This window comes from Aegilops tauschii, chromosome 1 (genome assembly GCF_002575655.3).
Source record: "Aegilops tauschii subsp. strangulata cultivar AL8/78 chromosome 1, Aet v6.0, whole genome shotgun sequence".
In the NCBI taxonomy this organism is placed as follows: Eukaryota; Viridiplantae; Streptophyta; class Magnoliopsida; order Poales; family Poaceae; genus Aegilops; species Aegilops tauschii.
Window position 1 is genome coordinate 42435771 of NC_053035.3, and position 72089 is coordinate 42507859.

General features: G+C 47.4%; 2 protein-coding genes, 2 long non-coding RNA genes and 2 pseudogenes across 4 annotated transcripts; 3 read left to right on the top strand and 3 right to left on the bottom strand.

The window, feature by feature from the left end:
* The first annotated feature begins 22713 nt into the window (after positions 1-22713).
* Positions 22714-30351, top strand: LOC109773955 (uncharacterized). Its single transcript, XM_073507299.1, is given in 3 exon segments — positions 22714-25212; positions 25215-27639; positions 29252-30351. Coding segments are annotated over 2 exon segments (1428 nt in total). The 5' UTR covers positions 22714-24428; the 3' UTR covers positions 25859-27639; positions 29252-30351.
* On the top strand, positions 27406-31088 carry LOC109773960 (ubiquitin-activating enzyme E1 3-like; annotated as a pseudogene).
* A 1067-nt stretch (positions 31089-32155) lies between these two features.
* On the top strand, positions 32156-33400 carry LOC109773959 (uncharacterized). The gene is made up of 2 exons (XR_012200192.1): positions 32156-32910; positions 33023-33400. It is a non-coding gene; the product is annotated as an uncharacterized lncRNA (long non-coding RNA).
* Positions 33401-38952: 5552 nt separating this feature from the next.
* On the bottom strand, positions 38953-40124 carry LOC109773954 (protein SENSITIVITY TO RED LIGHT REDUCED 1). Its single transcript, XM_040394164.2, has one exon. The coding sequence runs from the start codon at positions 40053-40055 to the stop codon at positions 39174-39176; it is 882 nt and encodes a 293-aa protein (XP_040250098.1). The 5' UTR covers positions 40056-40124; the 3' UTR covers positions 38953-39173.
* Positions 40125-48268: 8144 nt separating this feature from the next.
* LOC109773958 (uncharacterized) lies at positions 48269-49982 on the bottom strand. The gene is made up of 2 exons (XR_012200193.1): positions 48720-49982; positions 48269-48647 (listed from the first exon to the last, which is right to left on the bottom strand). It is a non-coding gene; the product is annotated as an uncharacterized lncRNA (long non-coding RNA).
* An 8120-nt stretch (positions 49983-58102) lies between these two features.
* On the bottom strand, positions 58103-59092 carry LOC109773956 (uncharacterized; annotated as a pseudogene).
* Between the last annotated feature and the right edge of the window lie 12997 nt (positions 59093-72089).

Genomic DNA, 72089 nt, shown 5'->3' on the forward strand with positions numbered 1-72089 from the left:
TTCTGGGTATCCTATGAAGACGCAGTTCTCCGATTTGGGTTCGATCTTATCAGGTTGAAACTTTTTCACATAAGCATCGCAACCCAAAACTTTAAGAAACGACAGCTTAGGTTTCTTGCTAAACCATAGTTCATACGGTGTCGTCTCAACGGATTTAGATGGTGCCCTTTTTAATGTGAATGCAGCTGTCTCTAATGCATAACCCCAAAACGATAGTGGTAAATCAGTAAGAAACATCATAAATTGCACTATATCCAATAAAGTACGGTTATGACGTTCGGACACACCATTATGTTGTGCTGTTCCAGGTGGCACGAATTTGTGAAACTATTCCACATTGTTTTAATTGAAGACCAAACTCGTAACTCAAATATTCGTCTCCGTGATCTGATCGTAGAAACTTTATTTTCTTGTCACGATGATTTTCCACTTCACTCTGAAATTCTTTGAACTTTTCAAATGTTTCAGACTTATGTTTCATCAAGTAGACATACCCATATCTGCTCAAATCATCTGTGAAGGTCAGAAAATAACGATACCCGCCGCGAGCCTCAACACTCATCGGACCGTATACATCAGTATGTATTATTTCCAATAAGTCAGTTGCTCGCTCCATTGTTCCGGAGAACGGAGTCTTAGTCATCTTGCCCATGAGGCATGGTTCGCAAGCATCAAGTGATTCATAATCAAGTGATTCCAAAAGCCCATCAGCATGGAGTTTCTTCATGCGCTTTACACCAATATGACCTAAAAGGCAGTGCCACAAATAAGTTGGACTATCATTATTAACTTTGCATCTTTTGGCTTCAATATTATGAATTTGTGTATCACTACGATCGAGATTCAATAAACCATTTATATTGAGTGTATGACCATAGAAGGTTTTATTCATGTAAATAGAACAACAATTATTCTTTGACATAAATGAATAACCGTATTGCAATAAACATGATCCAATCATATTCATGCTCAACGCAAACACCAAATAACATTTATTTTAGGTTCAACACTAATCCCGAAGGTAAAGGGAGTGTGCGATGGTGATCTTATCAACCTTGGAATTGCTTCCAACACATATCATCACCTCGCCCTTAACTAGTCTATGTTTATTTTGCAACTCTCGTTTTGAGTTACTACTCTTAGCAACAGAACCAGTATCAAATACCGAGGGGTTGCTATAAACACTAGTAAAGTACACATCAATAACATGTATATCCAATATACCTTTGTTCACTATGCCATCCTTCTTATCCGCCAAGTATCTAGGGCAGTTCCACTTCTAGTGACCATTTCCTTTGCAGTAGAAGCACTCAGTTTCAGGCTTGGGTCTAGCTTTGGGCTTCTTCACGGGAGTGACAACTTGTTTGTCATTCTTCTTGAAGTTTCCTTTCTACTCCTTTGCCCTTTTCTTGAAACTAGTGGTCTTGTTAACCATCAACACTTGATGCTTTTCTTGATTTCTACCTTCGCCGATTTTAGCATCGCGAAGAGCTTGGGAATTGTTTTCGTTATCCCTTGCATATTATAGTTCATCACGAAGTTCTAGTAACTTGGTGATAGTGACTAGAGAACTTTGTCAATTACTATCTTATCTGGAAGATTAACTCCCACTTGATTCAAGCAGTTGTAGTACCCAGACAATCTGAGCACATGCTCACTGGTTGAGCTATTCTCCTTCATCTTCTAGGCAAAGTATTGTCAGAGGTCTCATACCTCTCGACACGGGCATGAGTATGAAATACCAATTTCAACTCTTGGAACATCTCATATGCTCCATATCGTTCAAAACATTTTTGAAGTCCCGGTTCTAAGCCGTAAAGCATGGTGCACTAAACTATCAAGTAGTCATCATACTGAGCATTGTCAAACGTTCATAACGTCTGCATCTGCTCCTGCAATAGGTCTGTCACCTAGCGGTGCATCAAGGACATAATACTTCTGTGCAGCAATGAGGATAATCCTCAGATCACGGAGCTAGTCCACATCATTGCTACTAATATTTTTCAACTTAATTTTTCTCTAGGAACATATCAAAAATAAACGGGAAACTACATCGCGAGCTATTGATCTACAACATAGATATGCAAATACTATCAGGACTAAGTTCATGATAAATTAAAGTTCAATTAATCATATTACTTAAGAACTCCCACTTAGATAGACATCCCTCTAGTCATCCGAATGATCACGTGATCCAAATCAACTAAACCATGTCCGATCATCACGTGAGATGGAGTATTTCAATGGTGAACATCACTATGTTGATCATATCTACTATATGATTCACGTTCGACCTTTCGGTCTCCAGTGTTCCAAGGCCATATCTGCATATGCTAGGCTCGTCAAGTTTAACCCGAGTATTTTGCGTGTGCAAAACTGGCTTGCGCCCGTTGTATGTGAATGTAGAACTTATCACACCCAGTCATCACGTGGTGTCTCAGCACGAAGAACTGTCGCAACGGTGATACTCAGGGAGAACACTTATACCTTGAAATTTTAGTAAGGGATCATCTTACAAAGCTACCGCCGAACTAAGCAAAATAAGATGTATAAAAGATAAACATCACATGCAAAAAATATGTGACATGATATGGCCATCATCATTTTGTGCCTTTGATCTCCATCTCCAAAGTACCGTCATGATCTCCATCGTCACCGGCATGACACCATGATCTCCATCATCTTGATCTCTATCAACGTGTCGTTACATGGTTGTCTCGCCAACTATTGCTATCGCATAGCGATAAAGTAAAGCAATATATGGCGCTTGCATCTTATGCAATAAAAAGACAACCATAAGGCTCCTGCCAGTTCCTGATAACTTTAACAAAACATGATCATCTCATACAAAAATTTATATATCATCAGGTCTTGACCATATCACATCACAGCAAGCCCTGCAAAAACAAGTTAGACGTCCTCTACTTTGTTATTGCAAGTTTTACGTGGCTGCTACGGGCTGAGCAAGAACCATTATTACCTACGCATCAAAACCACAATGATTTTTCATCAAGTATGTGCTGTTTTAACCTTCAACAAGGACCGGGCGTAGCCACACTCGATTCAACTAAAGTTGGAGAAACTGACACCCGCCAGCCACCTGTGTGCGAAGCACGTCGGTAGAACCAGTCTCGCGTAAGCGTACGCGCAATGTCGGTCCGGGCTGCTTCATCCAACAATACCGCCAAATCAAAGTATGACATGCTGGTAAACAGTATGACTATTATTTCCCACAACTCACTTGTGTTCTACTCGTGCATATAATATCTACGCATAAACCTGGCTTTGATACCACTGTTGGGGAACGTAGTAATTTCAAAAAAAATTCCTACGCACACGCAAGATCATGGTGATGCATAGCAACGAGAGGGGAGAGTGTTGTCTACGTACCCTCGTAGACCGTAAGCGGAAGCGTTATGACAACGCGGTTGATGTAGTCGTACTTCTTCATGATCGACCGATCGTAGCACCGAAGTTATGCCACCTCCGCGATCTGCACATGTTCGGCTCGGTGACGTCCCACGAACTCACGATCCAGCAGAGTGTCGAGGGAGAGCTTCGTCAACACGACGGCGTGATGACGGTGATGATGAAGCTATCAGCGCAGGGCTTCGCCTAAGCATTACGACGATATGACCGAGGTGGATTATGGTGGAGGGGGCACCGCACACTGCTAAGAGATCAATGATCAACTTGTGTCTATGGGGTGCCCCCTGGCCACATATATAAAGGATGGAGGGAGGAGGAGGCCGGCCCTCATAGGGTGCGCCCAAAGTGTGGAGTCCTACTAGGACTCCCTAGTCCTAGTAGGATTCCACCTCGCACATGGAATAGGAAAAAGGGAAGGGAGAAGGAGAAGAAAGGAAGGGGCACCCCCTTTCCGTAGTCCAATTCGGACCAGTCCATGGGGAAGGGGCGCGGCCACCCTTGAGGCCTTTCTCTCCTTTCCCGTATGGCCCATTAAGGCCCAATACGAATTCACGTAACTCTCCGGTACTCCGAAAAATACCCGAATCACTCGGAACCTTTCCGATATCCGAATATAGCCTTCCAATATATCGATCTTTACGTCTCCACCATTTCGAGACTCCTCGTCATGTCCCTGATCTCATCCGGGACTCTGAACAAACTTCGGTCATCAAATCACATAACTCATAATACAAATCGTCACAGAACGTTAAGCGTGCGGACCCTACCGGTTCGAGAACTATGTACACATGACCGAGACTCATCTCCAGTCAATAACCAATAGCGGAACCTGGATGCTCATATTGGTTCCAACATATTCTACGAAGATCTTTATCGGTCAAACCGCATAACAACATACGTTGTTCCCTTTGTCATCGGTATGTTACTTGCCCGAGATTCGATCGTCGGTATCTCAATACCTAGTTCAATCTCGTTACCGGCAAGTCTCTTTACTCGTTCCGTAATGCATCATCCCGCAACTAACTCATTAGTCACAATGCTTGCAAGGCTTATAGTGATGTGCATTACCGAGAGGGCCCAGAGATACCTCTCCGATACACGGAGTGATAAATCCTAATCTCGATCTATGCCAACTCACCAAACACCATCGGAGACACCTGTAGATCATCTTTATAATCATCCAGTTACATTGTGACATTTGATAGCACACAAGGTGTTCCTCCGGTATTCGGGAGTTGCATAATCTCATAGTCTGAGGAACATGTATAAGTCATGAAGAAAGCAATAGCAATGAAACTGTAACGATCATAATGCTAAGCTAACGAATGGGTCTTGTCCATCACATCATTCTCCTAATGATGTGATCCCGTTCATCAAATGACAACACATGTCTATGGTTAGGAAACATAACCATCTTTGATAAACGAACTAGTCAAGTAGAGGCATACTAGGGACACTTTGTTTTGTCTATGTATTCACACATGTACTAAGTTTCCGGTTAATACAATTCTAGCATGAATAATAAACATTTATCATAAAATAAGGAAATAAATAATAACTTTATTATTGCCTATAGGGCATATTTTCTTCAACTTGCCCGAGATTCGATCGTCGGTATCATGATACCTAGTTCAATCTCGTTATCGGCAAGTCTCTTTACTCGTTCCGTAATGCATCATCCCGCAACTAACTCATTAGTCACATTGCTTGCAAGGCTTATAGTGATGTGCATTACCTAGAGGGCCCAGAGATACCTCTCTGATACACGGAGTGACAAATCCTAATCTCGATCTATGCCAACCCAACAAACACCTTCGGAGACACCTGTAGAGCATCTTTATAATCACCCAGTTACGTTATGACGTTTGATAGCACACACAAGGTGTTCCTCCGGTATTCGGGAGTTGCATAATCTCATAGTCTGAGGAACATGTATAAGTTATGAAGAAAGCAGTAGCAATGAAACTGTAACGATCATAATGCTAAGCTAACGAATGGGTCTTGTCCATCACATCATTCTCCCGTTCATCAAATGACAACACATGTCTATGGTTAGGAGACATAACCACCTTTGATAAACGAGCTAGTCAAGTAGAGGCATACTAGGGACACGTTGTTTTGTCTATGTATTCACACATGTACTAAGTTTCCGGTTAATACAATTCTAGCATGAACAAAAAACATTTATCATGAAATAAGGAAATAAATAATAACTTTATTATTGCCTCTAGGGCATATTTCCTTCAATTTGGTTGGGCCATTACCTTCCAGCAAACCCAGTTGGGATTGCGTTGGCCACTCTTGCCCCCCCCCCCCAGCCACACACACCAAAATTTTCTAATCAACATGTTGAAATGCTCTCGTAGGCCTCTTGAAAGTTTAAAACATGACATAGAATAGACCCACGGCTATTAGGTGTTTCTGTAACAACGCCCGTGGTGCTCGTTCCTTCGTTACATTCCAAACGGTGCATCACATTGGGCCGGAACTCATGCCCCAAGGGTTCAGTGATAAATGCAATAACCACCAAACCACCTCACACGGGTGTGATTACATTAATGTTTCTTCAGCATTTCTTCTTTCTTCATTTTCTTTTCTCTTCCCTTATATTTTTTTAAAAATGTGTCTGTCCTTTTTCTTTCTTTTTACAGTATTGGTAAACTTTTTCTTAAAATAGATGAACTTTTTCCAAAATTTAAGAATTTTATTTCAAAATATATGAAACTTTTTTTAAAATTTGTGATTTTTTTTAAATATCAATGAATTTTTTCATATTTATGAACTTTTCACAAAATTGATGATTTATTTTGATGAATTTGTGAACTTCCGATGAACTTTTTTCCAAACTCGATAAACTAATGTTCATTTTGATGAATTTTTTGCAAATTCAATGAACTTCTTTTCTCAATTTTGATGAACATTTTTTACAAATTTTTAAATTGTTTTTGAAGTTTGTGAAAAAATCAAAATCCGTGAAAATTTTTGAAACCACATTTTTCAGTTCTTTGCGATTTTTTTAAATCGTATTAAAAGTCAACGGTTGACCGTGACTGGGGAACCACATTTTTTTAGTAACTAATTAAATGCACGTGTGTTGCTATGGGCGATAAGGATAAAAATGAACCAAAACAAGCATTGGTCACAATTGAGTACAGAAAAAGAAAGAATATTTTTCATTTACCATAGCAGTATTATATCTAACTTAATGGACTGTAATATATCAATCTGTAACACAAGATAAATTTAGATATATTAAAACCGCGCACTAATCCAGCCCTCTCATGCCATCAGCGATTTTAGCCGTCGGATTTGGAATTTTGGGCGTCTCTGGCCGTTGGATTCTTTCTAATCCCAGCCGAGCTCTGTTCCTCGCCAGATATATAGCGCTACACAGGCTGGGCTGCTGCTCCGGCAACAAAATCGCTGATCTACTGTTGAATTGGGCCTACTCGAAAACAACGGAAGGCTGCGCTTGGGCTATTTGAGCCCACCTGGACACAACAGGAGGCCATGCTCCGGGGATTCAGCGGGCGATGCGAAGGGGCGCTGATGCGGCGGCTGGAGAGTCAATCAATAATGGCAGTGGAGGCGCGTTACTCGCCGGCACTGATGGTGGATGTGCGTTACAATCCCGCTGCCTTCTCCTCCTCCTTAGTTCATCCTCTGATGCGCCTATATGTATTCCCTGGTGCAGATCGTCAGATCCTCTATACTAACGATCATGATTCTGCTCCGAGTCCACCTCCTAGCCGCACTCGCCTCCCCTCCTGTACTACCCTACTCCGCATCTCTGAACCCTCCCGACCTCAGCCTAGGGCAAGAGCTAGGTGCGCAGCCGACGGCGTGAATGGGACAGATCCGAGTATCTTGCGACAGGCGATCTCTAGCGACGTTGGTACGCGACTCGTCTCATCCTTACCCATCGGGCTGGCCTTCTTCCTCCCCGGTACGCGGGTTGATGCTGCAGCAGCGTCCCCGGCGCCCCCCCCCCCCCCCCCCCCCCCCCCTTCACCATTCGCGTCGCGTGTGGCCAATTGGGATGGTGGCATGTCTATCTAAAGGCATGACCATGGATTGGTGATCGGCGTCGGCGCCTGATGTTTATTTAGACCAAAGTAGCGGCGCACAGTCCGCGTTTGCCTTCATTCTCTGCGACAACCCTGCAATTTTTGCAGGTAATCCGCTTCTGCTCCTCTTCTATCACCCCTCTCCCCTGTCTCTGTTCAATGATTTTGCTCTCCCTCTCCATTCCAATGCTCTTTTCTCTCTCTTGCTAACTACAAGCTGTTGATTTATCGATGCCAGTTTATTTTGAGATACCTGATATTTTAATAATGTAAAGTCCTCATAACTGTCATAGATTTCTTTGAACTTGTGGCATGATGTTTTTTTATTAACAACCAGCACATATGTGTGCTTTATTTATCAGGTGGATATCCCAATTAACTGAAGAAACGTGTCATCTTTTGGTAGGCTGTGAACAATGTCATTATTCTTATTGATCAGTACTTATTGCGAAGGTATGTATTTCAACCTCTCAACTAAAATATACTTTCTATTTCTTCTTGACATTGTGCTGGCATGAAAGATAGGTTGCTTAACTGATGGTGAGCTATGTTACAGGATCCAGCTGATTACTTAATAGTCGGACAACTTAATGTGTCATTGTGCAACCAAAAGGACTCCGCCGATCTTTGTGTCAACGTCAAAGACCTCTAGGTACTGCTCTTTTTTTTAATAATATTCTGTCATGCCTTCTTGTTTGCAGTCATCCATAAGAATATTAATGGACAGAACCTCTCTCACATGCCTGCTCTGAAAATAGAATTTGCTCTATTGATGTCCGCATTGAATGTGATTTAGACCAAAATCTTAGCAAATCAAATCATGTGACCTGATATAATGTGTGTCTATCTTGCCTGACAAATAAATTGTACATAGAAATGAGAGATTCTGGCTATGACAGAGTTACTGTTTAGACTAGAGGTTCGCTCTTTCAGTATGTCAATTTGTTCTCATTACTACCCCGCATCACCACCTGACCAGAAAAAAAAATCATGACATAACAAGGTCGTGGCAGCTCTTTCTATTCTTAGGGATATTGCTCACTGCTCTTCCTTTTAGCTCATTTTTGTGTGGCCCAAAGAACAGAAATTTCTCATGCTTCCGAATAGATTTTCTTACAGTAGATTGCTGATTTATTTATCTGCTTTTACATGTTTGATCATGTTTCTTCTCTCATGTCGCTTTGCAGCACCACTAATGCATGGCTTTATCCTGTGATAGCCCAAAATCAGAAAATGATGCACTGTTTTATTATCATTGAAAGATTAGATGGATCTCCCCTTGCTAATTTGTAGTATGAATCTGCGATTCGTGTGATTACATGGACCTAAAGAAAATTTGCAGCCACTGACATACATTTTTATAAGACTATAAATTTCGAACACATAGTTCCATCCATGTTGCTGTTATCCACATTAAAATTATAGCCAACTTTTATTCAAAGCACACAGATGGTGTAGTTTGTTATTACCAATTAAGGTCTTGGTTTTATTTCTTACCATTGCTCCATTAAACATATTAGTCGACTTCTTTTCATTCTACAGATCCTATTTCTGCCATTGTTGGAACCTGCACTACTGACCTCCTCCATTACCAACGACCAACACTATGGCACATATGAAAGTAAGTTGACAAACTCTTAACTCCATAATCCAGATTATATACTCACCAAAATGAGGACTGTGTTCCTCCGAATTCAGGAAAAAAAATTGTTGTACAATTAGCTATTTACAAAACAATGGGTAGTTGCCACTTGATTGTCTGAAATAGACAGTCAATTTGTAGTATGCTTCAATTCTAAAAGTAACATTTTTAGCCTGCAGGTTACTTTTGTAAGAAAATTTCTTTTAAATTATTTCTATCTAGAAGGGAGAATTCTGCCTTTGGTGATCATTAGTTTGAATGTTAGCAAATATATATAGAGATCTAGATGGATACGAGTTTTTTTAATCATGTAACACTGTGTTCAACTATATCTGCTATTGACTGTAGTACAGTTTTTCTTCTCTTCCTTGACATACCCAACATTAACCAGTTTTTCTTGTTTATGTAATTTTGTGCTAACGAGAGTAAGAAGAAGAAGACTTAGCTTTGATTCCAGTTTTTGGTGCTCTTTGTGTTGATAAATTTGTTACACTACAGTACTGATAATTCGTATAGCAATTGTATTACCAGACAAGCGGTGCGCCATTAGAGTTGAAACTACTAATGGCGCACCAGACAAGGGCTATAGATGGGATTGACACTAATGGCGCACCAGACAAGCGGTGCGCCATTAGAGTTGAAACTACTAATGGCGCACCAGGCGCAGGGTGCGCCATTAGTATCAAAAAAAAATTTTAACTAGTGCGCCTGTCCAAACATACTAATGGCGCATCCAGACACAGTGCGCCATTAGTAACCTGGATTACTAATGGCGCATTTAGAGTTGGTGCGCCATTAGTAAGTGGGCAGCAACAAGATATTTTGGACAGCCTCTCTTACCCACACTCACTTTCTCCCCACTTCATTCTCTCCACCTCCTCCTTGTCTCGGGTGCCTCCTCTTTTTCACCTCATTTCCACCATAGATTCATTCAATTTAAGTGGTTAAATTACCTTGTTTTGATAGGTAAGTAAGGGGGAAGCTATATTTATGTTGTTCTCCCTACAACAATGTGCACATGCACTTTTTATGGCCTAGCTAGATCTATGTATGTTCGTGGTGTTGCATATGTTTGTGGTGTTGCATATGTGTTTGTGTTTGGAGGTGTACCGGTATTTGAAATGCGATAGTTGCCAATATTTTGCCGGAATGTTGATTCATTTCCGTTTCGGCGAGAATTTTGGCATTAAGCATTCTTTTTGGTCCTATTTTTAGGGAAAGTCATGCCAAATTTTTTCTTGGTTCTAAAATATCGTTTTGCTCTACCCCGCAGGCGACCATGGTCCGCATGATGACCGAAGGCATCGTGAATAGGTTTTTGAGGTCCGTGAAGGCCGAGATGCTTCAAAAGAACGAGACGGAGATAAGATGTCCGTGTCGAAGATGCAAGCTGAAGAGCCTTATTGCGGACCCGGAATCCTGGCAGGTGCGGGACCACCTGCTCTTGCGTGGTTTCATGGATGGCTATCGGTGGCAAGGTGATGAAGATGACTACGAAGTCGTCCATGGGGGTCGGGCAAGAAATGAGGAAGGGCAGCAAGACAACCACCGCGGCTCGGGCGGGCGAGAAGACGAAGAATCCCTAGGAGATGATCACGACGGTGATGCTGTACATAGTCATCATGTAGAAGATGCAGGACATGATGATGAGGAAGATGCCGGAGCAGACGACGGGCATGATCATGAAGATGATGATGCCGGCGGAGCAGACGACGCTGGACCATCGATGGGCTGGGTGCAGGACCCTCATATTCAAGAGCTGCTTCTCAAGCAGACGGATAACGCAAGAGCTGCCGCCCGAGAGAAAGCCAAGATGGATCAACTTGAGTTAGACGCGGTTACTCCATTGTATGAAGGATGCAGCCCGAGGATACCCGCCTGAAAGTAACGCTCATGGCTCTGGAGATGAAGGTAAAACACAAAATGACCGACGCATGCTTCGACGAGAACATGTCATTCTGGCACGAACGTCTTCCCAAGGGGAACAAGTGCCCGACCAGTTTGGAGGAGGCGAAGAAAATCGTGTGTCCTCTAGATTTACCGCACGTGAAATACCATGTGTGCATGAACAATTGCATCATTTATCGGGACGAGCACGCGTAGTCTACCATATGTCCGGTGTGCGGCGTCACTCGATACAAGAAGAGGAAGAAAGCTCCTCGAAAAGTGGTGTGGTACTTTTCGATCACTCCTTGTCTGCAGCGGTATTTCGCGGACCCTAAGGTAGCAAAGCTCCTGCGTTGGCACGCGGATAGGGAGGAGAAGAAGCGAGAAGATGATGCAAATGATCCGGGGATAGATAAAAAAGACAAGATGCTGAGTCACCCTAAGGATGCGAGCCAGTGGCAAGCGTTGAACTTCGAAGACCTAGAATTTGGGAACGATCCAAGGAACATCGTGCTGGGCGCGAGCACCGATGGAGTCAATCCGTTTGGCAGCCAGAGAAGCACACATAGCACCTGGCCTGTGTTTGTGTGGATGTGCAACCTTCCCCCCCTGGTTGTGCATGAAGAGGAAGTACATTCACATGAGTATGCTAATTGAAGGACCGAAACAACCAGGGAACGACATCAATCTGTATCTGGGGCTGCTGAAAGAGGAGCTTGACATGCTGTGGAAAACGCCAGCCAATACGTGGGACGCCGCAGAGAAAGAATATTTCCCTATGAGAGCCGCGCTGCTCACGACGGTGCACGACTATCTCGGTTACGGATATCTCGCGGGGCAGGTGGTCCACGGATTTTCTGGATGCGTCAAGTGCATGGATGACACAACTTATCGCCAGCTAGATAGAGATCCCGGGTCTTCGAAAACCGTGTTCATGGGACATCGAAGGTGGCTTCGCGACGATGACCCGTGGAGAAAACGCAAGGATCTATTCGATGGTGAAACCGAACCCCGAGGACGCCCGCGTACGAGGAGCGGCGAGGAAATAGACGAGCTGTTGAAAAATTGGAAAGACTGCCCACTGCCGGGAAAGAAGCAAAAGGCGCCAGAGCCGGGAAAGAAGCGAAAGGTGCCAGAGCCGCTGCTGAAGGTATGAAAAACGAGGTCTGTTTTCTGGGACTTGCCGTACTGGAAGATCCACCGTGTGCCTCACAGCCTTGATGTCATGCATATCACGAAGAACGTGTGCGAGAGTCTGCTTGGTACCCTGCTCAACATGCCAGAGAGGACCAAAGATGGGCCGAAAGCAAGGGCAGGCTTGAAATCAATGGGCATCAGGCAGGAGCTTCACGCTATATATGATGATGATGATGAGGCGAAGCAGGACACGGAAAGTCGTCGCAAAGGCAAAAAGGCCAAGAAGACCGAAAATGACTACCCTCCCGCGTGCTTCACTCTAAGTCAGGAGGAGATCGAGCAGTTTTTCACCTGCCTCGTAGGAGTAAAACTTCCTTACGATTACGCGGGGAAGATAAGCAGATACCTAGACCTAGCGAAGCTGAAGTTCAGCGGGATGAAGTCTCACGACTGTCACGTGCTGATGACGCAGATACTTCCAGTTGCAATCCGTGGGATCAACTCATATTCGCCTTGTCGCAGGGACGGAGATATACTCAAAGAGCACAACTCATGTTTCACGCGTTGGTTCAAGCAGAAGCTTCTGTCGTACCCTTTACATGAGGATTCTTTCGCGGAAGAACAACTCATATTCGCCTTGTCGCAGGGCGCCGTGCACAACCTGATGACCTATGAGGCGTACGATATCAACGGCTACACATTCTACACCGAGGCCAAGGACATGAAGAGCGATGGTTATCAGAACTCCGGGGTAACGATGGAATCCTACACCGGTAACGACAAGGACAGATACTACGGAAGGATCGAGGAGATCTGGGAGCTGAGCTACGCTGGAGAGAAGGTCCCGATGTTCCGTGTCAGATGGGCCAAGAGCGTCCTAAAAGAAGACCGGTATTTCACCACCATGGTTATACCCAAAGCCAAATCCAAGACCGCAGGCGCAAACGTCACCGCGAAAAATGAGCCATGGGTACTGGCTTCCCAAGTGGACCAATGCTTCTTCATTACCGACCCGTCAAAGCCCAGTCGTGTTGTCGTGAGGAGAGGCAAAAGGAAGATCATCGGAATGGATGGAGTAGCCAATGAGCAAGACTTCGACAAGTACGGCGACCCGAGAATCGAACATGACGACGATGATGAAGTAGCAGCATACACCACAAGAAGAAGCAGGACCACCCTACCTAAAGGACGTCCGTTCCACAGAAGAACTCCATTTGCGAAAAAGAAGGGCAAGAAGATTGTGAACAGATAGCTAGCTAAGATCGATTGTATTTAAATCGTAGCCTTCATTTCTCGATTGTATTTCATGGGCACTTTTTGAACTATCATGAATATTTTTAAATTTCATGGACACTCGATCTCGATCCCCCTCCATCTCGATCGCTAGCTATCCCACCTCGCCAGATCCGGTCCCCCTCGCCGCCGAGCACCCCCCGGTCCACCGCCCCCCCGCACCCCGCGCACCCTCCCCCGCTCCACCGGCATTACTGTTTGATGATATTTTTTAAAAATTATTACTGTCTTATAAAAAATATTACTGTTATGATTTAAACAAGTTTGAACATATTTAAACACAAATAAATATCAAACAGCATTTTAAATGCATTAAAAAAATTGTGAAGCCTGGGAATCGAACCCAGGACCTCCTGGTGTGAGAACTGGCTGCTGACCAGTCGAGCTAGTAGAGGGAACTTGGTGTGGATCAGGTAAGGTGGAAGATAACCTGTTGGCTCGAGCAGAAATAAAAAAAAATACTAATGGCGCACCAGGGTGAGGTGCGCCATTAGTATGGATGTACTTATGGCGCACCAGGGTGAGGTGCGCCATTAGTATGGATGTACTTATGGCGCACCAGGGTGAGGTGCGCCATTAGTATGGATGTACCTATTGGATAACCTATCCCCTCTCTCTCCCTCGCCCTCGCCCTCGATCCCCTTCCCCTCTCCTCTCCCGACGCCGCTGCCCCGCCGCCTCGCGCCGCCCCGTCGTCCTCGTCTCCGCCCCGACGCCCCGACGCCGCGACGCCGCCCTCTCCTCTCCCGACGCCCCGCCGCCCCGTCGTCCTCGTCTCCTCGGCGCCGCTCTCCTCGTCTCCTCGGAGCACCACCACCACCCGGACCTCGTCGCCTCCCGGACCTCGTCGCACCACCACCAACATCCACAGCGTCGACGTCTTCGTCCCCGACGACGCCCCCGTCTTCTACGCCCGCAGGTACCCCATCCAAATCACCCCCGCCTCCATTTCCCACCTCTGATGCTGTGAGATGGTTATGTGACTATGTTCATTTAATCCTATGTGTCAAACCTCTGATGATGCACATACTACTCTGGTAAAGAACCTACTGCCTAGCGCCTATACCACCACGCTCGTCTAGGTATACTTTTCCTCTGTTTTTCTGCTTGATACTTCAGTAATTGTAATGGAGGTCATTTAGCTAGGGGGTTGTCCGAGTCCTTATTAGTTGATTTCATCATTTTTGTGTATATCAAGCGTGTGCCTTTCCTTCTTAGTCATTATTGATTTGTTGGCAAACCTGTTATGCCTTTTTTATATGTATTTCCCCTGCATCTGTCTCTGCAAAAAAAAACCAAACAAACATAGGTGGTACTGTTCACAGCAGGAAAAGATGTAGTATCACTTAATATATACTCCCTCCGTTCCAAGTTACTCGTCGTTAGGCAAGTAGTATTTAGTTGCTTACGTTAGGCAAGTTTCATTATTTTTGGTCCTTGTTGAATAGTTATATCTTAAAGTAGTACTTGAACCACATTTGGTCACCCAAGTTCATCTTTGCTTCTAAAAGGAATTAGTTAATGGAGAGTTAATATGCGTTATCTCTTGTGCATTTAGTCATCTTCCCAGGAGAACATCATGTATCTTTGCTTCTGCACCCAGGCTGTTATGCATACTGCAGCTAAGATGAACATGCAATCTCTCTTTTCTTTTAATTTTCAGAACATTTACAGTCTTGCTCACTACTCTGATTCTTCTTTATCAGTGGATGCAAAGTCAAAAACAAGAGCTTTTAGGACTTCATGTTTTGAAACCAGTTAAATCATATAGTTTCTGTTATTTTTTCTCATGCTCCTGTTCTCTGAACATATTAGCTGGAAGCATCACATAGTTTGTTAGCTTTTTACAGACAAGTGTGCTTTGATTTTTGTTTAAGATTGCAGCTATCTTCATGTTGTTTGTTCCATAAATATTCTTATATACCATCAAAATAACTTCTGTTAATTATGTTCAGTACTGATGAATTTTTCATTGACTATTTTGAACACTGTCATTCTCAAGTTAAGTTTGTACTCTGTAACCTCATAACCTCATAAAAAGCAATATATTTGTTTGGCTGTCTTCTGTTAACAATATTTACCCCTGTTCTTTCATGTGCAATTTGTAATCATCTATCTAACCATGTTTTTCATTAGAAGTTAGAACGTGTCTGTTTGTCTATTCTAAAACTAAGGTGTAGCATCCAAGAGCTTGTCTTCATTTAGTATGCTTCAGTTTATCTATTGTGGATTACTCTCTCCATTCCAATGAAATCAACTAATAAGGACTCGGACAACCCCCTAGCTAAATGACCTCCATTACAATTACTGAAGTATCAAGCAGAAAAACAGAGGAAAAGTATACCTAGACGAGCGTGGTGGTATAGGCGCTAGGCAGTAGGTTCTTTACCAGAGTAGTATGTGCATCATCAGAGGTTTGACACATAGGATTAAATGAACATAGTCACATAACCATCTCACAGCATCAGAGGTGGGAAATGGAGGCGGGGGTGATTTGGATGGGGTACCTGCGGGCGTAGAAGACGGGGGCGTCGTCGGGGACGAAGACGTCGACGCTGTGGATGTTGGTGGTGGTGCGACGAGGTCCGGGAGGCGACGAGGTCCGGGTGGTGGTGGTGCTCCGAGGAGACGAGGAGAGCAGCGCCGAGGAGACGAGGACGACGGGGCGTCGGGAGAGGAGAGGGCGGCGTCGGGGCGGAGACGAGGACGACGGGGCGGCGCGAGGCGGCGGGGCAGCGGCGTCGGGAGAGGAGAGGGGAAGGGGATTGAGGGCGAGGGTGAGGGAGAGAGAGGGGATAGGTTATCCAACAGGTACATCCATACTAATGGCGCACCTCACCCTGGTGCGCCATAAGTACATCCATACTAATGGCGCACCAGGCCTCACCCTGGTGCGCCATTAGTATTTTTTTTATTTCTGCTCGAGCCAACAGGTTATCTTCCACCTTACCTGATCCACACCAAGTTCCCTCTATTAGCTCGACTGGTCAGCAGCCAGTTCTCACACCAGGAGGTCCTGGGTTCGATTCCCAGGCTTCACAATTTTTTTATGCATTTAAAATGCTGTTTGATATTTATTTGTGTTTAAATATGTTCAAACTTGTTTAAATCATAATAGTAATATTTTTTTATAAGACAGTAATAATTTTTAAAAAATATCATCAAACAGTAATGCCGGTGGAGCGGGGGAGGGTGCGCGGGGTGCGGGGGGCCGGTGGACCGGGGGGTGCTCGGCGGCGAGGGGGACCGGATCTGGCGAGGTGGGATAGCTAGCGATCGAGATGGAGGGGGATCGAGATCGAGTGTCCATGAAATTTAAAAATATTCATGATAGTTCAAAAAGTGCCCATGAAATACAATCGAGAAATGAAGGCTACGATTTAAATACAATCGATCTTAGCTAGCTATCTGTTCACAATCTTCTTGCCCTTCTTTTTCGCAAATGGAGTTCTTCTGTGGAACGGACGTCCTTTAGGTAGGGTGGTCCTGCTTCTTCTTGTGGTGTATGCTGCTACTTCATCATCGTCGTCATGTTCGATTCTCGGGTCGCCGTACTTGTCGAAGTCTTGCTCATTGGCTACTCCATCCATTCCGATGATCTTCCTTTTGCCTCTCCTCACGACAACACGACTGGGCTTTGACGGGTCGATAATGAAGAAGCATTGGTCCACTTGGGAAGCCAGTACCCATGGCTCATTTTTCGCGGTGACGTTTGCGCCTGCGGTCTTGGATTTGGCTTCGGGTATAACCATGGTGGTGAAATACCGGTCTTCTTTTAGGACGCTCTTGGCCCATCTGACACGGAACATCGGGACCTTCTCTCCAGCGTAGCTCAGCTCCCAGATCTCCTCGATCCTTCCGTAGTATCTGTCCTTGTCGTTACCGGTGTAGGATTCCATCGTTACCCCGGAGTTCTGATAACCATCGCTCTTCATGTCCTTGGCCTCGGTGTAGAATGTGTAGCCGTTGATATCGTACGCCTCATAGGTCATCAGGTTGTGCACGGCGCCCTGCGACAAGGCGAATATGAGTTGTTCTTCCGCGGAAGAATCCTCATGTAAAGGGTACGACAGAAGCTTCTGCTTGAACCAACGCGTGAAACATGAGTTGTGCTCTTTGAGTATATCTCCGTCTATCCTCTGTTGGCCTCGGTCATTGTACGTCTTCTTAATAAAGGTTTTGTGCTCTACCACCCAAGGATCGACCACGTCTATGTGTTGTAGCGCGACTAGGTTTGCTCTTTCAAAGTCGGCGAGTCGACCCTCGAAGTCGACATGCATTTCGCGGCGACCCTCACGGTGACCCCATCCAGCGAGCCTGCCGAGGTGCCTGTTGACGGGCAGACCAACGGGGTTCTCGATGCCTAGATAATTCGTGCAGTAGGAGATGCACTCTTCGGTCAGAAAGCCCCTGGCTATGCTTCCCTCTGGACGTGACATGTTGCGAACGTATCCTTTGATGACACCATTCATCCTTTCGAACGGCATCATGCTGTGCAGGAACATCGGCCCGAGTTGGATGATATCGTCCACGATATGGACCAGCAGATGCACCATAATGTCGAAGAATGCGGGCGGGAAGTACATCTCAAGCTCGCATAGTATCACCACGATCTCTTCCTGTAGCCTTCTGAGTTGCCTCACGCCAACAGACTTCCGAGAGATGACGTCGAAAAAGTTGCATAGGCCAAATAGCGTTTCACGGACGTGCGCGTCCATGATCCCACGGATTGCAACTGGAAGTATCTGCGTCATCAGCACGTGACAGTCGTGAGACTTCATCCCGCTGAACTTCAGCTTCGCTAGGTCTAGGTATCTGCTTATCTTCCCCGCGTAACCGTAAGGAAGTTTTACTCCTACGAGGCAGGTGAAAAACTGCTCGATCTCCTCCTGACTTAGAGTGAAGCACGCGGGAGGGTAGTCATTTCCGGTCTTCTTGGCCTTTTTGCCTTTGCGACGACTTTCTGTGTCCTGCTTCGCCTCATCATCATCATCATATATAGCGTGAAGCTCCTGCCTGATGCCCATTGATTTCAAGTCTGCCCTTGCTTTCGGCCCATCTTTGGTCCTCTCTGGCATGTTGAGCAGGGTACCAAGCAGACTCTTGCACACGTTCTTCGTGATATGCATGACATCAAGGCTGTGAGGCACACGGTGGATCTTCCAGTACGGCAAGTCCCAGAAAACAGACCTCGTTTTCCATACCTTCAGCAGCGGCTCTGGCGCCTTTTGCTTCTTTCCAGGCAGTGGGCAGTCTTTCCAATTTTTCAACAGCTCGTCTATTTCCTCGCCGCTCCTCGTACGCGGGCGTCCTCGGGGTTCGGTTTCACCATCGAATAGATCCTTGCGTTTTCTCCACGGGTCATCGTCGCGAAGCCACCTTCGATGTCCCATGAACACGGTTTTCGAAGACCCAGGATCTCTATCTAGCTGGCGATACGTTGTGTCATCCATGCACTTGATGCATCCAGAAAATCCGTGGACCACCTGCCCCGCGAGATATCCGTAACCGAGATAGTCGTGCACCGTCGTGAGCAGCGCGGCTCTCATAGGGAAATATTCTTTCTCTGCGGCGTCCCACGTATTGGCTGGCGTTTTCCACAGCGTGTCAAGCTCCTCTTTCAGCAGCCCCAGATACAGATTGATGTCGTTCCCTGGTTGTTTCGGTCCTTCAATTAGCATACTCATGTGAATGTACTTCCTCTTCATGCACAACCAGGGGGGAAGGTTGCACATCCACACAAACACAGGCCAGGTGCTATGTGTGCTTCTCTGGCTGCCAAACGGATTGACTCCATCGGTGCTCGCGCCCAGCACGATGTTCCTTGGATCGTTCCCAAATTCTAGGTCTTCGAAGTTCAACGCTTGCCACTGGCTCGCATCCTTAGGGTGACTCAGCATCTTGTCTTTTTTATCTATCTTCGGATCATTTGCGTCATCTTCTCGCTTCTTCTCCTCCCTATCCGCGTGCCAACGCAGGAGCTTTGCTACCTTAGGGTCCGCGAAATACCGCTGCAGACGAGGAGTGATCGGAAAGTACCACACCACTTTTCGAGGAGCTTTCTTCCTCTTCTTGTATCGAGTGACGCCGCACACCGGACATATGGTAGACTCCGCGTGCTCGTCCCGATAAATGATGCAATTGTTCATGCACACATGGTATTTCACGTGCGGTAAATTCAGAGGACACACGATTTTCTTCGCCTCCTCCAAACTGGTCGGGCACTTGTTCCCCTTGGGAAGACGTTCGTGCCAGAATGACATGTTCTCGTCGAAGCATGCGTCGGTCATTTTGTGTTTTACCTTCATCTCCAGAGCCATGAGCGTTACTTTCAGGCGGGTATCCTCGGGCCTGCATCCTTCATACAATGGAGTAACCGCGTCTAACTCAAGTTGATCCATCTTGGCTTTCTCTCGGGCGGCAGCTCTTGCGTTAACCGTCTGCTTGAGAAGCAGCTCTTGAATATGAGGGTCCTGCACCCAGCCCATCGATGGTCCAGCGTCGTCTGCTCCGCCGGCATCATCATCTTCATGATCATGCCCGTCGTCTGCTCCGGCATCTTCCTCATCATCATGTCCTGCATCTTCTACATGATGACTGTGTACAGCATCACCGTCGTGATCATCTCCTGGGGATTCTTCGTCTTCTCGCCCGCCCGAGCCGCGGTGGTTGTCTTGCTGCCCTTCCTCATTTCTTGCCCGGCCCCCATGGACGACTTCGTAGTCATCTTCATCACCTTGCCACCGATAGCCATCCATGAAACCACGCAAGAGCAGGTGGTCCCGCACCTGCCAGGATTCCGGGTCCGCAATAAGGCTCTTCAGCTTGCATCTTCGACACGGACATCTTATCTACGTCTCGTTCTTTTGAAGCATCTCGGCCTTCGCGGACCTCAAAAACCTATTCACGATGTCTTCGGTCATCATGCGGACCATGGTCGCCTGCGGGGTAGAGCAAAACGATATTTTAGAACCAAGAAAAAATTCGGCATGACTTTCCCTAAAAATAGGACCAAAAAGAATGCTTAATGCCAAAATTCTCACCGAAACGGAAATGAATCAACATTCCGGCAAAATATTGGCAACTATCGCATTTCAAATACCGGTACACCTCCAAACACAAACACATATGCAACACCACAAACATATGCAACACCACGAACATACATAGATCTAGCTAGGCCATAAAAAGTGCATGTGCACATTGTTGTAGGGAGAACAACATAAATATAGCTTCCCCCCTTACTTACCTATCAAAACAAGGTAATTTAACCACTTAAATTGAATGAATCTATGGTGGAAATGAGGTGAAAAAGAGGAGGCACCCGAGACAAGGAGGAGGTGGAGAGAATGAAGTGGGGAGAAAGTGAGTGTGGGTAGGAGAGGCTGTCCAAAATATCTTGTTGTTGCCCACTTACTAATGACGCACCAACTCTAAATGCGCCATTAGTAATCCAGGTTACTAATGGCGCACCTTCTGGTGGTGCGCCATTAGTATGTTTGGACAGGCGCACTAGTTAAAAAAGAACTTTTGATACTAATGGCGCACCCTGGGCCAGGTGCGCCATTACTAGTTACAACTAGTAATGGCGCACTGTGTCTGGATGCGCCATTAGTATGTTTGGACAGGCGCACTAGTTAAAAAAAATTGATACTAATGGCGCACCCTGGGACAGGTGCGCCATTACTAGTTACAACTAGTAATGGCGCACTGTGTCTGGATGCGCCATTAGTATGTTTGGACAGGCGCACTAGTTAAAAAAAAATTGATACTAATGGCGCACCCTGCGCCTGGTGCGCCATTAGTAGTTTCAACTCTAATGGCGTATCAGAAGGTGGTGCGCCATTAGTATATACTAATGGCGCACCGCTTGTCTAGTGCGCCATTAGTGTCAATCCCATCTATAGCCCTTTTTCTAGTAGTGTATATACTAATGGCGCATCTGGGGTACGCCATTAGTATACCAGATACTAATGGCGCACCAGTGGTGCGCCATTAGTAAAATATACTAATGGCGTGCTACTAATGGCGCACCACTAATGCGCCATTAATGGCCAGATTAGGTGCGCCATTAGTAGGCCTTTTTCTAGTAGTGTTAGATTGTCGTTCATTGGCAGTCTGAGGGCCCGAGGCGCTTTCAAACATCAGTTTGAGAGAAAATCTGTTTGGCCTTAGTCCATGGAGTCCTTTTTTGGTATCCTTCCATAGGTAATAGTTTTACTTGCATTTTATTCTGAGCGAGTTTAATCTCTTTGGTATAACTTGTATCATCTGCTATCCAGTCATTGCATGTTTGATGTGTGAATTCTTAGGTCATATGAGCATGCTAAAATTGTCGCTTTTTGTTAGTCAGGCCAAAGTTGTTCCTGGACGTTACAACAAAAGGGTTTGTCTTTCCAGGCGCGGCAAAAAGATGTCTGTTCAAAAACAAGAAGTAATGATCACTGTCATTTCCATACTTTAGTCTATTTTTATAGTTTATATGTAAGGATTCATTGAAATTGTAGAAGCAATGAAGTTACGATGTGGCTTGAATCTAGGTAGTAATCATGCTTCAAGATATTTATGTAATTCCTATCATTCCATTGTAAAAATGGACGAGCGCGGCAACGCGCGCCTTCAATGATCTCTTTGGTATAACTTGTATCATCTGCTATCCAGTCATTGCAAGTTTGATGTGTGAATATGAGCATTGCTAAAATTGTCGCTTTTTGTTAGTCAGGCCAAAGTTGTTCCTGGACGTTACAACAAAAGGGTTTGTCTTTCCAGACGCGGCAAAAAGATGTCTGTTCAAAAACAAGAAGTAATGATCACTGCCATTTCCATACTTTAGTCTATTTTTATAGTTTATATGCAAGGATTCATTGAAATTGTAGAAGCAATGAAGTTACTATGTGGCTTGAATCTAGGTAGTAATCATGCTTCAAGATATTTATGTAATTCCTATCATTCCATTGTAAAAATGGACGGGCGCGGCAACGCGCGCCTTCAATGATCTAGTGATTATACAATAAGTTTGCACACAACATCGCACCATATCTTGCCATGAAGTGAATAGTTCAAGTGAAGTAAATAGTTTCCTGAAGATAGTGGGCTTGTGAGCAAAATAGTATTTGTAATCTGTCAATGCTAACACAATTACCACAATATATAGAGCTTACCTGCACAAAGTAAATTAAATTGTTAATGCAGGCACACACAATTTAGAAAGATAGAGTTTGATTACTAAAAGTATATGTGCCAAATATCTCACCTACGATGTAAGGGCCTCTTTATAGACTATGTTCCTCGTGTATGTACCAGGAGGACGCTTGGAGCTCTTCTTTTTGCTATCATCTGAGTTCCTTTTTTTATTGTCAACAGCCGGAACGGCAAGGATCTTTACGTTCCTTCTAGCAGTAGATCTAGATATCGATCCCTATCACGCTGCCTCTTCCGCTCTTTGGCATCTGTAGGTCGTGGCTTAATGATGGATGATGTGAACCCATCAATATTGCAATTAGGTACGCCAACAATATCTACATAGCAAAAAAAAAACTCCACGTGTGTGGCTCCATAAGGCATGAATTATCAGTATAGTTACACTAATTTTAACCAAGAATTAGTTGCCTTCATACCAGTTAGGAGGTTGTCTTGCCCTTGAGGTGGCATATGGATCGTTTGACCTTCGTATGTGCCATCTATGTTTATCCATTCGCTAGCTTCATTATGATCCACATTTTCCCCATTCCATGCCTTGTCTCCTAGGCAGAATCAAGGACCAGATTTTTTAGTTACGTTAGAAACATGGAACCAATAAGTGGTATGATTTTGAAACTAATGAGGTTAATGATCGTGAAGTGCACCTTCAAAAATTCGCTTGTTTTGCAGCTGGGAGATCGTAAGTTGAGTTGTCCCTAACTGCGCCTCTTCGGGTGCTTTCTTTTTTTATAGGCTTCATGACGCTTCTTAAGTAGTTCATCTTTCTTCTGATGATCCATTTGCGCATATCGCTCCCTAGCACGTTGATTATTCCGTTCTCTCGCATCCGTAGGTTGCCCTTTCAGGTTGACAACACCTAAAAAATACATAATATAATAATTAGGTGTTGTGCAACACACGGTACATCTACAATTTATCTGACCAATCAATATTACTTGTGCTGATGGAGTTGGACAGTTCTTTGAAAGGAATACCTTGACCGGATGGTGTCGGGGAATCCATCTGCAAGGCAAGTTAGAGAAAATAATTAGAGGAAAAAAACACAGTAATGTATGCAATTAGACGACGACAAGATGCCAACAAAATATTGGAATTATTTGGTTTAAATTATTTTGAGAGTCCAAAGAGTAGTTTGAACAATGATCAATCATATGGCGTGAGAAATGATAACGATTATTGTTGAAATACAACTCCTCCAAAGAATTGCTTGAACAATGACCATATGATTTATAATACTCCCTCCGTTCGGAATTATTTGTCTTGAAAATGGATGTATCTAGGACTAAAATACGTCTAGATATATCCATTTCTGCGACAAGTAATTTCGAAAAAAAATTCAGATACTTGTACAACATTTTTCCAAATACTTGTACAATATTTTTTCAAATACTTGTTCAACATTTCCAGATGCTTGTTCAATATTTTTATATACATGATCAACATTTTTAAAATACTTGGTCAACATTTTTTTAAATACTTGTTCAACATTTTTCAAATACTGTCAACACCTTTCAAATACTTGTTCGACATTTCTCTAATTTTTTTAAGAGTATATATATATATATATATATATATAGATATAGAACTTTTTAAAAGTATAAACAAAAGTAAAAAAAGAAAGAAAAAACGAAAACAAAAAACGTGAAAAAAACACAGAAAACAGGCTGGAGTTTCCTGCGCGCGTGGGCCGGCCCAACTGGCGTTTCGCTAGAAAAAGTCGCGCCCCTTTTTGTGGCATCTTTTCTAATCGGGTGCGGCTGTAGGCCTTGTTTATGTGTCAACAGCCCAAGGACACAAGTAGATCCACAGACGAAACCCCCTCAAAAAACAGGTCAAAAAAAAAAGAAACCCCCTCAAAAAAGAAAAGAAAAAAATACGAGACGCCGAGGAAACCCTCGCGCATCACAGCCGCCTCCGCCACCGACCATGGCGGGCGCTCTCGCAATCGCCGCCGCCGCCGGTTCTTACGACCGCGATTGGGCGGGGCTGCCGGAGGAAATACTCCTTCAGGTGCTGTCTGCGCCTCGTGGCATGCTGCTTACCTAGCCGTCCGCCGCCATCGCTTCCCCCTTCCGATCTCCCGGAAGCAGCTCCCCTGCCTGCTCTACGCATGCCGCGATTCCGCCGCAGACGGCGCCGTCGTCTGCTGCCCCTTCACCGGCGATTCCGTCCGAGCCCCCCTGCCGCAGCCCCCGCTCACCCGCCACTCCACGGTCGGCTCCGCGCACGGCTGGCTCGTCACCGCCGACGAGGCCTCCAACCTCCACCTCCTCAATCCTATCACTGGCGCCCACGCCGCGCTCCCACCCATCGCCACTCTCCACCACGTCGAGAGCTGTACCGACGCCGAAGGCCGCCTCATGTACAACGTCTTCGACAGGGGCGATCCCGAGCCGACCCCCTTGGACGCGCGCGAGGTCAGGGACTGCATGTACCACCGTGTCACGCTCTCCTGCAGCCCGTCAGCCGGGAGCGCTTGCATCGTGCTGCTGGTGCACATGCCGGTCGGCGAGCTCTCTTATGCCCGGCTCGGCGACGAGCGGTGGACGTGGATCTCCCCGACCACCAGCTCATGAGCATCAGCTGGGGCTTCATGGACTCTTTCTACAACGAAGATGATGGTTTGTTCTATGTGCTTCGCAGCCACAGGTCCGTCTTCACCCTGAATTTCAATGGGCCATCCCTTGTTGTCAAAAAGATCATGCGAAGAGTTAGGAAGGGAGATGATCCTTCTAGCATGTACATCCTGCAAGCTCCATGGGGTGATATTTTGCAAATATGGAGGTGGAGGAGCTACGTCGATTCATCAACACCTGTGGAGCTTCCTAGAGATCTGCTGGGTCACAACGAAGATGACATAGACCGGTATATTGAGCTGAGAACAACTGAAATAGAGGTCTATAAGGTTGACCTTGAGAACCAGGCACTTGTGAAGTTGACAAGCTTAGCGGATCATGCACTATTCCTTGGTTATAATAGCACCATGTGTTTTGCCACTAAAGATTTCCCAACATTGAAGCCGAACTGTGTCTATATCACGGATGACTCTTTTGAGTATGTCAACATGTGTAAGCATAACTGGCGAGAAATCGGAGTTTGGAATATAGAAAACAAGAGTCTGCAGACTTTTGATGGTGATTTGCTTACTAATTCCTGGATGAACTGGCCTTCTCCGGTTTGGATAACACCCTCCCTTTTCTAGTAAGTGACTTTTTATTTAATGATGCCATTGTAGACATTGCAGACTTGTTCTTGGCTTTCATTATTGACAAATTTTTCGTTGTATTACAGCTTAACTTGAGTTTTGTCCCACAACTATATCAATTCTCTATATTAAGTTATGAACTTTTCCCTATGTATCACTGGATAATTTTTGGCTTGAATATTGTCATTTTTTTGTTGTATTATAGATTAGTAATTTGATTTTTCCCCTCACAATTAAATCAATATTCTCTATATATTAGTTCCTATGTATTAGTGGATAACAATTTTGGGTTCTGTTAACACCATTCCATTAATCTCTTGTTAGAGCCATGTAGTTTATGTAAAGACCAGTCTAATTCGCTTTTGGGACCAGAGTGAATGACTAAATTTGTATTCGTGTTTGGCACCAAAGTGAAGGATAGTAATGACAACTTTTCATGTGATTTAACAGAACTCCACTAACATAAGGTTTTTACACACTAGTATTAAGAGCTCAAAACTTGTATGCAGTGCTATGTAGGAAATAACCCGTTTTTCAACTGTAATATTCTTATTTGAACTAGTCATCAACCAGTGCAGATGGATGTGCTAAAATTTTCAGTAATACATTAACTGTAAAGGAGGTTTACTTTAACACAAGGACATGCTTTTAAAAATTATTACATCTAAAAACTATTACCGCCACTTCCTATTATGTCCAAGTTCCGGTCCTTCCCGATTTCTTCGCACCAAGTAATCGATCTGTTATACACTTTGGTCCTCAGCAGTAAATGGAGTTTCTTCCTTGCCACAAATGGTGTGGTTTGCAATCCAAAAAATGAACCAAAAATCCACCTGAATAGCTTATTATGGATAAATCTGAGAACGGTTTTTAGAAAACTGGGTGAGATGGTTTGGTTTTTATGCTGGGCTTAATTGGTTCGGTTTATATTGGGTCAAGACTTTTTTTCAGTTCAGTTTAGTTTGGCTATGTGAGAAACGAGTTCGGGTATAATTGGTTATGGGCCTAAACAGTTTGGGTATTAGGGGCTACAAACTACAGGTCCCACCCGGTTTCTACGATGGTTCCTCGCCTCAACACCCAGTCACCCAGCAAACAACGGAGCAAGGGACTGAGAGAAAATAAAGAAGAGAGAAATCCATCTTCCTCCTGACTCCCCAATCGGCCGCACCATTCTTCCTCCCCGCCGGCCAATCCAACCTGAAGTCTTGCTGTGCCGCTCGCTGCTTCCCCGGCGCGGAGACGCCGTCGCAGGAGCCGCGTCTGTTGTAGCTGACTGCGCCGAGGAAGCCGTGGGCGCCGGCCGCGCCGGCCGTGCCAGAAGCGGCTGTTCCTAACCCCATCTCGCAAGATCCATGAGCTCTCCGCCCCGCGATGAGCTGGTGGTGGGCAGGCGCGGTGGGCGCCGTCAAGAAGCGCCAGGACGAGAGCGCGGCGGCGACGAAGCCGTCCTTCAAGAGCGTGGCGCTCATCCTCTGCTCCACGGGCATCATCGGCACCTCACTCCTCGACATCTTGCCGCGCGACGACACCCTCGGTGGGCAATGGAAGGTATGCGCGGTCTCCCGCCGCGCGCCATGCACCTGGTCGACCCCACTGTCGTCCCCTGCTGTCACACACCTGCAGCTCGACCTCGCCAGAGCGTGGCCGAGGCACTCGGGTCGCTCGCCGATGTCACCCACGTCGCGTGGTCGAGCCACTCGATTGACGACCAGAATCGGGAGGTCAACGCTGGCATGCTCCGCAACGTGCTCGTCCTGGCACTTCGTTCAGCTATGGTCCGCTCCTAACCAATCTCAACCTATAAGCTAAAACCACGGTTCGTATCAATAGTTCAGTTCGGTTTAGGTGGATATAACTTCTGGTTTAGTTTGGTTTGGGTCAAAGTACGCCTTTCAATGGGTTAGTTTGGTTTGGTTTTTCTAAATTTAACATGTGGGTTCAGTTTGGGTATGGTTCAGTTCTCCAACCATTGCCAGATTTAATTATGGAAGAATACAGATCTTGGTATTTTCATTAAAGTAAATACCAAAATGGCAGCAAAGGTCAGCATCATGGTGTCGAAAGTTTTTCTTTATAAAGGATACGTACAACAGAAGAATCCAGAGGAGATGACACCAAGCATGCTCCTCTTTCTGAAGCAAACTTCTTGTCTATGTACACAATGGTAGCATGGAATGGGCACTGGTAGTGCAATGATTCCAAGGCCTTCTACTGAGCCAGATATTTATGCAGTATGTACAAACCAAAGTATATAATACATGCTAAGCTGGTGGGCCTAGAATTGCATAACTGATCACTACATATAATTGCATAGAAAATCCATCACAATAGATGTGAAAGCGATACAGAGACTAACATTATTTGTTATTACTGCTGGGGAGTGGGGATAGTACTCATCTTTCTCCGCTGGATGCACCATCCGAGTAAAAATAGACACCATTACATTTTTACACATTATGCAATGGAACAGGGGTAATAGAAGGAAGGGTCCCATCAAAACCTTATTAAATTATTGAGTCTAGCATGTTTCTCTCTGTTTTAACACACCATGGAACACATGAATCAATTTATCTTGGGAGAAGGGAGCACTCCTGGAAGGCATAGTATGTATGTATATAAAGAAAACACAGTAAAATTCCAATTGAAGTAGCACCCAGACCTTTTTAGTATTTTACATTTAGGGCAAAGCTAGCGTGAATATCGTACAGCTAATATTTGGAATCACATCAACGCAATAAGCTACATAAATAAACATGGATATTTATATCTTTATTGATTAACCTCGAAAATCTGTATGGCATTCAGTGTTTACTAAATAGAACAAAATCTTAAAATGATTTGTACAGTTAGTGATTATCCTCTGTAGAAGTTCTGCAAAATTGTTGTAAAAGGCAATCTCACTAAATATAGCAGTATCTTCTGTGTATAAACCTCATGCTCTTAACGGCTTGAACTTTTGCATGATAAAGCACAAATGCTCCAGAAAGATTCGCCAATTAGATCTCACTGATCATTTAGAATCATATATCTAGTCTCTCACTTTGCTTGAGTCATGTGGAACACCATGGCTCTCTCTGTTCTCAAACATTAGATCATCGTAATGAAGCAATGATAACATACCTGAAACAAGAGATGATGGCCTAGGAACAATCAAATAAGGTTCCCCACACAGTTTAACATCCATACCTATTATACTGAACTTCCTTGATCATTGTGGAAAGCGGTGATCAATGATCTCAAGTACCAATTAATTAATCATATGAATCAATGATCGCACACCTGAAACAAAAGGCAAAAATTAGATATTAGCTTGTAATCCGTGAGCGCTCCTATTGGCAGAAAACATGAAGTGCTCCACCTCAAAGCTGACCTTCCATTTCATTTCAGGTACTCAACTAGCAGAGAAAGGTGCACAAAATTCTAATTACAAATGGATTTTTTCAGCTCAATTAAACAACAATCTAGAGCTGAAGTATGTATGCATTGGACCCTAAAGACTTGAAGCCATTGAATAGCTGCTGCGATGCTCAGATTTCTGTTTTTGGTTCTAAGCTTCAGAAGAAGATGCGAGACTCTAATATTTTTGTTGTGGGATCTGGTGCTCTTGGATGTGAATTCTTGAAGAACTTTGCTTTAATGGGGCTTTTTTGTGGCCGTAAAGGGGAGCTAACTATAATAGATGATTATGTCATTGAAAAAAGCAACTTGAGCCGGCAATTCCTGTTTCGTGATTGGAACATTGGACAGGCAAAATCTACAGTATCCGCTACAGCTGCTAGTGCTATCAACTCCAGCCTCCATATTGATGCTCTGCAGAATCGTGCCTGTCCAGAGACTGAACTTGTTCTCAATGATGCATTCTTGGAGGGCCTTGATGCTGTGATCAATGCACTTGATAATGTCAATGCTAGGATCTACGTGGACATGGGATGCCTGTACTTCCAGAAACCATTCTTGGAATCTGGAACGCTGGGTCCCAAATGTAATACACAGATGGTGATTCCTCACCTTACTGAAAACTATGGAGCTTCACGAGATCCTCCTGAGAAACAGGCACCAATGTGCACAGTTCATTATTTTCCGCACAATATTGACCATTGTCTAACATGGGCTCGCTCAAAGTTTGAGGGTCTGCTAGAGAAAACTCCAAATGAAGTGAACTCATTTATATCTAATCCTGCTGAATATGCTGCTGCTATGAGAAAGGCAGGTGATGCTCAAGCCAGGTAATTGTTGGAGCGTGTACGTGAATGCCTTGACAAGGAGTGATGCGATAAATTTGAAGACTGCATAGCCTGGGCAAGACTGAAGTACTACATTCCCCTTTGAATTCAACAATTTGTTATTGGCTTTCTTCCTCTTTCTTTTCCTCTTAGCTATTTGAAGTTAAAATGGTTTCACTTTGATTATATATTGCCAACAAATAGGACAGTATCTTTTGTGCTCCAGATGCCATGCCATGTAATAACATCTGTTTTCTTTTGCCACGTTTGAAGATTACTTCTCTAATCGTGTGAAGCAGCTAACATTCGCATTTCCTGAGGATGCTGCCACTAGCACTGGTGCTTCTTACTGGTCTGCCCCTAAGCGTTTCCCTCACCCGGTGCAATTCTCAGCTGTTGATTCATCTCACATTCAATTTATATTGGCTTCTTCCATATTGAGAGCGATGTCTTTTGGGATCCCCATACCGGACTGGGTGAATAACATACCGGACTGGGTGTCTTTTGGGATCCCCATACCGGACTGGCCGATATAGTAAGTAAGGTTGCAGTGCCTGAATTTGAGCCAAAGAGTGGGGTTAAGATTGAAACAGATGAGAAGGCTACTAACCTCTCCAGTGCCTCAGTTGACGATACTGCTGTTATCTAAGACCTTTTAACCAAGCTGGAAGCATGTGCCAAGAAACTACCTTCAGGATTCCAAATGAAGCCTCTTTTTAACTGCTTCTGATGTGTTAGAGTATTCAAGAGGTTGACAAGCTGAAGGGAAGTTCATTGCAGGAAGAATCATTCCAGCTATTGCAACTACGACGGCCTTGACTATTGTATTTTTTTTTTAGTTTGAAAAATATTCTGTAAAAAAGATAAAATGGTCACAGGCCTTGTGTGCCTTGAGCTTTACAAGGTTCTGGCACGCAGTTGAAGACTACCGCAATACGTTTCACAGAAACATTTTGATGTTGTTGTGGCTTGCGAGGATGACAACGGGAACGGCATTTATATATCTCTTATCTCCATTTACTTCCAATAGGCAGGCGCCGTCACTCTATTGTGAGGATAGATGACGAGTGTGCAAAGAATTCCTGTGGAGAGATGTTTGAAACACGCCTGGTGATCGCTTATGGTGTTAGCGCCCATCTCCATCGCGTTTTGTGTGGGTCCTTCGGCTCTGTTGTTGAATGCCAACTATTTGCAGGTGTGCGATGCTGTCTGATGTTTTGATGAATGAAACCATAGAATGTTATCCACTGGGTAGCATTGGGTTGATATTTTTGGGGTTGCTTGATGATGTGTTCATTGAGTCATTACAATTGTCGTTTACTTCGTACCTCACTGCAACCATCACTTTATTCTTCCTCGCAGTTGAGCTATGAACATATTGTTGTTGTGGTTAAGCAAAACTGTATAGCAGTTTTGCATTTTTTTTCAACTTGGCTGATCCCCTTTTCATTGCTTTGACATAATGGAAATACAAGAGCTAGCCAGTTCCAAGCGAGGTTCAGGAAGCAGGAAAGGGGATCTTATGAGCATGGTTACTATATCCAGTTGGAGAGCTTTTTTTGCCCTACTGTTGGAGATGCTCTTATGAGCATGGTTACTATATCCAGTTTTGTATGGCATGCATGGTTTTAGGTTGTCAATTCGACTACCGAAACACGTCTTACACGTCATTAAAAATATATCCTAATATTCGCTGTAGAATGAAGCTTTAAAGTGTTTATTTTAATGTTTTTATAGGATCATTCAACATGAAGGTAATGTGTAGATCAGCATTGCAATGTATGCATTTTTCCCCCTACGCAGAAAGGTACACTGAAACATTAGTTTTAAAAACGGTGATCCATACAAAAAGAAAGAAAGAAAGTAAACATAAAACGGCAAAAACACACCGTTTCTTACATAAATCCCAATCCCAAAAAAGACATAAAGCATAGGGGGAAACCTCATTGTACCCTACCCCCCCCCCCTTGAATTCACGCGTATACACGCTCCCCCCCCCCCCCCCCCGTTACTTATTCACCAATGACACATCCATCTATTTCCCCTTTAGCCCAATGCTTTAAATGTCGCAAGCAAACCCACCCTCGTCCTCGTCGTATCTCAGATCTCGTCCTCACCACATCACACTGTACCCTTCTCATTGCCGCTGCAGCCAGATCTAGAGCGGCTGCAAAAGCGGCGATTGTGGGCGCGACATTGCCCCCGGCCATGGTGAACTTGGCGGAGCCGTTGCCTGCGGCTTTCCCATCGGATCTCACCAAGGAAGGTGGCACTAGGGAGGCGGGCCACGGGGCCGCGGAGGTAGATCCAACGCCGTCGAGTGCCCACCGAGGGAGGCTGATGTCGCTGCCATCGATGCTCAAGCCCTGGGGGAGCCAACGACGGCTGCGGTGCGTTCCCGTTAACCGCCATGGTGAAACCATCGCCCCGGACACGGGGTCCTCCTCGAATCAGCAATATGAGGTCAGCGAGAGGCTACAGCTTGGCCTTGGCGAGGTGGCAGAGGCATCGGGCACCAGCAACCCCGCAGTCAACAAGTACCCTGAGGTCACCGAGGCGGTTTCTCCACAGCCGTTGAAGGCACGCCCTGGCCGCCCGCGTCGCCTTGCTATGCCATCCCTCGTGGCCACGACCGCCGTGAGTGCGTCGCAGCAGGCGTTCGAGCGTGAGCGGCGGTCGGTCCGCGCGGATGCGCTCAAGAGGCCGCGATTCTCCGTATCACTCTCCACGGAGGAGATTGAGGAAGACATCTACGGCCTCACCGGTGCACTCCCGCGTAGCCGCCCTCGCCGTCGGCCCCGCAAAGTGCAAAAGCAGCTCGATGTGAGTTCCCGTGCCTCCTCTGCTCCCTCCCCCGACCCCCTTACATTCCAGCCCCTGTCGCTCCTCCCTAGGGACCCGTTTTTAATTCCATAATAAACACTCCTGTCCCCAGCTGCTATTTCCCGGCGCGCGGTTATCGCAGATCAACGTGGAGTCCTACCGGGTGCCGGACAATCGCTGACCCTGTCAACTCAATAAGCGCCTCCACCCAACAGTAAGCAAGCAAAGTGAATTCGCAGATCACAATTCACATCCAATTCGGTGCTGCCATTGTTAGCTACATAATCCATTGATTAATTGTTCCGAAGAGTCAGAGTTGGTATGTATGGATCCCACCAGGAAACTAGTTGTAAGCAGCAAGTGATGACTTGTTAGTGATTTTTAATTTTGAGTTGTACTCAGTGATATTCATTTCCATAATAGCACCAGTGGTTGTTCGTTACTTTGGTATCATCAGCAATTGGAAGGACGTAATGTGGTGTACTAGTAATTGCATTGCTCTTGATGCTCGAGTTAGTATGTTCGTTGATGCTAGTACATTCGTTCACATACATCCCTATTGCAATCTCAATGCAAGTACCAGCTTCAGTGCATACGGTTTCTTGCTATTTTTTCTCTAGAAGATGTTTTTGCTAGCTAACTGCAGTGGCGAGTGCCAGTACTGTTTGGTCGCGTTGTAGCTGGTTGACATGTGGGGCCGGGACCAAAAGGTTTCGAAAACCCAGGCACCGTGTGGTCTTGCCAGTGGGTGCTGCGTAGTTCGTCACTTTTTCCTGATTCCTCGTGGGGTTGGCGTGTCTGGGAGACCCGAGTGAGGTAATTGAATGGCATACATGTATCCAAACCCTTGTGGTCCCTATCGTCGTCCTGGAGCGTCCCAGGGTTCGCTGACGCCGCATGGTCCATACGCTTTCTGGGTGTGAGTGGGGCTGATGGATGGGCACAGTTCGTGCACACGTTTTTTACGGGATTAAGCCGGATTATTTCTTTATTCTACCAGAGCGACTATTCCTACAGTTTTCATGTCTTTTGTGACAATGCTATGTTTTGCACTTCCAAACCTATCAGATTCATTTCTTATTCGTATTCCTAATACTTTGATTCATCTCAAGTCTTTTATTGTCTATTTGAAATGATATATTTCATAATAAATTTCCATGCAACTCGAACCAAAAGATTCGTAGCATATCTCCAACCCAAAATAGGCGGCATAAATTTCAAACGATTTACCCAAGGCTCGCAAATGAATCAAACTTCTAATCTGGCCCCTCTAAATCATGGTAGAGAGTAATTATAGGCAATCTATGTGAGGAGGCAATTAATGATCTAGCTTTTACATCCGATGTGTTCTCTCTCCTCACATCTCGCACTGTTCCCTCTCTCAGCCATCAATGGCATGCTTTTCCTCAATTTTGGCAAGATTTCACGGCCGCAATTAAGACCTAGCGGGGGCATCTCAATCAAAAACCGGTCTTTTTGCTTCCCACTATCTTCATAAAAAAATGCGCCAAATATTGAGGGGTGGTGGGAGTTTAAGTTGTTGATGTGATCCCCTACTCATTTGGGAGATGAAATCTAAGGCATGTTCAGACAGCCCAAACTTGTGCACGACTCCACCATATGACGGTGCGCTACACCTAGGGTGGCCCGTCGGATGGCAAGCTGGATGTTGGGCTGGCCCTAGGGGCCAGCGGACCATGACAATTCAGAAGGCCTCCGACTAACGCAAGGAGCCCTCGCCAAGAAAGTCTAGTACCTTGGCAGGCACGCAAAGGACTCCTCCACTGAGCATGGCTTTAGGTCGATAGGATTCTTGTAACCCTAGGCATCGTCCACCTTTATAAGGTGAGGACAGTGGATAAGTCAGGGAAGTCAATGTTTTGGTAGATAGTACCTCCATCTGGGTTTATTAGCCCCCCTTGTATTTTGGATCCAACTTTGACTTTCTATTTGACTAAAAAATACAAATTATATAACGGTGCGCTACACCTTGGGTGGCCCGTCAGATGGTAAGCTGGATGCTGGGCTGGCCCTAGGGGCCAGCGGGCCGTGACAATTTAGAAGGCCTGCGACTAATGCAAGGAGCCCTCTCCAAGAAAGTCTAGTACCTTGGTAGGCACACCAAGGACTCCACCGAGCATGGCTTAGGTTGGTAGGATAGATACTACCTCCATCCGGGTTTATTAGCAACCCCCCCCCCCCCCCCCCCTTTATTTTGGATCCAACTTTGACTTTCTTATGACTAAAAAATACAAAATATATTTTATAAAAAGCATATTGTTAGATTTGTATTTGAAAGAGATTTTTCATGGCATATTTTGTGTGACATATAAGTTAAATTTTATTAGTTAAAACTCATGGTCAAACTTTGACCGAAAATAAAAGGGAGCCTAATAAACCCCGGACAGAGAGAGTACAACGGCCGCTTGCCTGCGCCAATCCATGGGAGGTGGATAAAGGTGAGTTTGAATCCATGAGAGAAGAGAAATGGCATTTTACTAATATTTGAAGAAATGTTGAGTCATTTTACTAAAGGTCGAATGAGAGTGAACGTGAAAATAGGCATTTCTAGTGGTTTTGTCCCGCTTGCAAAAATAACATTAATACTGCCTGTCCTACGTCTATAAACATTTTCTTCCAGGATCCAATGCAAGAGAGATGTACCTCACGCAATGTCAACCCCTCAATGTCAACCCCAATGCAAAAAGGCAAATCGAACCTTGACGGGATTCAGAAAAATATCAGAGAAATCGACGGGATTCATGTACCGTTGTACAGGACGCGCTGGCTTTTGCATTAGAAATTTATAACCATCGTCACCCATTGAAGCTGGGATAGCTGCCGAGGCCATTCCGGCCTGGTGCTGAAGCCTCCAAGCAAAGGTACGAATCTTTTGAGCAACTGGAGGCCTTCAAGATTAAGTCCCAGCTTGGAGCAGGCCTATCTGGAGATGATGACATCGTTCGGGTCATACCTCGCCTTCAGAACCTGCAAGCATAAACTGCCCGGGCGTTGTATTAGTTGCCAGGCTTGCCGTGACAAGAGGGCTTTGGTTAAATACCAAGCACCATTCTTGGCAAGATAATCTGTTTTAAAGCGGGGATGTACATAGAGCAGCAGAAGATGCACCACATGTCTTCAGCCCTCTGTGATTCTATTCAGCATCTATTGTTTTAGTAGCCCATTTCGACATTATATGGAGTTATTTGAAGCTCTTCTAAGTTTATACGTTTGCTCCTTGTTCTCTCGCACAATTGTGTTTGTCGTGGAGTCCTCAACAGGTTAGGTGTTTATGCCACCACTTAAAAAATCACCAGATGGCCCAATTCGTGCGATCTGTACTCGATTTTCCATTGGAGTTCTCCAATTGGGATCTGGAAGGCTGGCGATGGTGACCATCAAAGGCCTTTGATTGATGGGTATGTGAAGATCAGATCTGATCTTCAGTCACAGGAATAGAATGTGCTTGGGAGATATGAAGGTTAAATCAGTGGAGAATTCAAGAACATTATGCTGTAGTTACCAGAAATAGGAAAAACAACCTGGGGGTTCTTAAGGCCTCGTTTGGTACAAGCGGATCGACAGGGTTTCTAGAGGATTAACCTCACGGGGCCCAGAAACCTCACTAATCCTCGTCGGCCCATTTGTTTCACGGGGTTTGCACAGCCCAACCCCTTCGACCCCCCTTCGGTCCCCTCCAATCCACGCGTCTTCCAAGCCTCGAGGGCACCCGTAGGGAACGAGACGGGCAAGACGCACCGAGACAGACCGTCGTCCCGCCGCCACCGAGAGGAGTAACCCCGCCGCCGGATCTTCATCGCCCTGCGACCGCCAGATCGTCGGCGTCCTCCTCCGCTGGTTCTTCCCGAGTGAATCCTTCCCTGTTCTCCACTTCTCCATCCCCTCCCCTGCAAACCCTAGGGCCATGGCCAGGGACACGGCTTCTTCCTCCTCGCATGGAGTGAAGAACTTTCCAGCTCATGGTCTACTGTTCTTGTCCATCTCCGTTTTGAAGGCCCGTTGGCTACTAGATGCTGCAATTCTTCAGTTTGGAGCAGATTTAGATGATAGAACTGCTTTACTAAATTTTTTAATGGTTGCCAATGCTTCGTTAGCACATTGGTTGAAAGAACAACATTGTGAATGATGGTGTTGGATGAGAGATGATCTGATTGTTTATTTTTCTGCTCTTCTGAACCAAACAGTGCCATGGGACTTGCCATTTGTAATGATGTTAGGCTTAAGGTCTCTCAAACTTCTTTGGTTGACTGAAATAGTTCAGAAGGCAGTGTTCTGTAGGTTGAATATTATGTGCATTTTCATTGCAGAAGTTAGCCTCACAGTGGACCTTATACAAGTTAGCGTTAATGGTACAGTAGTTGTATTTGCTTTTGATCACCTGGATAAGTCAAGGAGAGGTGGGCATTTGAATATGTGCCAACTATTCTATTTCATGTCTCTTTTTTTTAATGGCAAAACTAACTTTCTTTACTTGCTATAGCTCATAATCCCTGCCAACCAAACAAGTTTTTCATATAAACAGGATTTGTGGCTGGAGGGGTTTGGGATTTTCAAGAGGTTTCGAGGGGATTGGGTGGAAGGAAGGGATTCACCAAATCCTCTGAAATCCCCCCCTCCCCAAACCTCCCCAATCCACTTCTACCAAACAAAGCCTAAGGGATTTCTTTTCCTTAGGTGAGGGGAAAACCAATCAGCCTCCACCTTTTCCGGCTTCCCGGATGTATACGATAGCAGTATAGCGCTATGTTCCTCCTTGCATTTTTTGGCAAGTGGTTTGTAATTAACCTTCATGGTTCCCTTAATGAAACCGGTGAGCACAACACAAAAATGTCCTACAGAAGAATATTCAAGGCACTGCCGTACAGGTAACGTTCTGAGGGTATATAGAGCATGCAAGTTATAGTGGAGCACCGATGAAAAAAAGTCAGTTAACCTCAGAGACACCCAAGCATCCTGAAAATGATAGATGCAACGCCACATTGATAGTTTACTTGTCAATTCATCAGTTCGCTGCCAGCGATCGGGGAATCATTCGGTGTCTGAATTCCTACGAGTGAGACAAGGATAAGACAATGGATGTGGTTTCATTCTTCTTCATCGGAAATACCGATGAAGTAAACACCAGATTTTGCTAAGATATGAACTTTGAACTTTTGAATGCATCGTCCTTGCAATGTGCGCGATGATCTCCAACTAGGATCTGGAGGGCTGAAGATGGTGGTCTGTGAGGGTTTTGACCAATGGAACGGGCGGGATCCCGTTATGTAAAGATCACAGCTAATTTTCAGTCACATGTATAGAATGAGCTCAGGAGAGATTAGGTAAATTAGTTGAGAATTCAGAATATTATGATGCTATATATGGCTCATGGAAATAGAAAGATAAATAGATCCTGGGGGTTCCTACGGATTTCTTTTGGTTATGTGAGTGGCAAACCAATCTGCCTTTACCTTTCTGAATGTTATAGGACAGCAGGCTGCTCAGTGTTCACCTTAGATCATGTGTGATATTTCTCCTTGCATTCTGAGCAAGTGGTTCGTACTGAACCTTAATGGTTCCCTTTTAATGAAATCTGCAAGCTACAACAGATAAAAAAATGTCCTACAGAAGAAGCAGCCTTACAGGTTATGTTCTAGGACAGAGTACCCATTTCCCATATCAATCAACCAATAAACCTCGCAGGACACTGGAAATTGGGTCACAGCCAGTAATGTGGGGACTCAATGTCTAAATTCAGAAATACAAATCCGCGCAGCTTTCGTTCTTGTTCAATGCAAATGAAGATAAAGTAAACTCCAAATTTCGTTAAGATGCCAACTCTGAATCTTGGAATGCATCTCTAATCAAGTAATACGATCATAGAATTACAGTGTTAAATGCCAACTCTGAATCTATGAATTTGTCTCCAATCAAGTGCTCCCTCCATCCCAAATTAGTTGTCTTAGATTTGTCTAAATAAATCTAGGACAACTCCTGTGGGACGGAGGTAATAGTATATAATCAAAGAATTACAGTGATGAATTTCATTAAGATGCCAACTCTGAATCTTTGAATATATCTCCAATCAAGTAATACAATCATAGAATTACAGTGATAAATTATGCTCAGATGCTAACTCCGAATTTGTGAATTCATCTCTAATCAAATACTATAGTATACAATCACAGAATTGCAGTAACAAATTTTGTGAAGATGCCAACCCTGAATCTCTAAATGCATCTCGAAGCAAGTAAAACATTGGGTTACAGTGATAATTTCTCAAAGGACAAAGCTTGGGAACTTATCTCCGTCCTCTGGTCGACGTCCTCGTCCACCTCGAAGAAATGCCAGCTCGTCTCGTTGAACGCACGGGCGAACCAGTCCTCGTCGTCCACATCCCCGGCCTCGTCGATCCGCTGCTCCCACGCGAACCGCCCTGCCTTGAGGACAAGATTGGCCTTGGCGGCGGGCCCCGAGCGGTTCTCTTCCGCCTGCAGAGCGTACCGCCGGAAGCTGTTGCCGAGCACGCAGACGCGGCGGAGCTGAGCGCGGGGCTCCCAGTTGGCCGCGAGCAGCGCGTCGTAGAGCGACGCCTCGCAGTGGGGCATGTACAAGAGGGTGGGCTCCTCCACGCGGCGGCCGCACCCGTCGTCGAGGCTCGGGACGGCGAAGCCGAGGGCGACGGCGACGGCGCACTCAACAGAGGAGAGGACGGGGTCGAAGAGGTCGGCCGTGGCGGAGGCGCCCGCGAGGAGGTCGCGGCGGAGGAGGGCCGCGAGCGCGAGCTGGAGGCGCGCGGCCGGGGAGGACTCGAAGCTGCCGACGCCGAGGAGGGAGAGGCGGGCGGGGCCGAGCGAGGCGAGACGGCAGCAGAGCGGGGAGTCGGGGAGGAGGAGGCGGCGATAGAGGCGGGATGCCTCGACACGGGAGATCGCGGCGCGGGCGCGGTCGAGGAGGCGGGAGACGCGGGCCGGATCGAGGGAAGGGTCGGAGGGCGCCCAGGGGATCGGGGTCAACGGGAGTGGCGGCGGGGCGTCGAGGTGGGAGGTGGTGACCGTGGCGTCTCCCCTGCGGCGGCCGCCACGCCGGCGGACGACGGTCCAGTCGGCGCCAGTGGCGACAGCGACCGCGGCGGCGGCGGCCATGGGTTGGGGGCTTGTGGGTTCGGGGTTGAGAAGAAGATGGTGGATGGAGGCCGTCTAATGGCAAGACTGGACGGTCCAGATATTCAAATACGAGACGGGCCGATTAGTTTTTTTTTTAAGAGACGGGTCGATTATTAGTTCTACTACAACATTCCTGTGGTTTTTTTTAGAAAACATTCGGTGATGGTTACCAGGACAGTAGAGGATAATTGGTTTGATGCCAATATTTGCCATTGTCAATATTTGGTGAGCCAACAATTGGCAATATCAAAAGTTGCCAAAAACTGGCATCTCTTAGATGGTTGGCAAGTAAATAACCAATATTTGGCATTTGCCAAGCTTCCCCAGCCCATCAGGGTTCAAATCTTAGAACCCGCGTTTGAGTCCCGGAGGTGACGCGCAGTGCTTAAAGATTTTCTTTTATAAAAATCTATATCTATCTATATCTATACCTACTATTAAAGGGAATAGGTATTCTTGGTTTGGTTTAGTCCTTTTCTTCATTTGGTTTGAGTGCACGCAAAAGTTTCGTACTTCTATACCTACTATTAAAGGGAATAGGTATTCTTGGTTTGGTTTAGTCCTTTTCTTCGTTTAGTTTGAGTGCACGCTAAAGTTCGTACTGTTGGCTTGTATACATGCTAAGCGATCTGGGCCAGGTACTTGTATGTTGATGGGTTTTTTATGGGCTTTCATGGAGACCGCGAAAAATAATTGGGTCAAAATAAATTAGCATTGTGGGAATTGGACACAGGACCTTCTGTCTGGCTTTTCGATGTAACAACCAATGACCTATGCGCCTTTCACATTTACTAATCTCAACTCACTCTAAATATACAAGTGGCAGTCATCATGTTTAGGGCGAGCTAATTAAACGAATGAGCTAATTAAAGGTAGGATTGTGGGCTTAAATAAAATATTTAAACGGATGTGCCTAATTAAAAAAGAATTACGGGTAAACCGGTGGAATAACTAAAAGAAAGATTGTGGTTTTAATAAATTCTACATGAAGGATTTGAGGTAAAAAGAAAGGATATGTAGGCTTCAATGTGTTGGCGCTACTAAATTAGAAAAAGGAAGGATTTTATTCCCGACAAAAACGGGTGAGGACTTTATGGTAATTAAAGGAAGGATTATACTTAAATGACATTAAAAAATTATACTTAAATGGAATCAGTGAGAGATTATGCACCGCAAATAAAATATAAACACGACTAAATTGCATCGTATCTTTTTATGTTCGTTTTGTAGAAGGGTGATGCGTTGCAGCATGTTCTTTACAGTGAATCAGGTGCTGTGAGAAAATTATGCTTGCACAAAAAAAAATCATTTTTTTCCGTTGCAACGCACGGGCATATGTGCTAGTATACCTTCAAAGGCTAGTCCTGGATGGTCTTTGTTTTTTTACATTGGTGCTCGTATTATTTCTGAATTTATTTCAAGCTTCCGACGATGTTCGTTTAGTGGAAGAGATGCTCATGTCGACTACGAGGCGCCTGTGATGACTTCATAAAATCTGAAGATGTTATGTCCGCTTAGTCTATCGAAAGTACTCATAGGGATAGTATGTGTGTGCGTGCGTTCATAGGGATGAGTGTATGCTCGTATGTACGAGCGACTTCGATTGTACTGTTCATAGATGACCGATCTCAAACGTACATGAAGAACTTCGTGCCCCGAGTCGCGTTCGGTGGTTCCTCGTGACGCTCTTGTTGGTGGCGGCAGTTGGCACTTGGCTCACTGCTGCTAGAAGGAGGCGCGCTAGGATCCTCGGAAATAAGCTCGATGTCTCCCCTGGTATGCAAGAATCCCTTTCGCTCGCTTTCGCCGACGACAGTCACCATGGTGGTGGTCAAGTTGATAGGGGCTGGTATGAAGGCGGTTCTTGCGACTGGTTCTAGAGGAAATCATCCATGGTGCTTGAGCTTTGGCGCTCTAGGCGGTCAGCCGACTTGCAGCGTCGCCGCGCCACCGAATCCTCTGGCTGAAGGGTGGCCAAACCTCCTCCTCCTAGCCTTATACTAACTTTAATATAAAATTAGTATAAAGCTGGGTCATCTATTTTGAAACATGGGAGGCAGTGCTACTCTAACTCGATGTTTATGGCTTGCTGCAGTGAAGAACTCGTCGGACCAAGTGGTGATGTCCCCAGCGCCGGCGAGTTTGGAGTCGATCGGGAGTGGCTTGGACCTGATTGTGTTCCTCTTCAGATCTTTGGGGTCCTTTCCGCATATTTCAGGGGCTTCTTTGAAATTTTTAGTTTGTTGTGTATCCTATTGCTCTGGCTTCAAATAAAGTTTGGGGTCCTTTTGGACTCTGCCATTGTTCCCAAAAAAATGAAGAGCATTGCCCGTTCTTCTTCTTAACCAATTTGACCCAGTCTTCTTGTCCGTTCTTCTTGCGCTCCATCAAGTGGGCACAGTGGCCCAGGACAACTGATTCAGGCATTATTCGTGCTCTGTTCTACCCCCAAACCCCCTCCATTTTCAAGATGGAGTAGAAAAAAAAACTGACGAATCGACTGAAAACAAGACCAGCAAAGAGCAGTATGCTTTAGGGTTGAACCGACCTGGATTGAAGAACTCGCAAGGCCTCACAATAAATCAGTAAAAAGACCCAACCCTCCCCCCCCCCCTCTCTCTCAAGAATGATTTGAACTAGGAGCGTGACCCAAACACCTCTCTCTTCTCACTCTTCCTCTCGCAAGAAAGAAAGAGAGATTTGAAGTGGGAGTGTGCTGCGGGAACGCCTCGGCCCACTCCACGGATGCGAAGGCTAAACCGGTGAAGGGTGTTAGGCCAACTCCAGCGCACGATTCCGAACGGACGTCTGTTTGGCCCGGATTCTGTCCGTTTGGGGCAGGCAATGGGGTCATGTCCGGGCCATTTCTGGGATGCGGTGGCCGTGCGTCTAATGCGCGGACGCATCCTTTGGTTGTATAATGTCCGCCTCCTTTTTTCAAACGCAAATAGAGCCAGTGGTCAGCAACACATCCAGCCTCCAAAATGAATAGTTTTGTCGCCGGCAACACAACCAACGGCCGGCAACACAGCCAACCTCCAAAATGAGTAGGTTTGTCGCCGGCACACAGCCAACAGCCGACACCCATGCCAACCTCCAAAAAGAACGGCCACGGCCGAACAGACCACCTAGCTCAGGTCGTCGGCGTCGAACATCTCCTTCTGCCAGGCCTCGAACCAGCTCCTCGTCTTCTCGCTCATCTTGCTCAAGTTGGCGCTCATGATCGCTAGCGTCACCTCCTTTGCTTTGGTTGTGGCATTGGCGGCCTCGATGTCAAGCTGCCTCTGCCGGGACGCCTCCTCCATGTCGATCTTCCTTTTCTTGGCCGCCTCCTCCAACTCAAGCTTCTTCGTTTGAAGCTCCAGGTATTGCTTCATTTGCTCCGCCTTGCCTTGTCGCTTTTTCTCACCCCTCACTTCCTTTTGAGACATCATGCCATGCAAAGTCTCATGCCAGGCAAAGGATGCCGCATCACATTTGTCGTCCATCTTGGAGTTGGTCTTGCCCCTCGGCCTATTCAACGCCTCACCATCTCCACCTTCGGCCAACGTGACCGTCTTCTTGCCTCTCTTCCTTTGAAGTTCGCGGTATTGATCTTTAAACTTAGGGCAATACTTAGGGCAATTATTGATGATCGTCCGACAATGCGTAAGAGTGAATGGCTTGTCATTGTGCCGGGCCTTGAATGCTTCCAAAGATTGAAATGCCTACACGATCAACAACAATTGGACATGCAAACATATAGAAGGCCGAAGTCACGGCCATGGCAACGAAAGATAAGAGACCATACCATGTCCCCAATGCCAAGACCACTCACGGGACGTGCTTCAACGCTCTCAAGTGCGGCACAATACTTGTTGCATTCTTGTTGGATGAACAACCACCTCTTTTGAACCGAGGTGATGCCACGTTCACTCATAAATTGGTAGGGCGGAAACAAGTTTCTTTCATGGAATGTTTTGTGAAGTCTTGTCCAAAATACAAGTCCCTTTTGTTGCGCTCCAATCATCTTGTGAGTATGATCCCGTTCAAATGATCGTCTTCCTCTTTTGTGCTTCCGCTCTTTGGGTGAGCTCGTCGATGGACAATGGCTCGCCCACAATATCGATGCCTTCCTCTTCTTCTTCATCACCTTCACCTTCGCAATAGATGTCATCATCTTCAAGCCACGAGTCACCATGGTTTGCGGCCTCAAAGTCTCCATCGGCAACGTACTGGCCGCGGCCATCCTGACTCTGGGTCTCCTCGGGATCGAAGGCATCGCCATGCCCATCCATCTGGAAGGCCTCGCCATGACCCTCGTAGATGACATTCTCCATGAACTGGTTGTAGAAGGGGTCCTCGACCGTTGGTGTTGGTGTTGGCATTTCGCCGAACAGGACGCGGGGCGCCGGCATGGTGGCCGTAGACGGCGGTTGTGATTGCTTTCTTTGCATCTCGATGGATGGGCGGTGGCCGCTGCCGGACCCCGGCGTGACGTTGAGGTCGATGACGGCCGAGGGGCGCGGGGTGGACGGTGCGATCACGCCAACGTCCGACGACCCCGAGAAAGGGGTCTGGCCTTCTTACCTTGGTGGAGGAAAACCAGGCGACAATGGCGTGGTCCACGACGTCGGCGAGGGGCACTGCAGAGGTCGGGCGACCGACGAGCCTATGCTCGCCGGGCCGACGGGCGTTGCCGAGAAACTCGTTGGACGGCACATCCCAAGCATGAGGAGGGCGTGCACTTTGTTGACGATGGCCTCCTTCTCGTCGACGTCGGCCTTGTACCGCGTGGCCTCCAACGCAGCGTGCTCGGCGGCGAATATGGCCTCGACGTTCTTGCCCTTGGCCGCCGCCCGCCGGTTCCTTCTCTTGGCCGATTCCGCATCCAGCTTTGCGAGCCCCGCCGGCGTGAGTTCCGACCGCGGCTTCTTCGGACCCTTGGCCGTCTTCTTCTTAACCTTTCTGGGCGGGTCGACGGCCTGGCCGCCGAAATTTGGCGGGGCATCGGCCATGGCGGGAGGGTGGTGGGCGGAGGGGAGGTCGGGACGTGAGAGGGTTCTGGGGCCGAAATGGCGCGAAACGGGGCGCCGGGCGGGTGCTTTGTGCCACCGACGGGCGGGCCAGGGGAGGACAAGCGCGCGCATCCCGCCCGTCCGCACGCTGTCCGTTTCACCTTAAAAGGCGGACCAAACTTGGGCCGGGGATGGGTCGAAGGGGGACAAAAGACCGTTTGCGCTCACGCGCTGCTCGCCGTCTGGTATGTCCGTTTTGCCCCAAACGGACGCACCCGGACAGGACAGAGTCGTGTGCTGGAGTTGGCCTTAAGATTGGGATTCCTCGGTCCACTCATACTTTTCTCACGCTCGGGCACTCGGCCCTAGTGGAGGAGGAATTAGGAGCGCGCCATCAGGTCCCGCTTTTCAGTGACGGGTGTGGGCGTGGGCACATGTGCTGGTGCGTCAAACACCGGGTGTTTGGAACGGACGAAGCGCGGAAGGTGCGGGATTTTGAAATTTTAGGGGGTGTTTGTTTCCAGGGACTTTTTTGTGTAGGGACTAGAAAAAGTCCCTTTTAAAGACTTTTTTACCAAACGGGAGGGACTTTTTAGGGACTAAACTAGGCATTTGGGACTAAATGAAGAAGACTCTCAAGGAGAGTCTTTTTGGGACTTTTCGAATAATGCCCCTCCATGCGTCCATTGGCCCGCCACCCCATGGTGTTATTTGATTGTTATTTTTCTATATACTAGGAGCAACATGGTCATTTAATAACCTCTAGGAAGGGACTAGGGACTTTTTAGTCTCTGGAAACAAACAGGGAGGGACTTTTTAGGGACTAGGGACTTTTTAGTTGGGACTAGAAAAAGTCCTAGGACTAGAGAACCAAACACTAGGGACGTGGTGATTTCAGTCCTAGCCCCATATGGCTCAGCCTATTGACCACGTGGACCGGTCTCACGGGCTCCAGCGTCGGGATGGGCAAACGGGCTGGTGCCGGGGGGCTTCTGATGCGAGTTTGGCGGCGCAACCTGCTGCAGCAGCACTTCGTACCTGGAGATGTGGAGGCGAAAATGAAAATTCAGTCATCCGCTTCACACATGATGAAGACTTCCTCGCCTGTCACCTGGTAAAAATTCTGGTGTTTTCTTCTGTCCGAGGTGCCTACAAGTTAGCACTGAATTTCAACTTATTTGATCAAGGAGTCGGGGGTTCTAGTTCAAGTCCAGACGGGTCTGCTCCAAGCTGGGATTTAATCTTGAAGCCTCCGGTTCCTCGAGGCTTCAAGATTAATATATGCTCCTTGACCCAAAATAAAAGGGAGATTAATAAACGCGGATAGGGCGACATTCAACATTTCGTCAATATATTAGTGAAATGCAAGCAAGTGACGTATGCTCCTTCTTTGTCAAACCTGACGCAAGCAAAGTGACCTTGTACTCTCTCTGTCCGCGTTTATTAATCTCCCTTTTATTTTGGGTCAAAGTTTGACCTTGAATTTTAACTAATAAAAATTTACTTATACTCCTTTCGTCTCAAAATAAGTGTCTCAACTTTGCACTAACTTTAGTACAAAGTTGTATTAAGGTTGTGACACTTATTTTGGAACGGAGGAAGTATGTCACAAAAAATATACCACAAAAATCTCTTTCAAATACAAATCTAACAATATACCTTTTATAAAATATAATTTGTATTTTTAGTCAAACAGAAAGTCAAAGTCGGATCCAAAGTACAAAGGAGGCTAATAAACCCGAATGGAAGTACTATCTACCAAAGCATTGACTTCCCTGACCTATCCACTGTCCTCGCCTTATAAAGGGGGACAAGGCCTAGGGTTACAAGAATCCTACCAACCTAAAGCCATGCTTGGTGGAGGAGTCCTTGGCGTGCCTACCAAAGTACTAGACTTTCTTGAAGAGGGCTCCTTGCATTAGTCGGAGGCCTTTTGAATTGTCACGGCCTGCTGGCCCCTAGGGCCAGCCCAACATCCAGCTTGCCGTCCGACGGGCCACCCCAGGTGTAGCGCACCGTCATATGGTGGAGTCGTGCACTAGTTTGGGCTGTCTGAACATGCCTTAGATTTCATCTCCAAAATGAGTAGGGGAACATATCAACAACTTATACTCCCACCACCCCTCAATATTTGGCGCATTTTTTTATGAAGATAGTTGGCACCAAAAAGACCGATTTTGGATTGAGATGCCCCTGCTAGGTCTTAATTGCAGCCTTGAAATCTTGCCAAATTTGAGGGAAAACAGGCCATTGATGGCTGAGAGAGGGAACAGTGGAAGACGCGAGGAGAGAGAATGCATCGGATGTAAAAGTCTTTTTACTGATTTTGGTATAAACTACGGTGGTGTTTGGTTCTCTAGTCCTAGGACTTTTTCTAGTCCCTAGGACTTTTTGAAAAAGACTCTCAAGGAGGTGCTTCTAAAGACTTTTAGCAAAAAGTCCCAAAAAAGTCCCACACTGTTTGGTTTGCTAGGGACTTTTTCTAGTCCCGACACAAAAAAGTCCCTGGAACCAAACACCCCCTTGAGAGTGTAAATTCACTCATTTTGCTTTGTATGTAGTCTATATTGGAATCTTTAAAATGACTTATATTTAAGAACGGAAGGAGTATTTCATAGTACGGTGTTTTTTTCCCATTGATATGAACCTAATTCGTTTAATATATGCTGACAAATAAGCGGCTCAGCAGTAACCTTTTCTTAGCTACTGCCAGCAAAAAATTAAACGTGTGCATGAACTGTGCCCATCCACCAGCCCCACTCACACCCAGAAAGCGTATGAATCGTGCGGTGTCATCGAACCCTGGTACGCTCCAGGACGACGATAGAGACCACCAAGGGTTTGGATACATGTATGTCATTTAATTACCTCACTCGGGCCTCCCAGACACGCCAACCCCACGAGGGATCAGGAAACAAGTGACGAACTATGCAGCACCCGCTGGCAAGGCCACGCGGTGCCAGGGTTTTCGAAACCTTTTGGTCCCGGGCCCACATGTCAACCAGCTACAACGCGGTCAAGCAGTACTGGCACTCGCCACAACAGTTAGCTAGCAAAAACATCTTCTAGAGAAAAAATAGCAAGAAACTGTATGCACTGAAGCTGGTACTAGCATTGAGATTGCAATAGGGATGTATGTGAAGGAATGTACTAGCATCAACGAACATACTAACTCGAGCATCAAGAGCAATGCAATTACTGGTACACCACATTACGTCCTTTCAATTGCTGATGATACCAAAGTAACGAACCACCACTAGTGCTATTACGGAAATGAATATCACGGAGTACAACTCAAAATTAGAAATCACTAACAAGTCATCACTTGCTGCTTACAACTAGTTTCCTGGTGGGATCCATACATACCAACTCTGACTCTATCTGAACAATTAATCGATGGATTATGTAGCTAACAATGGCAGCACCGAATTGAATGTGAACTGTGATCTGCGAATTCACTTTGCTTGCTTACTGTTGGGTGGAGGCGCTTGTTGAGTTGACAGGGTCAGCGATTGTCCGGCACCCGGTAGGACTCCATGTTGATATGCGATAACCGCGCGCCGGGAAATAGCAGCTGGGGACAGGAGTGTTTATGGAATTAAAAACGGGTCCCTAGGGAGGGAGCAGAGGAGGCACGGGAACTCACATCGATCTGCTTTTGCACTTTGCGGGGCCGACCGCGAGGGCGGCTACGCGGGAGTGCGCCGGTGAGGCCGTAGATGTCTTCCTCAATCTCCTCCTTGGAGAGTGATATGGAGAATCGCGGCCTCTTGAGCGCATCTGTGCGGACCGACCGCCGCTCGCGCTCGAATGCCTGCGGCGACGCACTCGCGACAGTCGTGGCTGCGAAGGATGGCATAGCAAGGCGACGCGGGCGGCCACGGCGTGCCTTCAACGGCTGTGGAGAAACCGCCTCGGTGACTTCAGGGTACTTGTCGACAGCGGGGTTGCCGGTGCCCGATGCCTCTGCCACGTTGCCAAGGCCAAGCTGTAGCCTCTCGCTTACCTCATATTGCTGATTCGAGGAGGATCCCGTGTCCGGGGCGATGGTTTCTCCATGGCGGTTGACGGGAACGCACCGCAGCCGCCGTTGGCTCCCCCAGGGCTTGAGCATTGATGGCAGCGACATCAGCCTCCCTCGGTGGGCACTCGATGGCGTTGGATCTACCTTCGCGGCCCCGCCACCCGCCTCCCTAACACCACCTTCCCTGGTGAGATCTGGTGGGAAAGCCACAGGCGGCGGCTCCGCCGAGTTCACCATGGACGGGGGCGATGTCGCGCCCACAATCGCCGCTTTTGCAGCTGCTCTAGATCTGGCTGCGGCGGCAATGAGAGGGGTACGGTGTGATGTGGTGAGGACGAGATCTGAGATACAACGGGGACGAGGGTGGGTTTGCTTGCGGCATTTAAAGCGTGGCCTAAAAGGGGAAATAGATGGATGTGTCATTGGTGAATAAGTAACGGGGGGAGGGAGGAGTGTGTGTACGCATGAATTTAGGGGGAGGGTACAATGAGGTTTCTCCCTATGATCTATGTCTTTTTTGGGATTTATTTATGAAACGGTGTTTTTTTTTGCTGTTTCATGTGGGCTTTCGTTTGTGTACACTCCATTTCTCTATGAAGTTCTCCCTCTAGTCATTGTATGGATCATCATTTTTAAACTGTTTCAATGTACCTTCCTGCTTAGGGAAAAAAGTGCATACAATGCAATGCTTATCTACACATTTACCTTCATGTTGAATGATCCTATTAAAACATAAAAAATACTTTAAAGCTTCATTCGACAACAAATCTAAGGATACATTTTAATGACGTGCAAGGCGTGTTTCGGTAGTCAAATTGACGACCTAAAACCGTGCATGCCATACAAAATTGGATATAGTAATCATGCACATAAGAGCATCTCCAACAACAGGGCAACACCGCCTTTTTGGGCTTTTGGAGACAAAAAAACCTCCCCGATAGCTGCCCAAAAACTCCAACATGGTCAAAAACGTTTTTGGGTAGCCCAAAAAGAACTGGCTGCATATATGCGGCACGAAGGTTGCTGCCCAAAAACGCCAATCCACCCCTCGCCGCCCAACAACCTCCTTCCCATAGCTCCCCACAACCAAATATGCCGCCGCCGCTGCCGCACTGAGCCCGACCGATTCTTTTTGGATCCGGCCACCACCAGCACAACCGCACCTCCCCAACGCCTGGGTCTGCCACCTCCCGAGGAGGGTTGTCGGCCAAGGGGAGCGCCGGCTGGGGGGGGGGGGGGCGAGAGGAGAGAACGCACACAAGTGCGAAAGCGCGCGGGGAATTTTCATTTAAGTGACCCGCGTGACTTTTCCCGAGCGACTGTCGGTGGGGCTCTCGGAAAAGATCCCCATGCCTATATCTAGGTCAGACATTTTACTGAGAGTGCTCTCTGAAAAGATCCCCAGGCCTAGAGCTAGGCCAGACCTTTACCGAGAGTGTCGCTCGGAAATGCATATAGTTACCGAGAGCGACGCTTGGAAAAAGGACTTCTACACAAGGCCTACGCATGTCGCAAAGACATCATATAGGATTTTGCATATGTGATGACATAGTGCCAGCTCCCGAGGATTTCCGGCATCGTACAATTTTTCGTGGATTTAAACGGTTGGATCAGGTATGTCGCCGAGGTAATTTCGCCCCCTCCCCTGGTGGCAAGGCCTACTCCTTCCACGTCTGCACAAGGCCTACGCATGTCGCAAATACATCATATATGATTTTCCATGTCGCTTCTGGCCCTGACTTCATGTGTCCGCCTTGTAGATCTGCAATTTACGGCGTTGAAACCCTAGGAGTGCAATGAAAAATATGAGGGCCTTACACGTGTCATGCAATGGCCTCCTTTGAGAGCAGAAGAAGTTTCAAGGCCAACGGAGCAATATTACCTGCACTTCGTTCACAAATTGGACACGTTCCCTCTTGATATCCAGAGACTATCTCGGAGATGGTGCAGTTTACAAGCCGCCTCAGGTGAGGCTTGTTCGAAATGCGCCCAAACTTTTACCACACCCTACATCAGCCATGTGATGACACCCTGCCAGCCCCCGAGGATTTTCGGCATCGTACACTTTTTCATGGATTTAAACGGTTGAATCATTGCTCTCACACAGACGAAAAAGTAAAAGAAAGTTTAATTAACTGAATTAATAAAAAAAGCCGGCGGCCATGATTGCTCTCATGAGGAATATGGAGTGTCACTATGGACCTTCTCTGCCCGGAAGAGGTGAAGATTCATAGTGACGACTCATATCCTTAAGAGTGTAATGAAGACCGAAGCTTACTGCTTCTGAACTACCTGACTATTTAAACCAGTCGTGACGCTTGTCCTTAGGCGAGGTGGGACTAAAATAATCATGCAATGAAACAATGATTTTCCGAGAGCCAAGTCACAGGCTCATGACAAAGTATACCCACCGTCACCGAGCCCTTAAACACTGCTGGACTTGCCACGTGGCACTTCTTTGCTGTGGGAGCACTGTTTGGCTCTCGGCATATAGAGCGTTTGCCGATGATCTTCCTTTTTCGAGTATGTTTCGAACAATGACTCAGTAAATGCCTGTGTTTGCCGTGCTTCATCTATTGCTGAGTTTACCTCTCGGTTTACTTAGCTTTGCCGAGTGCTCGTGTTTCGGTTCTCCGCGAAGAGCCAAGCATTTGACGTACATTGAAATTCTAGTAGTAGCGGCAACTGAGAGCTGCCTCATCGGAGTTGCTGCTCTTGTCGTGTGTGTTGTGCGCACCACCCTACGAGCTGCTCGCTAGGCCGCTGATTCCGATGCGGGCAGGGTTAGCCTCCTTGACGGCGTCCGTCGTTTGGGTTACCAGCTTCACGGCAGATCTGATGGTAGGCGGTGCCATGACCGCTGATGGTGGCAGTCAGTCTGCACCAGGCGACGAGGATGCCAGGTCAATGGCCCCGAAGACGTGTTTGATGTTGCAGGTTAGTTTGTGTTGATGTAGAGTGGAAGCGTCCAATACTGCACGGCGACATGGACAACCCCCCGACGGTCGGGGAGGTTGTCTTAGGTGGGGGGATGCCCTGCCCATCCGCTAGCGCCACTCTAGGCTGGCGCTATCTACTGATAGACACAACTACTGGAAGTTTCATCATCAAGATCATGATTGGAGCACCGCTTCATGTACAGGGTGAATACTATTGTTCGGGCTCTTTTTGGTTAGACTCAGCATCGACGAACTTGCGTCGTTATCTTGTTAAAGACGTTTTTTTGCAGGTGATCTTGTTAAAGACGTTGTCTTTTTGTTGGTTTGCTGGCCATCATGGTTGGTCTCAACAAATAGGATGGAAATCTTCGTCTTGGACGTCTTCGTCCAGGCATGGCGACGGCGGCGTGAGGGTGTTGCTGTGGAAGAAGACGATTTAGTCGTAGGTGTTAATTTCATATATTGTAATGATTTTTCTATAGTTATCTATGCCAGGTACTCTTTTTTATGTATTTAGCCTTTTTGCCTTACATCAACTTTAACCTCCTTTTGAAAAAAGGTATCTGCTCAAGATGCCCTAGTACACCTACAATAAGCAGTGCCTGATTTTTTCTATCATGAGAAATGGGTAAAACTCTCTCGATACAACGTCTTCTATTAATTACTAGTAGACTGCCTGTGCGTTGCCACGGGCGATTTTCTTTTTGACATGGATACACTGATAAAAATACAGGGGCATTTCCATTTCTGTCGCTAATTCAAATCACTTACTCAGATTTGCCCCTAATTTTGAAGCCTGCTCAAACTTGCCCCTCTGCCGTTAGGTGACCTTACAAAAATGCCCTTCCGTATCGTTTCCGTCCGGTCAAAGAGCTTTGACCTTTTTTGGACGTCTATTGGACATTTTTGCCCCCAGAAAGAATAAATCAGGAATTGAAAAAGAAAAGAGAGAGCGCATGGTTACCTTTTGGCCCATGATAGCCCAACCCACTGGCTGGTCATCTTCTTCCTCTTCAGAGGCCGAGGGCGTCTTGCCCGCCCGCTCACCCGAGCGCAGCCGTTCACTTGGCCAACGACGACGAGAAGCCGCACTTCCATGTCCACAAGACCCGTCGTAAACAGAGCGTCCCCGTGCCGAAGATCGTGACCTCGGGTGCCCTGCAACTCCGCATCCAATGCAATCTCCCGGCCTCTACCCGTCGTCCGCCATCTTCGGTTCGCCGTCGTACGAGGTCCACCGGCACTCCATTACCGTCCAGGAGATCCATATGGTGTTGCGGAGTCTTCCAGACACTTGGCCGATGAGCTCTTCTCCGTCTGACCCCCATCCCATGATGCCTCGCTCCGGAGACGATCTATTCGCTGTGGCTCTAACAAGGGAAGGGTATATATTTGAAGAGATTTTTCGAAAATCATAGGTAAAGATATTTGGCAACCAGGCAATTGATCTTTTTGACCTATATGGGCCGCACCTGCCTTTTTTGCAGGGAATATAGAGAGCTTTATTATTCAACTAAAGGCATCCTTTGCTCAAAAGATAAATAAAAACTAAAGGCATCCACGGACACAATCAGCCTTAACCAGTAAACTGGCCTGGGCTTTAGCAGTTTAGCTGGATTTGTACTGGGCAGTAGCACATTTTCTCACCGACCCTAAAAAAGAAAAATCTCTTACCGACAAGACAAGCCACTCCGTCACTCCATTCCCCTCACTCTGTTCGCCCCATTCTCATCCGCTGCCACGGCCTCGCCCAGCCGCCACGGAGGCTGCTTCAATCTCTCGTGACGCCTCAGTCCACAGGCCCTTCCTTCCTCCCCTCCTCACTGCTCACCTTCACCGGTGCTGGTGGATCTCACCGCGCGCGTTCTCGGCTGTGCCGGAGTGGACACTTCAGCACTCGCTCCGCGGCTATATCGAGGAGATCAAATTTGTTACGCTCCCACTACGTAATTTAACTCAATCACAGACGGAGTATAGAGGAATTGGAGGGTTTTCGATCTAGGGTTCCTGGGATACAAGGAAGAAAGGGATCGGGAGTGAGAGCCGCCGCCGCCAGTGTCTCGTTTCCTGCCTCTGTCCGGTCCCCCCGCTGGCTTAAGTAGCTAGGTCGTCCATTCTGGGCCTCCGTACCGCTTGCTGGGCTTGCGGGCTCGTCCGTTCTTCTCTTGGGCCTGACCGCTGGTGTGGGCTGGTGCGGTAGGGGCTGTAGGCTGGGCCGTAACAGTCTCCCCTTCTTGAAAACCAGCTTGTCCCCAAGCTGGAGCTTCTGGATAATGGTGTTGCAACTCGTCACGGTCCTCCCATGTCGCCAGGGACGCTGGTTGATCAGTCCAGCGGATGAGAACTTGCGGGACTTGATTCTTGCCACGGCGGTGGAGACGAGTGCCCAGAACTTCCACTGGCTCGGGACTGGATGCTGCTTCAGCTGGTAGCTCCTCCAGCGCCTGTTCTGACGGAGGAAGTGCTCGCCGCAGTTGAGATACATGGAAAACTGGATGAATGCTGCACGAGGCGGGAAGTTGAAGCTTGTAGGCGACTTGGCCGACCCGTTGCACCACCTGAAACGGACCAAAATATTTGAAGAAAAGTTTTTGGTTAGCTCTCGTGGCCAGCGACCGTTGGATGTAGGGTTGGATCTTCAGAAACACCCAATCATCCACCGCGAACATGCGCACTGATCTTTTCTTGTCTGCAGAGTCTTTCATCTGTTGCCGCGCTCGAAGCAGGTGCTGACGAAGCAAGGCCTCCATCTGCGCTCGGTCTTGCAGCCAATCCGCTAGATCCGGTGCCGCGCAGGACAGTGGGTCATCGATGCCAAAGAACCTTGGCGCGTGCCCGTACAGAGCCTCGAAAGGGGACGTCCCCAAGGCAGTGTGGTGAGGTATTGTACCAGAACTCAGCTAGAGGCAGCCATTGGGACCACTTGGTTGGGCATGCATGGACAAAACACCTCAAGTAAGTCTCCAGACACTGGTTTACTCGCTCTGACTGTCCATCCGTCTGCGGGTGGCGAGCCGTGCTCATGCGTAGTTCAGTGTGCGTCAGACGGAACAACTCCTTCCACATGATGCTTGTGAAGATAGGGTCTCGGTCGGATACAATCGCTGCTGGCAATCCGTGGAGCTTGTAGATGTTGTTGACGAAAGCCTGAGCCACTTGAAAGGCAGTGAACGGGTGCGACAATGGAATGAAATGGGCTAGTCGCGAGAACTTGTCTACCACCACTAATATGCTGTTGTATCTGGCTGATTGCGGCAAACCTTCAACAAAATCCATAGTGATGACCTCCCAGGCTTGTGTAGGCACGGGTAAGGGTTCTAGGAGCCCCGGGTACCTGACTCGTTCCGGCTTGGCTTGCTTGCAAATCTGGCAGTCTTCAACGAACAGTCTGACATGTTGTTTCATCCCTGGCCAAGTGAACAGCCGCCGCACTCGCTTGTATGTGACGTTGAAACCAGAGTGCCCTCCAATCGCACTCGCATGCAAGGCTGACAACACTTGTTTCTGAACAGTCACATTGTTACCTAACCATACCCGTCCATGCTGCTTGATGATACCCGAGTCCAAAGTGAAGCTGTCCTTGTTGGTTGCCCTTGTAGCTAGACGAGCCAGCCACTTTTGTGCCATAGGGTCTTCATTGTAACCCTGCTGAACTGAGTCTAACCAAGCCGGCACCGTTACCGTGATCGATGCAAGATCTCCTTGTGGGGGTCCCGGGCGTCGGGATAAAGCATCTGCCATGCGATTGTCCACACCTCTTTTGTAGACGATGCGGTAGCGCAGGCCGAGGAGCTTGGACATGATCTTTTGCTGCCAAGGTGTCGCCAACCGTTGGTCTTCAAGGTGCACTAAGCTTCGCTGGTCAGTATGGATCAGGAACTCGTCGTTCTGCAAGTACTGCCGCCAATGCTCGACCGCCAAGAGGATCGCCAGCCCTTCCTTCTCATATGTGGACAAGGCGCTGTTACGTGGACCCAAAGCCTTGCTCAAGAAAGCCACCGGGTGTTTGCCTTGTTTCAGGATGGCACCGATGCCTTTGTCCGACGCATCTGTTTCCAGTTCGAATTGGACCTTGAAATCTGGCAGTGCTAACACTGGAGCAGTTATCAGTGCTCTTTTAAGTTCCTGGAAGCTGTTTCCTCCAACTCAGTCCATCGAAATACTGTGTTCTTCTTGAGCAGGTCTGTTAGTGGGCGGCTGGTGATGCCAAAGTTCCTCACGAACTTGCGATAATACCCCGCGAGACCGAGGAAACCGCGTACGGTGGTTGGTGTTGGCCATTTTGCTACTGCAGCAACGTTTTTATGGTCAGTGCGGACTCCATCTCCACTGATTTCATGCCCCAAGTACAGCAGACTGGGCCTGGCAAAGGTGCACTTGCTCATCTTGATCTTCAGCTGGTGCTTTTCGAGTAGCTAGAACACTTCTCTCAGCCGCTCACAGTGTTGCTTCAATGTGGCGCTATGCACTAGGATGTCGTCAATAAAGACCAGTACCCCTTGCGGTTCACTGGAGCCAACACTATGTTCATTCCTCCTTGGAAAGTCGTCGGTCCCCCCGTGAGGCCGTACGCCAAAACCTTGAACTCAAAGTGGCCATGGTGGGTCTTGAAAGCGGTCTTGTGTTCATCCTCAGGCTTCATACGAATCTGATGATATCCGGCCCGGAGATCTAGACTGGTGAACAGCGTGGAACCAGCCAACTCGTCCAGTAGCTCGTCGATGACAGGCAGAGGGTAGCGGTTCTTAACTGTCACCGCATTGAGTTGTCGGTAGTCCACGCAGAAACGCCAAGACAAATCCTTCTTCTGAACGAGCAGCACTGGTGAAGCAAAGGGGCTGGAGCTGGGCGTGATGATACCTTGGGCAAGCATGTCTGCAGCCTGTTTCTCAATCTCATCTTTCTGGGCCGGGCTGTATCGATATGGGCGCACGTTGACAGGTTTTGCCCCGGGCAGGAGAGGAATTGTGTGATCGAAAGAGCGCTGTGGTGGTAGTCCTTTAGGTTCCTCAAACAGGTGTCCAAACTCGCTGATCAGGGCCTCAACTTCAGCAGGCACCGGCACTTCGGTGATGATTGGCTCCCCTTGCTCTGCAGCGTACAACTGAACCATGCGCGCGACACCCGAGCGCTGCAACAACTCAGTGAGCTCGTCTCTTGATAGCCGGTGGCACTGGCTGATATTCGCTCGAGCACCTTGGAGGTGGACCGTGTCGCCCTTGTAGTCAAAGTCCATCGTCTTCTCGAGCCAATGCACCTTCATTGGGCTATGCTGTGCAAGCCAGTCGATGCCAAGGATGACGTCGTAGCAACCCAACGGGAGCACCTTAAGGTTGGTGTCGAAGGTGACCCCGTGGGTTTGCCATGGGCACGCCGGCAGCTCCTGGTCGCATCGCATGACGCCTCCGTTGGCCACGCGCACCGTCAGAGGATGCTTGGCCTTGACCACGCCTTGCAGTTGTGTGGCGAGCGACTCACAGATGAAGCTGTGGGACGAGCCAGAGTCGACGAGCATCAAAACCTCGCGCCCTTGCACCCAGCCGTGGAGACGCATGGTGGTGGGGGATTCCCCTCCGTCGAGTGCCTCCTTGGAGATGACGCAGCAGTCCGCGCTCCGATCGCTGACTGCGTCGTCACGCGCGCTTGGTTCACTGATGTCCACCGGTTCGCTGTGCATCATGGCGAGAAGCTCCTCAACCACGTGCAGCTGGACCGTCGGCCCACAGCGATGATCGCGCCCCCAGCGCTCGCCACAGGTGAAACAGAGCCCGCGGGCGCGTCGGTATGCACGGAGGGCTGCAATCTTGTCTTCTGTTGGTTGAGGGTGCGCCGCTTCCAGTGCGCGACGATCCGCGCTGCGCCCCTCCATTGGTAGCGCTGACTTGGTCGGCGCAGCTGCTGGTGGCGGTGGCAGAGGAAGGGCTGTGCGTGGCACTCCTCGGAACGTAGCCGGTGCCGAGTGCTGACGATCCTCCCTCCTATCTTCTTTGCGCATAGCTTCCAGCACTTCCTCTTGTAAACAAGCAAGATCGACGGCAGTATTGAGAGTCTTGGGTCGATGTAAAACTACAGCAACACGTATATCTTTCTGTAACCCATCAATAAAATGCGTAATGAAATAAATGGCTCCCACGATTCATGATGGGCCACTAAATTGTGCATGAGCTGGGTGAACTTCTCTGCATATTCAGTCACGGAACCACTCTGCTGCAGACGATTGAATTGTCGCAACAGAGACTGGAATTCCTCTCTCCCAAACTGTGAACACACTGCCTCTGCAAATGCACCCCAATCTGTATAGGATAAGGTGCGCCCTGGTGGACTGCAACCAAGACAGTGCCCCATCAATGAAATACATCGCGGCACAACTCACCCAAGTGTCAGGACTAAGTGTACAGACTCTGAAATACGCCTCACACTTCAGACGCCATGCTCGTGGACCATCGCCATCGAACAGAGGAAATTCAAAACGTGGGGGAGGTGGAAATCGGCTGAATCCGAACTGACACTCTCCCATAAACGAACTCTCTGCAGCAAAAGGGTGGAAATCGGCCATACCCGTGACCGGAGGTGCCCGCGGGGTCCGTTCCCCCGGCGACAACCCCCGGTGATCTTGAGTCCTGCTATGGCCAACGGGCCCGTGGACGTCACCACTGCGAGGCAAGAGGCGCTCGCTGGGTTGAGGAAGACGCGCGTCCGCGATCGGGAAAGGCTTGAGCGGCGGTGCGGTTGTCGACGGAAGGAGTGGAGGCAGATCCGTGAGACGAATCGGATGCACCAGCGAAGTAGTGGAGGCAGATCCGTGAGACGAATCGGATGCACCAGCTCCGTAGCCGCCGCTGGTGCCGGATCAAGCACCGACGCGGTTTCCGGCCGCACCTCCTTGAGCAGCTGTCGCAGTTCGCCCACCTCCGAACGCAGGTCCTCTACCGAGCGCTCGACGGCTGGTCGCCACCCCTGGAGCTCGAGGACGATGGGGTGGATCTCGCCGATCTGGGACGATATGCCGCTGATCGCCGCCGTCAGATCGGCCAGGGCCTTGTTGGTCTCCTCCATGGCGATGGTCTTGCCGCAACGGGTTTGGATGATCGAAGGAAATCGACCGGCCAGGGTTGAGGTGGTGGGTGGAAAGGCTGCTGATACCAAATGTTACGCTCCCACTAGGTAATTTAACTCAATCACAGGCGGAGTACAGAGGAATTGAAGGGTTTTCGATCTAGGGTTCCTGGGATACAAGGAAGAAAGGGATCGGGAGTGAGAGCCGCCGCCGCCAGTGTCTCGTTTCTGCCTGCCTCTGTCCGGTCCCCCCGCTGGCTTAAGTAGCTAGGTCGTTCATTCTGGGCCTCCGTACCGCTTGCTGGGCTTGCGGGCTCGTCCGTTCTTCTCTTGGGTCTGACCGCTGGTGTGGGCTGGTGCGGTAGGGGCTGTAGGCTGGGCCGTAACAAAATTGATGGATCGAGGGGGCAGGACGTGGAGGACGGCACGCGGCGGCAGGGATGGATGTGCCGGCGATGGTGACGCTGCTGGGGATTCGGCGCCAACAGGTCGCGTCGCGGCTCGACGTTCCCGACGGCTGCCCACGGCGCACAGGTCGCCCGCGCCCCCGTCGGGCTCCTAGACCGCCACAACGGCGGAATGGCCCCGCCTCCATGTACGCCCCGTCCTTCTCCCACTCTGCTTGTCTGCTTCGTTTCAATTCTCATCGCCGTGCGCTTGTGGGTTGCGGCAGCGACTGGTGTAATTTGGACAGGAGCAAGTGCGCCAATCAATTCTGATGCGGTGAGATGCACAGGGAGAGGCCTGCATCGGCAAGGCTAGCAGGAGGCCGTCCTCAGGAGGTCTGCGCCACGACGCCGGTAGGTACGGCCGCAAGGAGTGAATTAAGTATCCATGGTTGTTCTCTGTTTTACACCCATAGCAAACTTCAGATTTGAGCATTGATCCAACTGTTTAGTAGTAAACCAGATCACTTAATATCAATTGTTCACTCTGAGTGAATCTCACATCAAAACACCCAGTTTGCAACTGTACTGAAATACAAGGTGTTGGACAATTTGTTCAGGACTACGGTCTCTGATTTAGGTGTAGGAGAATATTTTTTTTTGACGGGTAGGTGTAGGAGAATTTCTTCAGACTATGGGCCTCTGATTTAGGTATAGGATAATCTCTCTCCATGTTATGTTTATCATGTCCTTTGAAAATGCATGAATCTCTACTATCATGTTCTTCAGAACAAATTTAAGTCATGGCTCAAAAACTTTCACACAGATTCTTTTGATTCAGAACGAATGAATGATCAATACTTATACATCTTCCTATTATTAGTTAATTAGGAGCACCATAGTACCTAGCTGTTAATTTGTAGACGCTTTTAACTGTTACTTGTGATTTTTCCTCTCCTTGCAGTTGGTCCTGTTTTCCCATATCATCTGCTTTGTAGAGATAATCTCTCTTTGATTATGCATTTGGCTTACTCATTAGTTCTCCTATTTGCTTCAGTATCTTCACCAAGGAGTTCGGAGGCGATGCAGCAGTGGTGAAGGCGATGGTTGTGCCGGGTGCAGGCAGGTGCAGACGGGTACATTCCTTGACAGTCAATTGCTTTCGATCCCATCCGACTATCATGCAGTCTGACTTAAGATGACTAATTGTTTTTCAGGGTGAATTGAGTTCAGATCCTTGAACAAATGATTGTGATTTTGTAGCTGCAGTGGTGCTATTCTTTATTATTACTTGGTATGTCAGTACTTCCTACCTACTTGAATTTCCCTATTCCCAATTCATGGGATTTTTAATTTTTGATATTTCCATAAATGATTATACACAACTTCTGATGACACATGCCACCTAGTTTCCGTTCTCTATAAGAACTGAGAAGTACGTATGCACTTCCACGACATATAGGTTCATATGGATGTCTTTCAACGACATATAGGGAGAGTGATAGGATCAGACTAAGACATGAAAGTCTGACACACAAACAAAAGTATACGGCATGTACATACTGTTCTTTCATAGTATATGGCATGTATAGAACGTTCACATACAAACAAAGCTACCAAAAAAAATATTAGTAGATGTACAACAATGATAGCTCATGTACAATCCCAAACAAATAATTAGTTTAATTCATTAAGTGGATCCATCAGCAGCAACAGTAACAACTTTAAGAAGAAGCAATTTATCAAGTATGTAATCAGACAAAACTGGGGACACATTTACCTTTTGTGACTTTTAACTGTCCCGTCAATGCATCATGTTCATAAACACGTTTGACCGTTAGGCTGGGAGTGATGTGCTTTCCTTTTCTTTTTTCTCCTTTTTCTGTTTAGAATGCCCCTTTTTCTGTTGATGAGGTCCTGTTATGTTCTCTATCATCATGAACCGTATCTGGCATGTTAAGGTCAGATGTTGCAGTCTGCGATAGTTCCTGTGGAACAATCTTCACCGAAATGAGTAGAAAGACAATTAAAACCAATGAAGAGTATCTCCAGACATTAGACATTAAGAATTGCCCTTTTGGTTGTGTCGTGCAATTTTTATACCTGGACTCCATTTGGGGAGTTGATCCATAGTGGAGATGCTGCTAAGATGGCATCAATTGGCATTTTTCGCATTGATCGTTTCTTTTTCCTTGCTACGTTGGTATTGCTAGCAAGATTTACCCTTTGGCAGTGAGATCCACACGGGGTAAGGTCGTGTGAGGCTACAAATGTTACAGCCATTTAATAACAGTAGAAAAACCTCATCAACTATATGTATGCTCATTGTGATAAATAATAAGAAATTATGCTCGCAATTACCTGGCATTGGCACTGGAGTCATTCGGGAATGATGATCAACATTAGAGATGTCACCAAGAGGGGCTCCGTTAGAGGCATCACCAATAGGGGGTCGGCACAGATTTGGCGCCTCCATATCTTCAAACGTCATGCTCCGTTGGCGCTCAAAAATGAACTTAAAGAAAACATTAAGAGGAGTAAGAAACTGAATAGTTTGTGTGTGATTTTCCAAAACTACATTTGTAAAAGCGCAGAAGGAACTGATGTATATTCAATAATGTACTGAATCCACCTGTTCAGTTTGGCGATTCTAATGTACCATGACCAGTAACTTTCCGCAATAGAAAATTCCAGTCGCCAAACATCGATACCATTATTAGATTACATGATCATTTACACCTCTCAGATTGAGATGATGCATTATCTTACGAATTGATAGAACAAAAATAGGTAACTACAGAAACTCATCTGGCCTGTGAAGTAACTAATACATTCTGTTGCTTTGAACAGACTTGTATTCTTCTGCGCTCACTATGCCTGCAAACAGAAGCACACGATTTTGGATGTCCTGAAGCGCATACAATTTTGGATGTCCTGAAGCGCATACACACGATTTTGTTTGACTTGGTAGTTTACTTGCAGTTTCATCACAATTTACACAGTTTTCTCCTTGTGCATAAACCTCTGTAAGCGTTTAACCGTTAGCGTCTGCACCATCTCTTTTGTAGGGTGTTGAAACTGCCCTTTTGTCATAACATTGATACAGTGTGATGCCTATGGGAAGAAGTGGTGCTTTGAGAGAATAGGTATCTGGATCTCCTGGTTATATACTCTTAGAAGTTAGAAATCAGTTTTCTCTTATTGATGGTTAGCATGCTTGCCTACTTCCTGAATCTTTTCTCCAGTTATGTGAAAGCCATCTAAAATTGCATCTACTCTTTCACTGTAACAGGTTACTGAAGTGCAGTCACGTGCATTGGCTTTCTCATGTGGGTTGGGCCTCATACTTTTCTGTGAAAGCAATCGCATTAGGAGTAAACTGTTCATGCGATGGCTGTATGAGATGTGATGCCTGTATGAGATGCGATGGCTGTATCAAATAATACCTATATCTCGTCGGCGTCTCCTCGTCCAGGATCAGCGCCGGATCCTGGACGTGTTCGGCGGCGGATCCTGGACGTGTCCGATGGAGGGCGGCGAGTGAAGCGCCTTTGATGTGCGAGGCCGGCGGCGAAGGGATGGAGGGCGGCGGCGACGAAGGGATGAAGGGCGGCGGCGAACGAGGGCAGATAGTCGTGCGTGCGAGTGGTTCTCGCTCGGGCAGGAGACCTCGCTTGTACGCGCGGGCGATTGGTTTAGGTTTTTTTTTCGCTGATTAATTTTCGTAGGGTTTTTTTTGCTGGTTAATTTTCGTAGATTTTTTTTACTTCGTTTGTCTTGGGTGCGCTCGGAGGTTAGGCCCTGGAATGCGTGGGGCGGGTGGGGGCCTCGGTACGAGGTTTTTTCGGTTCGTGGCGGCTCAGTGTGAGGTGAGAAAGGTATAAAAAACCATGAGAGGTGGGATGAAAAAAAACCTGGAAGCGAGACTATTAACTGCTCCATTATAAGTAGAGATTAATTGGTGGGAAAGCAGAGGACAATACTAATTCAGAAGCAATATATAATTACGTACATATACAGTACATGCATGCATGTCAGTCGAGAAGCTTTACGGTGATGTTGCCGAATTTGATATTCTGGTCGCTGCGTGGGATGAGCACGACGTTGATGCTGCTGTCGTCGGCGCAGCCAATGTCCCTGAGCAGCTCGTCCAGCACGAGCTGGCGCGACGTCGTGAGCTTCATCGGCATGCCGATGCCGTCGCTCTTCATCGCCTGGGGCACGTTGACGAAGCTCCCGGCAAACTCGCTGTACCGCGGGCCCATCTCCGCCGCGTCCTCCGGGCTTACGTTGATGCACATGTGGAACTTTGGGAACTCTATTCCCTCCACCTCCGCAGCCTCCGTCTTGTTCCCGCGGCCTCCCGTGGCCTAGGCACGGCCACCGGCAGTTTCACCGGCCCGTGCTCCACGGTCAAGGTCACCGAAATGCTGCTAGCTGCTGGAGGAAAGAGAAGAACTGGTTCAAGGCCGGCGTCTCACTCGGTCTGACTTTTGGGAGCGCACGTCCTTCCACGCCGGCCCGCTCTCCGCTGACCTTCACTTTGACGAGGTTCAGTTTCTCGTCGTGGAACAGGAACGTGGATTCGAGCCACTCCTTGTCATCGAAGCCCTTGCTGCGGTTGGCGTCGCCGGCGCACTCGTTGTTCCAGACGTGCCACAGGCGTCAGTCGGTCGATGTTGGCGTGGTGCGCATAGAAGATGGGGTCTTTGGCGGCCCTTTTGAAGTCGCCCATGTCACCGCCGGTCCAGCAGTGGATGGCGGTGTGTGGCATCTGCTGCAGATCGCCGCCCCCCGGAGTTGCCTCTTGTCCTTGTCCTAGGTAGTACTCCTTCCGTTCCGAATTACTTATCGCACGTATGGATGTATCTATATGTATTTTAGTTTTAATATATCCATCTCAGCGACAAGTAATTTGTAACGGAGGGAGTATTTTTTTTGGAACGTTTCCACCGGTGCTGTCTCAATCATGTGTGTTAGAATTATGTCTCCTGCAACTATATTCAAAATACTTGAAACTGTTAATATTCGGAATATATTATTATGAAATTATACATGTATTTATAGATGGAATTGCTTTACATTTTTAGCATGGAATTATTACTTGCTGGAATGTACTTAAGTAATACTCCTATATGCTTAAGGAAGTTGGTAGATTATATCAGTGAAATACAATATACTATTTATATTAGAAAGACTACCCGGGTACAAGGATGATTGGAAGGAGCAGCCTTAATGTTGATCTACATAATTAGAGGAATTTACACTCTATTATCGCACGTTGTTCACAAGCGCGTGCTCCGGGAACATAGTGGGTAGAATCCGTTAACAGACAAATATGACCGTGGTTGGTAATTTGATCTGCACTCTATCTCGGAAACTAGTCGTAGCGACTAGGAATCTTATCTGTATAAGAGGTGGACTATTTGAAAAGACAGTATAAGAAGGTACCTACCCCTAGTCTCAAATATACAATTGTGAGCGGCACCATAAATGAGCGCAAAAGAATAGGGGTAGACCACAAACCCTAAATTATTCCCAACATTGGTATCGAGGCTAGGTTCCATCGCTGCTGATCGTCTGCTATTCTGCGCCGGCACCGGTTAAGGAAAAGATTCTCCATTGCGAACTCTGCCACCACGTATCAACTTGCCGCCCGGTTGTCCGCGCTGGTCGTGCACTCACCTTCTCGCTGCATCCGTGACATGCAGTGCTGCGTTAGAGCATCTCCAACCGCGCCCCCAACAGGCCCCCCAGGCCACTTTTTTGGCGTTGGCGTAAAAAAAACGCCCTAGTCGCGCCCCCAGGACGACGAAAAGCGCCGGTTCAGCCTTTTTTTCCGCTCGGCGGCCGCAGGCCGAACCCGACGCACTGGGGGGGGGGGGGGGGCGATCGGGGGCTCCGGCGTAAGAGAAAAGCGTGGCTGGCCCACACCCTCGGGTGAAAAGTCAAGATTTTCTTCCCCGACTCGCCTTCCAACCCCCGCGCCCTCGGCCGCCACTAGCTATATCCTGGCACCGCCCGCCGCCCTTCACTGCTAGATAGCCATTCCCCACCGGAAAAATAGCAGAGGTTCACCGCGGCAGCCCCTCCAACAGCAGCTGGGCGTTTCCGGCCGCGGAGGGGCAGTTTAGCGGCGGGTGCACGTCCACCGGGCGCAAGGTGTTCGGTGATTTTCCTGCCTCGGCGATGGACTCGGATGATGAGGAAGCGCTCGCCGCGCTGCTAGAGGAGGAAGCCGAGGCCGACGTCCAGGAAGAAGAGCATCTGATGGTGCTCGCCGCCCTCGCCCAGCTGCTGGCGAGCAATGAAAAGCCGCGGCGAGGTGGCTTGGCGCCGGGGCGGGTGAAAGCAAAAAACCGGCATCGTCTCGAAGGCTACTGCATGCTCTACTCCGACTACTTCGCCGATGCTCCACTTCACGGCGATAAAACATTTCGGCGCCGTTATCGGATGAGCCGAAAGCTCTTCCTCAGAATTGTGAATTCCATCCGGGAGTTCGACAACTACTTCAAGTGCAAGATGGATTGCACTGGCAAACTTGGATTCACCTCGATCCAGAAGTGCACGACAGCGATGAGGATGCTTGCATACGGAGCTCCCGGTGATTCACTCGACGACTATGGGCGCATGGCCGAGTCCACTAGCATAGAGTGTTTCTACAAGTTCTGTCGGGCAGTGGTGGCAGTGTTTGGACCGCAATACTTGAGAACACCCAATGCGGAAGACACTGCTCGGATCCTAGCAGAGAATGCAGCAAGAGGATTTCCTGGGATGCTTGAAAGCATCGACTGCATGCATTGGAAATGGAAGAATTGCCCATTTGCTTGGCAGGGGATGTACAAAGGCGCCAAAGGCGGTTGCAGTGTGGTACTTGAGGCGGTGGCCACACAGGACCTCTGGATTTGGCACTCCTTCTTTGGTATGCCAGGAACTCACAATGACATCAACGTGCTGCAGTGCTCTCCTGTCTTTGCCAAGCTTGTTGAAAGTCATTCTCCTCCGGTGAACTTCGAGATCAATAGGCGGCACTACAACAAGGGGTACTATCTAGCTGATGGCATCTATCCGAGATGGTCGACATTTGTGAAGACGATCTCAAACTCTGTGCCAGGAGGCAAGAACGTCTGGTTTGCGAAGATTCAGGAGGCTTGCATGAAGGATGTCAAGCGGGCATTTGGTGTGCTCCAATCTCGATTTGCAGTTGTCCGGTACCCTGCTCAGACCTGGTCCAAAGATCAAATGTGGGAGATTATGACTTGTTGTGTCATCTTGCACAACATGATCATCGAGAGCGAGCAAGAAGACCCAGTGTTTGACACTAAACCATACTACAGGCAGGGTCCTCTAACCGAAGTTGATCACTAGCTACCGGCAACCTGGACTGCCTATCTTAGTATGCGTCAGGAGATCCGAGACCCACAGGTGCATCATCAACTGCAGAAAGATCTGATTGAGCACCTATGGAGGCTCAAGGGGGACGCCAGGCGCGACGTGTGATGAAATATGAGTTTTATTTGTTGAACTATATAATTTGTATTGAACTATTTGTTGTTGTACTATTTTGTTGAAGTATTTGATTTTTCTGTGATGAAATATGTGATAAGAAAAAAATTATGTTGATAATTGAACGCCGAGACACGGCGAACCACGCCGAATATGGGCCTATTCTCGCCTATATGGGCTCTTTATTCGCCGAAACGGGGCTGAAAAGTGGGCCAATTTCGGCGCCTGGGGGCGACGACTGGGCGCAAAACCGCCCCCAGCGCCGATTGTATCGCCGGCTCGCCCTCAGGGAGCGATTTTTATGCGTCGGGGGGGGGGGGGGGGGGGGGAGGGGGCAACGGCTGGAGATGCTCTTATGCAACAACGGGGGGGGGGGGGGGGGGGGGGAGGAGGGGGCAACGGCTGGAGATGCTCTTATGTGTTGCATCCCGTGCAAGCACGCACCAAATCGGTCAAGGCTTCACCCGATTTGGAAAAGTATGGCAAGTAATCCTTTTTCGGGGCAGATGGATCAAGGAGGCACAGCAAAGAAGTAAATCACGGAAGTAATACATCCACGTGCAGTATGTGTGCTGTGACTTGCGAAAACCGTTTTCGGCACAACTTATTCTAGATCTGTACCTACTAACAGGGCCACCTCTTCTCCCAACCCTAGCCGCCCTCCCCCTCATCCCCCTCTTCCCTTCCTCGCCGCCGCATGAGGCAGCCGTCGGGCAAGCCCGGGGCGCCAAGGATGGTGGCGGCGGGGCCTCGGTTGCCCTGCCTCTGCATGGGGAACCCCGGATCTGGAGCGGCGGCTCCATTGGCAAGGCACGACCGGCTAGCAGCCGCGCGGGTGGTGGATCTGGCGTCCCGGCCGCGCGGGCAGCGGGATCCGGTGGTCGCTGGTGGCCGGCGGCAGCTCCTGCGACAGTCGGTGCACGTGATCTAGCGCCTCCCCTCCTCCCCTGTTCGGCGTGCGGGCCAGCCTGGTCGGGCCGCGCTTCCTCTTGGTCACCGGTTCTGTACAGGAGGCGCTGCTGGTGGCGGGGATCTAGTTTGGGCGAAATCCCTGGCCGGCCATGACCGGCCGCGCCGACGGCGACGCCTGAGGGCGTCGTTCCCCTCCTTGGAGGCGTCGGTATGGACTGATCTCATCACTTCCCCTTCCCCTAGGTCTCCCGAGCGAAAGCCCTAACTTTGTTGGGCGGCGGCGAAGACGCCGCTTTGGGAACCTTGGGGTTGGGTGGCTCTTGTGGGTGGTGGGCGACGGCGGTGGTGCGGCCCTATCCTAGCATGGATTTACGTCCGTTGCTTGGAGATGGACTCGCGTAGGTGGAGGTTGTCGTCTGGCGTCGTGGTGACGTCAATGGCGGAGGGCCTGCCAAGGCTCGAGTAGGTGGAGGTCGTCGTTTGGCGTCATGGTGGCATCGATGGCGGAGGACCTTCCAAGGTTGTCACCTCAATCTGCTCTGAAAATGGACCAGTGGAAGATGGCGACGACGACACATGTGAGTGCGTCGGACCGGTTTGAGCCCCGGACCCAACAAATGGCTCGGTCGGGGTCTCCGGCTTTAGATGTTAGGCTTAGGTGAGAGGTTTGGAAATGTGGCCCAGTTTGCACCCCTTCATCATTTGGATAGGAGTAGCGGCAAATGTTGCCAAGATGGCGGATTTAGGCATATTGTTGTTCTACTTTATAAGGTCCTCGAGAATAATCAATAAAATGGCCGCATGCATCCCCAGGTGCAGAGGCTGGGGTCATCCTCCTTTAAAAAAAAAAATGTGTTGTGCTGCGTAATCAATTTTTGCCCGGCAGTACAGATCACCGGAGGTTTTACGTAATACGCCCGGATCAAGCAATCTGTAAATTCTCGCGCAAGAATCGAGGAATACTAGGACTGATCTCTCAGGAAGACTCATGAAGCAAATTCTTGCGCGCTTCGATTGAGTCCACTAGTTGCTTTTCTCACTGGTTCTCAAATTTCACGGCCGATGGCAGCACGGAACATTAACCGGTACGCGTACGTATGCATCAACATGTTGGAGTCCACATCAACATTACTCATCCAACATTACTCATCTATGGATCAGACTGTCACGAGGAAGGCTAGTAATTTCTTGGCTGTCTTATACTTGTGTGAACCCTGACCTGGATAGGACATCACAAGAAATTAATCTATGTAATTTTAGCATCTCTCTTCGCCAAGTATACAATTGAGATGGAGTATCACTGTATTGACTAAACAAACCGGAAAAGATCAAACTTAAATGCCACTATTGAGGAAAATGAAATATATAATATGACACTAAATATGGATAGCAACTGGTTTGGACTTTTTTCCTGCTCTTTATATTGTTCTTTGCCTGCTGAATATGAGAGTACGGATTGTATGGGCAATTATTTGCAATCTGGAACACGTTCTTGGTGGAACATGTCTGACAAGATGTGTTTATTTTGGGACGCAAGTCGTTGTTGTCCTAAACTCTACGCCCAATTGTTTGGAATAATTTTATATACATTTGTCACCATGAGTGGTCATTCAGTCTATGCAATATGGGATACCATTTGTTCTATGGAGGAAGATAGAAAACTCTTCGAGGGAATGATCTGGTTAGTTATGGTTGATTACACCTTGAAGAGGAAGATACAATATTTCAACTAGAATCGGCTAAGAGGAAGTGTCTACTATGGAACATCACTTATCTATGGAGTAAGATGGGAGTCAGTCCGAGGACAAGGAAATTTCCTCTTCATTTACCGTTATGCCTAATGATAATTTATTTGTGGCTATTTTTAAAATAGTTGGATTATGGTGTTTGTTTATATACATCATATATTGTTGGAATGCAATGGCAACTTTAATGCTGTATAACAGTTCCAAAGGAAATTATATATATTCTTATACACTTTGGAATTGGAAATTTTGCCATGAAAGTCCCATGTGGAGGAAAAGTATTATTGTTGTAGGACACCGTGGAACTTCAATGTGAACGGATTTAATTTATTGTTTTATCTTGGAATCCATTGACTATGAAATACTATTTGGAAAAGCAAGAGTGGAAATATTGCTCAATGATAAAATTAGTGCAGTACGGACTTTCACACAATGGTCTATTCTTTCTTGATGGGCCGTTGGAAGTTAGCAACCCAATTTCTTATTTGGGGAAGATAACTTTGTAGAGAGGAGTATTGATAATGGGAACACATGCTTGGAATATTTTCATTTATGTCATATATACGGCTTGGTCGTATATTCTACAACCAAAATTTATTTGCTTATTAATTCAGGAATTTAAAATTTAGTGGGAGCATTGTGGCACTTGTGAAGCATATATAATGGATATTTTGACTTGCACGTCTTTTCTTAAGGTGGAAGGAAACTGAAAGCTTCACGTTATTTTTCCTACTGATATACTTATGATATTTGTTTCACTACTGCAGGATGCTGCTAACGCGACACTACGATCAGAGACCCTTCGACGAAACTGTGTGTGATGCAATAATCGCAAACGTTGGTGTAAAAAACCCATCAAAAAAGGTGCAAAACATTTGCGATGACGGATGCATCAAACACGGTTCAGATTTTAGTTGCATGTGTGATGCAGGGCATACAGTTTAGTTCAATTAACTGTTTGCGATGAGGAGTAACAAAAGAAACGGGCAGCCAGATGAAGGTGTGTGCGATATACATCATACTGTTCACTCGGATGAACTATTTGTGATTAGGCAACACAAAGAAACGGTCAGCCAGATCAAGGTGTGTGCGACATATGACATGCGGTTTACTCGGAGGAACTGTTTGCGTTGAGACAAGAGAACAGAAACGGTTCAATATAACAAATACCATAAATATTGCAAGGTTCAAATTCAAAGATTACAACACCCAAATTCAAACATTGCAAGCATCGTCATTTCTGCAAAGGGATCATCCGCTAACAAGTCATGTTTGGGTTTGACACAATGACTTCCAAATGCTCAGGCATATGCACTTCCAATACGAAGTTTAGCTTTTTTGGAGGCTCTTCCATTCCGCAGTACCTGCCGGCTCTGATAATCATACCATTCATCTTTCCTAATTAAATGCGTTTTCAACCTGAGTACCCTCAGCACCCTTGCTCTGGTAAGAAAGAACCTGGCGAGTGTAATCTCCGGTAAGGTCCCTCGGTAGGAGTTCAAAGTAATATTTGAGAGATGCAGATCCAGGCATTCGATGTGATTATCGTTATAAACATTATCCACCTCCGGACCTATTATTATCTGCAAAAGAAGAGAACGTGTTAGTGCCTACATGCAGTTTTGAACACTGCTACACGCCCATTTGGTTTGCAGGATTTGTAAAATGCACCAACGTGCCATCTTCGATATGACATGATTAACATGGGCATTTGATTACAATCTAGAAACATGTAGCCTTCTTCACAAGAGGTCGGATTGGATGAAAAATTTCCTAAGAAAACTAGTACAGATGAATCCAAAGGAGAAATGCTTATGGATTGTAACCATATGAATCAAGCAACCAATATGGGGGGGGGTGTATTTCATGAAATCCTCCAAAATTCCTTCAGAAATCGTAGTACATTGTCATTGTAAACTTGGGAAAAGGTGCAAAAAATTGAACTCCCTTATGGTTAACATTTAACAGGAAAGGAACATCACCTCGATATACAACTTCTTCTCGAGCTGATCTATGGGATGAAAACGGCGACGGGCACGAGGTGCTTCAGTCGTGGTAGAAAAAGAGCGGGCGCGTCATTAAGGGTGGGGGGGGGGGAATGGCAGTTCATGGACTTGGCGAGGCGCAGCGTGGGCGCGAAGCGGAGCGCGGACGTTGGTAGCAAGCGCATATGCCTGTCATTAAAACTGAGCTTCTCGAGCTGATCTATGGCGGGGGATCAGAACCACTCGTCAAGCTTGGCTCGGTCCTTGCCATTGGAACAGAACTTGCCCGTGATAAGGCCTTTGATTAGGCCATGGTGACTACCGAGGATCTTGGAGAACGCATCCATGCTTTGGCGATAGCCATGGCAGAGCTCGTGGGTGTCGAGGAGGTCCAGAGGGGTGAGGAGCCATAGGGCGCGCCACCGTCGGGAAATGGCGGCTGTCCTCACCCGATATTTGATTG

Excerpts from the sequence above, each read along its gene's own strand:
- LOC109773954 (XM_040394164.2), bottom strand. The coding sequence starts at position 40,055 with ATGGCCGCCGCCGCCGCGGTCGCTGTCGCCACTGGCGCCGACTGGACC.